Source organism: Plecotus auritus (assembly GCF_963455305.1).
Source record: "Plecotus auritus genome assembly, chromosome: X".
NCBI lineage: Eukaryota > Metazoa > Chordata > Mammalia > Chiroptera > Vespertilionidae > Plecotus > Plecotus auritus.
Window position 1 is genome coordinate 9,064,656 of NC_137784.1, and position 72,089 is coordinate 9,136,744.

Sequence of the window (72,089 nt, forward strand, 5' to 3'; positions counted from 1 at the left end):
ATCTCTGGCCACTGAAGTTCTATCTGCCTATGGACAAGACAGGCCAAGAAATTAATACCCTCCCTGCCCCCAGCAGTCTTCAATCAATGTGAGATAAGAATTGGTGTGTAAATACCCCAGCTCCCTTGCCCTTCTAGTAGGAGTATTCTGAGCCATGTATTCTGTACTGGTTCCCAGACTTCTTGGTGTGACTGAGCTCTAGTTGCTCACTGTGGAAAGTGGATTGGAAATGCACCCTTTGTTTGCTCCTTCCCTTCCCTGAAACGCTTCATCACTCATCTGACAGAACTTCCTATATCACCTCACAAATTATTGACACTAAAATTTGTGTCTCAGGGTCTGCTTCTGGTGAAATTAAACCAATTGGACACAATCAAGACATACATCACATCCTGATAACAGCATCAAGTAGTATACTCTGAACACTGGGAATATAAAGATATGTAGGATACAGCTGCTATTCTTATGTTCTTTAGAATCGAGTGGGGGAAGATGGGTTGAAGCATGGCAGCACATTGTCCTTTGATATATATTAATAGAGGTGCTGCATAGGCTCTCTGGCCAGTTCCATCACTTTCCAGGTCTGTGACCTAAGTTTCATCATCTGAAAAATGGGGAAAATAATAGTAATTACCCCCATTGTGAGGATTAAATGAAACAATATATATAAAATGCTTATATAGTACCTGGCAAATAGTAATGGTTTAATACTGAGTTCCCAACTCATGTATCCTGAGGTAACCTGGGGCACTGCAGTAAATTCACAAGGGTGCTGCAGAATATTTTATCTATCTATTTCCAACTTTATTAAGGAATAATTGACAAAATTTTATATAGTTAAAGCATACAACGTGATGACTTGATATACAGATGCATTGTAGAATGATTACCAAGATCAAGATAATTAAGAAATCCATCACTTTGTTGCCTCTTTTGTGTATGTTTGTGTGTGGGGGGTGAGAATGTGTACTATCTACTTCCTGCAAATTTCAAGTATATAATACCACTTTATTAACTATAGTCACCACGTCGTATTCATCTTCTAACTGAAAGTTTATAACCTTTGACTAACACCTCTCCATTTCCCCTTTCTCTCAGCCCCTAGTAACCACCATTCTACTCTCTGCTTCTAAGAAATCAACCTTTTAAAAAATATTCTATATATAAGTGATACCATACAGTTTCTCTTTGTCTGATTTATTTCATTTAGAATAATCACCCCAGGTTCATCCATGTGGCAAATAGCAGAATTTCCTTTTGTTTCATAGTTGAATAATATTTCATTGTGCATGTATAACCACGTTTTCTTTATCCTTTCATCCATCAAAGGACATTTAGATTGCTTTTGTAGCTTGACTATTATGAATAATGCTGCAATGAACATTAGAGTGCAGATGTCTCTTTGAGATTGATTTCTTTTTCTTTAGATATATCACCAGAAGTGGGATCCATAGGGTATTTTTAATTTTTGAGGGAGAAACAGGGCATTGCAACATCTTTTGGACACCATGCAAACTATTAGTTTGCTGTAGTTCACAGTTTCAGCATTAGATATGGTGATATTACTTTTGACTACATGCTGTCTTTGTGAAGCTGGGTATTCAGCAGCTGCTGTGGTAAAAAGCAAATACCAAGTGAAAAAATCAATGTAGAACAGGAAATGAGGGTGGTGGTTTAAGAAATTGATTCCAAGGTTTGAGAAACTACAATGCCCAGCAGGTGCACACATCCCATTGGGAAGTAATTGTGGTTAATTAAGAATGAAATTTAAAAATATATGCTTTTATTTATATGCATTATTTTATTCAAATAGCTACTAAGTTTTTAGGATACAAATATTTAATAAGTTATTTAGACTTAACCACTTAGTAAATGGAATTGTTGAGTGTTTCATTTGGCCTAGGGATCCAATGAAAGAATTACAGAGACACAGAGTGTTGTGAACTTAGGAAGTTTTATTATATTATAGCTATTAAGTAGCTAATTGAAAGTTTAAAATAATTAAAAATATTTGGCATGTATCAGTCTACTTAAAAATCTCAGTGTCTTCACATGCCTACCAAAACGCCACTAAATTTCCCAGACCATTATTGCAGACCTTCCATGATCCACCAATCTCCAACCTACCTTTTAGATTTAATCTTCTATCATTATCATCTAGCTAACCAAAATAGTCACCATTCCCAAAGTTACCACTTCCTCTTTTTTCCAACTTCATTGCCTAAAATACACTCTCTTTTGTTTATGGTATCCTACCAATTCTTCATGAATCTTCAAAGTCCAAAGTAATTCTGTCTCTTCCATTAAAGAAATGTGTCTTTCTCTTCTGTCAGATGTGATTTCACATGCTCTGGAAATCTGTAGGCATATTATACAACTCTCAGGAGCATTTATCTTGTATTTTCTCTTATTTTATTTTCTCCCCAACTACATGCAAAGTTTCCACATGATAAAGATAATTTCTTATATATGTTTCTACTCACTGCAATGTTACTACCTTGAGTGGATCAGTGGAATGGATTGTGAATGAAAGAATTTTCAGTAATATATCATCATAAATTAATATAGTCAATTACATAGTCAATAATTTATAGTCATAAATTACCCAGGAGTTCCATTCAATTAACAGTCCTTTTACCATTCCATGCCTTTTTAGAATTCTGACATCTCTTGTCATCATATCATGAATTAGAACAAAATGTCTCCCACTCAAAATTTACTTCTCCCAGTAAAATTTATACTAGCTTCCTTATCAAATAAATTTGTCCAAAAATATAAGCATATTGATTATGACATATAACTTTATTTTATATATTATATATGGTACTATATAGTCACATAAGGCAGTGTGCTTATAGAGAAAAATCAAGTCTTTCAACAAAAGATGGAAATTCGCTAATTTTATACAAATACTAGGGGCCCAGTGCACGAATTCGTACACCTTGAAAGGAACTGTGGGCCGCGAGGCTGAGGTGGGCACAGGGGCAGGTCTCAGCCCATCCTCCATGCCCCCGCCCAGCCTCTCCCGCCACAACCCCCAGTCCCTTCTCTGCCAGCAACCCCACTCTCACCACCGCCACCGCTCCCACATGCTGATGGTGCCAGCCCCACTAGCACCCACTGACAGCATGGAGTAATTGGGGCCGGCGCCAGCAGCAGGTGTGAGCAGGGCCAGCACTGTCAGCAGGTGTGAGTGGTGGCTACTGCCCCAATCACCCCTTAGGAGCAGGGGGAGGTGAAGAAGCCCTCAGGGGCAATTGGGGACGGCAACTGCCACTCACACCTGCTGATGGTGCTGAGCAATCAGGACCAGTGCTGGGCACCAGCAGTGGGTGTGAGCAATGGCTCTGGTGCCGGCTGCAGGTGAGAGTGGGCCCGACGCTGGCAGTGGGTGTAAGCGGCAGCTCTGCCACCGGCAGTGGGTGCGAGCAGAGCCGTTGCTGGAAGTGGGTGCAAGAGGCAGCTGCTGCCCTGATTGCCCCTCAGGAGCAGGGGAAGGTGGAGAAGCCATGAGGTATGATCGGGGCCGGCAGCCACCACTTGCACCTGCTGATGGCGCTGAACAATTGGGGCTGGCGCTGGGTGCTGGCAGCAGGTACAAGCAGTGGGCTCTAGCTCTGGCAGCAGGTGTGAGCGGGGCCGGCACCTACAGCAGGTGAGAGCGCCGGATGGGACCACAGCTCGCGAGAGCAAAGAATTTTCAGTAACCACCAGAGGCTCACCCCGATGACAGCGACTGGTGCCCCACCTTGGTCTGGCACCCCCCACTCACCTGCTCCACCATCCCACCATGGCCAACACCCGCCATGTTTTGCGCACACCCCCTGGTAGTCAGTGCACATCATAGCGACTGGTTGTTCAGTTGTTCCACTGTTCAGTCTATTTGCATAATAGGGTTTTATATATAGAGATGGTACAAGAGACTATAATGGAGCTGACTGTGAATATCAAGCACAAAATTTGGCAATGATCTTGGGAAAGGGAACCACTATTTATTGAGCATCATTTAATTCTCACAACTACCTTGTGAGTTAGAGATTATTCCTATTTTATAAATAACTAGTGGCCCTGCACACGAATCTGTGTGCGAGTAGCTCGCTGCCACTTGCCTCAGCTGGCCGCCCAGCCCACAGCAGCTCATAGCTCTCCACCATACATAGCTCACTGCCCTGCCCTTCTGTAGCTCTCCGTAGCTCGTAGCTCGCCATCCTGCCCTCCTGCTGTTTGGTCGTTACGTGTCACGGATTAATGACCATTTGCATATTACCTCTTTATTATATAGGATAAGATAGAAATACATAGAGGCTGTGAATCTTGCCCCAGATTGCATGTCTCATATATGGGGGAAACAGTATTGACATTTGCACTGTTTTGATCAATTTACCAATGTTTTTACATTGCTCAGACCCATGCTCTTTGCTCCTTGCCAAGTTGGGATGCATATATGGACACCCAGCAATGAAAACTAGGAAGAAATCAAATTCCTATACCATTGGGCAAAAACAACCCTAGTAACCCTAGTGTTCCCGCCATGCTGGGTCTTTGGCTGGGGGCTGCTGAGGAAGAGTATGGCCTCAGCTCAAAAGTTAAGGTAGATCTTGAAGGCATTTAACAACTGCAGGTTTTCAACTAACCATACTCCTTGTAGCTGAACAACACATTTTTCCTAGAAGGAAGATCTGAAAAGTGCATCTCCATATTGCCATGGTTCCTCTGATGAAATGTCTCCTAAAAGAGTGCCATAGATGAAAGATGGAAGAAGAAGAGAATAGGTAAGCTCACAGGAGACTGGTTTCTGACCCCCATGCAACATTAGTTTCCTGTGACAGTCTCATCCTCTCTGGGTCTCAGTTTTCTCAGCGAAGAAGGTATGTGTGGTCGTGGGGGTGCGGGTCTAATGAAATCTGAGAAATATTTGAATCTAGATAGCAAGAATTCTTATTTAGAAATCTCATGGAACTACAGTGGTATTAAAAGCATGGACGCTGGGCCAGATTGCCTGAGTTTGAAATCTGAGTTTGCTTTAGCACTAATTATATAATCTTGTGAGAATTATAAAATCTCCCTGGACCATGGTTTCCTTATCTTTAAAATGAGATGGCTACTAGTACCTACCTAATAGGGTTCAAAATGGAAAGAGAAGATAGCATTTAGAATAGTGCCTGCTATCTAGTGAATACTCAGCAAATGCTAGTTAAAACTCCCATCCCCTACCTACACATGTTCCCATGTGTTAATACTCTTGAAAGGACCTGGAGCTGAGAGTGAGAATTTGAGAATTTAAGGGGCCAGTGGGTCCAGGTTATGCTCAGCAGCAGTTATATCTAAAGAAAAACGTTAGCTCTACTTTTTGTATATCCTCGTTTCTGAGAAAGGGTAAAAAGCATTTTTCTTCAGAGTACAGTTTGCATTGCTTCTGGATTCCCTAGGGACAGGAGCATCTCCTCATTCTTTTTATGATCTGATTGTTTTCACCTGAACAATGTTTTTTTATTGAAGGTTTTTTAAAAAATGGTTAATTGAGTTCTGCTCCTCTGACCATTTGAAGTCACTGAATCTCAAACAAAATGCTTCAGAAGTCCATAAACATCATTGTCTGTCACAGCCTGCTCAGAGTTATTAACTTCCCTACTTTTATTTATTTATTTTGGATGTTTGACAACTAGGCTTTCTTTGCTATAGCCATAATTAGGTGTCATCCTTAAGTGAGCCTCACAGCTGGGGAGGCGTGGGGGGAGTCTAATCTCTTCTCAAATGCAGGGCTTCCACATTGTCAAGCCTTTGCCTAAGGAAAGAGAATGAGTTTCGGAAATTGATTCCAATGGTACAAAACCCAAAGAGCAGTGGATGTTTTTTGAATGACTTGGCATGAGGTCTTTCTAATTCCAACAGAAGAGTTTAGCTGTTCATTTTGAAAGGTGGCATCCTCACTGTTGGCAAAGGGATACAGGAGTGGAATTAGGACAGGGATTAGGAGTACATGAGGGAAATAAAATATAATGCATCAAGCCTTGCTCTGATTCTATGAGTTGCCTCTTTGCTATGAGATCAGAAACAGGGGCATGCTTGTTGTTTTTAAGAGTCATACTGAAGCCTCGCAGTGTTTTCAGCAAAATAGTGCATAATTTGCCTCATGTTTTCATGAGGATGTTTCATCTTGTTTATTAAAAAAAAGGAAGCACAGTTGAGCTCTTGTCACCACTGGGAACCAGTGAGTTCTCTCTACTCTGCATCTTAAATTACTTTGATATTAAAGAAATGTGACTGTAGACATGAAACAGGAACTGAGCATCCTGTTTACTTCCCTAGAGGCAAAAAACAAATAAAAACTCAGAAAAACAAAAAACACAGGACACCATTACCAAGGAAGAAATAGAAATCACAGCTGCTGGACTCCCCATGTTTTTTTTCCCACTAGTCTTTCAGCTCCCTAATTACTTAGCCCTACCTTCTACTTACTTGTGTTTCAACACTTTTTTTTTTCCTGTTTCCTATTTGTCCATTTCACCTCCCAGGAAAACGCCAAGGTATGAGTGTCTCTCTACTTCTACCATTTGTCCCCTGAGAAGAATGTGGTCTAATGGTTAAGCATCCACTTATCAGAACACACTATTAACTGTGTAAATTCAGGCCAGTTGCTTCCCTGCCCTATACCTAATTTTCTCAACTGTAAAAGAGATGAAATAGTTCTATATCATAGGGTGGTTGTAAGTACCCCATGAGGGAAAACATATACAACATCTAAACCAACATTGGCTCTTTCTATTATTATATCATCTGCCTTCACCCCTCCCCCTGGATTCTGTACTACTTATCTAGCAATTTAAAGAAAAGAAAGAAAAAATTGGTATGAGAAACAGAAAGGTGAATGCTAATAGTAGCTTTCTGGTTGGTTTGAGCGGGGGGAGAATGGAACATATAGCTGTTGTTGAGGTATAAGAATTTTTGTGTAAGGCTCTAGAACCATTATTTAAGCCTATATAATTCATACAGAAAACTAAGGATATAAGCATAGCTGTTTCTAATTTTTGTGATAAAGGGCCCCATTTAGCACACATAGTCTTAAAAATGAATTTGGACTAAAAATTGACCTCAGATGTTTTAGCTTCTGTAGGACACAAGCAGAACTTAAAATATACTAGTATGGCCATGAGGAGAAATAAGAATGGATGAGAGAGAGGGTAGTAAAAAAAAAAAAAAAAAAAAAAAAAGCAAATCAGTTCATTTCCCCGCTGAATCTAAGAGACATTTTCCTACACTGACAGTCCAATGACCAGGGTGAAATTGGTTCCATCCCAAATCATTTGGGCTCCATGGCATTTTAACTTGGGCCTCCGATTAATGTGGAGAAGAGGAAATGCATATTTGAATGGCTAGAATGATGGTGCCACCATTCTGGAAAGCTCCACTTTATGCCAGCCAGTCAAGGCTTCAAAGATACATGTGTTGGCATTATTAATCCTGTTAATAATAAATTAAGCTTTTAATAGTGGAGGATTTAAAACATACAAAATAGATGCATAACATGAGCCCCTACATACCCTTCACCTATCTTCAACAATTATCAACTTGGTACCAAGCTTGGTTCATTTGTCTGTACCTACTTCTCTACTTTCCATGTGATTTTGAAGCAAATTCTGGCTATCATATCATTTCATCCGTAAGTATTTCGATAAGCTTCTCTGACACAGGTGTTGGCAAACTCTGGCCTAGGAATCAACCTCCTGTTTTATAAATAAAGTTTATTGCAATGCATCATGCCCATTTGTTTACCTATTGTCTATTGGCTGCTTCCCACAGAATCCCTATGGTCCACAAGGCCTGAAATATTTACTGTTTGCCTTATAAGAAAAAGTTTGCTGACCCTTGCTCTAAAGGATAAGGACTTTTAAAGACATAACTACAAATAGCATTATTACACCTCCAAAATTAACAATAATTTACTATACAGTAACTTAAAATTGTTTAGGACTTCATACCTTTTAATATACCTTCTTATTTGTTATCTCACTTGAATCTCAGTGTCATTAAGGAAAACCTTAATGGCATTTAAATCCCTGTTGTAGTAGAAAGAAAAATATAAGCATAGAAAGTTTTAAAGTGATTTCATCAAAGACAGGCAACTAATAAGCAATTTGAATAAAATTCTGCCTCTACTATATTGTGGCAGGATAAGGAGAAGCTTGAATTCTACAGTATGTGAACAACAAATTCCCTGTATATTTCTCAGTTGTTCCATTTCAAGAGCATTTGACTTGAAGAACCTGGTATGGGATCTATATTTCAGATATGACTTCGAGTTAATTTAGGGTGAGCCTTGTTCTGGCAGTAAAAATAAGAGTTTTTATATTGAGTGAGAGTTCCCGTGGAACCACTCAGAGTTTGAAGTGTTATAGTGGCATCTGGAGAAAAATCTACTTACTGGTAAACCAGTTTCCTAGAATCTTCCTTAGAGAAGAACATGGTGTATTATTTTACAGGCTGAAGAAAAAGGGTGAAATGTGGGGTGTGGAGATGAACTTCAGTACCCGGAGTCTGGAAGTGCATCCTAGCCTTTTTTGTCCCATAAAGCTGTCTGGAAACAAAATAAAAGCCAGACTTTCTCATGAGAAACCTGATGGCATTTTTATGGGTCTACCCGAGAGATGATACTCCACCTTTGGGGAGAAAAATCCAAGAGAGCGTATAAAAGTGAGAAATAGTCACAGAAAATCCAACTGTACTTCAGAAACTATGAGGAAATTAGTTTCCATTTTCACATGACCGGAAAGTCTGCACAATCAAAGGTCGTTTCTGAAGTAGCGTCCAGATTGTTTAAAAGGAAAGCTTGTTTGTGTTTATAAACTGGCTTTCTTTAAAATGGTTTCCTAGTTAGCCAATTAACTCCTTGAGGATGGTACCATTGCTTGTTAATTTTTGTATTTCCAGAGCTTAAAACCGTGTCTGGCAGGTAGTAGCACTTAATATAAGTGGTATTAAATGGTCATTACATAATGTTGACATCATTACTTTTGGTGTGAGCACACATATTTCTAGTAATTAAAAAGGAAGTTTCCCCTCAAATAATAACACTGCAGTGGAGAATCCTGGCAGACACCACCTTAACCAAGTGATCGAAGTAACATCACTACTGATAAACCATGTGGATATGATGCAGCCTGCATTTGGCTAAATAATGGCTCCCAATGATATCCATGTCCTAATCCCTGGAACCTGTGACTGTGTTATATGGCAAACCTTATGTGGCAAAAGGGACGTCGCAGATGCAGTTGAGATGGGGCCAAGAGTCCATATGAGGGGGAGGCAGAGAGAGATTTGACTTTGGAAGAAGAGGCAGCATTGTGATGACAATAGCAGAGGTTGGAGTGATGCGGTCACTAGCCACGGAATGGTGGGAGCTCATTCCAGGAACTGGAAGAAGCAAGGAACAATTTTCCCTGGAGCCTCCAGAAGGAGCAAGGCCTGCCAGCACCTTGATTTTAGCCCTGTAAGACTCATTTCAGACTTCTGGCCTTCAGAATTGTAAGAGAATCAATTTTGGTTGTTGTGAGCCACTAAATTTATGGCAATTTATCACAGAAGCAAGTAATACATTCCCCTTGATGAGAAGATGAGAAGAGCACCTCATCTCTATGGTTTTTCCTCCCCAAAATCCAGGTATACGGTGGCTGGGCAAGAAAATTCAGCTCATTTATAATATTTTAAAAAATACATATATTTTATTTCAGCCTCCATAACTTTCCTCGATTTGGCCACACTTTCCTTTCTCTCACATCCTGTCTGACCACTTAAGGTTCAACTCTGGTTTATAACAGTTTTCTGTTATTTCTTTTTTGTTTTATATATCTTTTGGTGGTTTTCTCTTCTTCCCCTCTCCATCATTCTACTTGCCAGGTGTTATCTATTGCTCCATAACAAATTACCATAAAATAGTAGATTAAAACAAAAAACATTTATTAACACAGTCTCTGTGGGTCAACAATTTGGATATGGCTTGACTGGTGGTTCTGTCTCTTGAGATTATATTCAAGATGTCAACCGGTGCTTCGGGCATCTGAAACCTTGACTGAGGCTGGAGGATCCATTTCCAAAATGACATACTAGCTGTGGACAGGAGGCCTCAGTTTCTCACCATGTGGACCTGTCCTAGAGTCACTTGAGTGTTTGACTTTCCTCAAAGCAAGTGATCTAAGCGAGAATGCATGGAGGAAGTTGCAATGTCCCTTGTCATCTAATCTTGAAAATTACCCATTGTCACTGCAGTCTCATTGTCTTTGTTAGGAGCCAGTCACTCAGTGCAGCTCACATCCAAGGGAAGGGAAATTTATGTCCACTTCTTGAAGGAAAGAATATCAAGAGCTCGTGGATATATTTAAAAACCACCATACCAGGTGTTTTCTTAATCTTTGGTCTGACTGAGAGTTTGTCTTTCACTCTAGGCTATTTCTGGGCATCTATGTTTACTCCTGCAGCTTGGTGAGGCTCAAAATGAAACGTGACTCTCTCAGTAGACTCCCCCATCTCTTTCCTAAGTTCCCAAGCCCATGAAAAGTCACAGAGTGTTAAGAAAAGAGAAGGGAATTTGAAATGATCCCAGCGTTACAGGATCTGGATAGAGTCATCCGTCTCCTTTGTTCCTGCTGCAGCACTAAAATTTAACATCTGTGATTCTTCTCAAGCAAGAGATGCGGCAGTGTTTTCAGCAGCTTCTCCACAGTGCTGTCACAAATGTAATACTGAAATCACGCTCAGTACCCACTGACTCTCACCATACGACCTTCTCCTCAAAGGCTAACATCACGTGACCTTTGGTTAGCCTTTTTTTCCCTATACATTTAAACCATTTAGCCTTCTGGTTCTCAGGCACTCCTCTTAATTATTTACCTCTCTGCCTTCAGATTTCAGCTCTCATTTCCATTGACTTCTTTACTTTGCCTTGTTCATATAGTGAACTCAATATGCCTAAAACCAGATTCATCATTTCCCTCCAGAGTAGCTTCCCTGTTGCCCTTGCTCTTGATTCTGTGAGTCCTGAGCCTGAAAAAGGAATTCACCATCTTGGGTTTCTCCATTGCTTATATTCCCTACACTTGTAATGGGATTCTTGTGCCGGTATTATGGCAAAAACAGCTTACATGCCACACCGTCTGGGACAATTCCCAGCCTTTATCAGGGACATAAAAAAAGCCCCAAGTGGCTCTTCATTCCATTTCATGTTGGTCCAGTTGCTGGTTCCATTCTGAACTTGAGATTCCAGTCTCATCTGTTCTCAGTTCCTGCCTTGGTTTCTTAACCTTTTCTGCCAGATCTCCCTAATGTGTACATCAGCACTTCTCAAACTTTAATGTTCATCTGAATCCCTGGGGATATTGTTAAAATGCAGATTATGATTTAGGAGGTGTGGGGTGGGGCCTGAGGTTCTGTATTTCTAACAAGCTTTCGGGTGATGCCCAAGCTGCTGACTCAAAGACCATACTTCGGGTAGAAAGGGGTCATAGCAGCAATCTTCTGGATGTTTTCCTTGCTCACTCTCTTCCTCTGCAGAAGGAAAAGCACAGGCACTATCATGTTGTCATGATCTCTGGATCGCATACTGTCTGCATCACTGGTCCCCACCGTACACGAGTGAGGGAATCCCCAGGGGACCTCCTGAAAAAATACTGATTCTTGGGTTCCATCCCTGAAGATTCTGATTCAGTAGGTCTGGGGTAGGGCCTCCGGATCTGTATTTTAAAGAAGCACCCCAGTCAATCTTAATGATTTTTTGAAAGTCAGTGTCATACAGGCTAAAAAGTTCAACTGAAACCTTAATGTAAAGTTTTCCCCAGCTGACTCAATCTCATTTATTACTTCCCTTAAAATCCTTATTCAAGACAGACGGTCTCTCAAACAGACCCAGAATATCCCCTTCTCTTTACTCTGGTTCCAATTACAAATTCTACACACTCTATAATAATTTATGATGCCTACATACACTCATTGTCGCTCTACCAAGTACACTAACTATTGGAAGCCATAGTGCTGTGCACATAGCTGGTGGGAAGAGACTTTATCTCCACTGTCTTTGGTCCTGTCGAGTCTGCCTATTCTCCTAAATTCTACCAAGTCATTGCCCCCTCATATTCAAGTCCCACAGAAAATCCACTTTTCTGGAAGAATGGAAAATGTGACTTGCTTGACTGAAATAGAACGAGAAGTGACACCCCTGCCCTGACACATAAGAAAGGACGCTGAGTCACACTCCAATTCTATTCGGAAAATGGAATCCCTGAGGACAGGGGCTTTGTATTATATTTGTTCTATGTTATTTTCATAAGTCAAAGGCATCTCATGCTCACCATTAAATAAAAAGCTAAGTAAATGTCTAAATATTTTTTGTGATCTGCTGGAAGGTGACACATAATAGTGTGGCAAGAAAGAGCCATTACAGCCAATTAGTTGAAATGACACAAAAATTCTCTAATTAGTTTTTTGAAACATCCTTGCTCCCAGAAAATATTAGGTGTTGAACCTCAATATATCTTCACTCCTAAAATACCATTAGAACAAGTCTCTAGGGCTGTGGAACACATAAGGCTAACACCAACCCTGACAAATATCTATCAGTATCAGTCTAACTTACATGGGAAGAAACACGAATGGCCTAGTTGGATTTAAGAAGTGAGACTGACTCAACATAGAGGGGTAACTAAAGAAATAACAGAAACAACATCCGGAAGTCCTCTTTGTGAAGCAAAAATATGCCTTCTGGACCAAACTTCTTAAGACAAAAACAAGAGCCATCACAATCTCACCCAAACCTGCCTCTAGCTGCATTTCCCACTGCTCTTTCCCCAACCCCTCTCTTCCAATCTGGACGGCCTTTCTGGACTTGTAGCTGTCCCCTGCTCAATGCCATGCTCTTTCCTTTATGCCTGTGCCCTAGGAACATTCTATTTTCTCTGTTCAAAAGGTTCTGCCAAACACTTAACCTTTAAGATCAAATGTCACCTTCTCTGGAGAAAAGGTAGTTGCTTCGTCCTAGAGAGGGTATGGGGTCTAAGTCGTGACTTTTTTTAAGAAGCCCCAGTTTATTTCTATTTAAATAATACTCAAGGAACTTTCAGAAGGTTAAAAGGCTCAAAGATATCAGGTTTAATATAATATCATAGCCAAGTGCTTGCTGTTGCTGCCTCTGTTTCAAAATTCTCAAGATGACCCTGGGCAATTCAATGCCTCGCTAATTCTTCTAGTTCAAGAGTGGTGAACCCCTTTGATTTTGGCATGATTCATATAAGGCTATCCCTCCAGTAATGACGACAAAAAAACATTGCCAGAAGCAATCATAGTCATCGAGAGGAAGAGAGGTAAATTATCAGAGAAGAAAGCCACCACAGCAATTTTGAGAAGCAAAATTATTAATCCAGTATAGAACAAACAGAATCGTTTGCACAATCTATGTGAAAACCCTTTTTGTGTTATTTTTTGAGACCAAGTCCTCTAACTATGAGCTGAGTAGTTGGGATCATGATGGATCTTATAATAAAATGTATCTTCAGGTTATTTTTCTCAAGCCTTTGCAAGTGCCTGAAAACTGGTAGATGTTTAATAAATGTGTTTCCAGTAAATGTAGGAGTTGCTGATGCACCTGTGTGAGTAGGCCCTTTTGCCTATTGATCCAAGGTCAATTGTTCTTCTGACTTTATTGGTCTTTCCTAAAGTAAAATCACAATAAAAAGAAAATTAAAATTAAAATTTCTCTCAGTCACAACAATAATAGTTATAGCAATACCAGCTAATACTAATTGAGCACTTACTATGTGCCAAATATTATGAAGTCTTAACATGAATAATTTTGTTTAACTTCACAAATTATTCCCACTTTACAGATAAAGAGCTTGAAGCTTAAGACACCAAATAACTTGCCAAGGTAATAAATGAGGAAGCCAGGATTTAATCACAGAGTCCATATACTGCATTAATATACACTGAGTGGCCAGATTATTATGATCTCTGAATGCATAATAATCTGGCCACTCAGTGTATATCCTATATAATCCTATCTAATAAAGATGGAATATGCAAATTGACCATCACTCCGTCACAAAGATGGCTGCTCCCACAGCTGAGGCCAAGTTCCCATAAGGAGCCTTAGCGAGCAATCAGCAGGGACCTGAGGCTACGCCCTCCCCTGCCCCCGTGGGTCTTAACAGGGGACCTCAGGCCACGCCCCCTGCCCTAGCACCGGGCCAGGGGACCTGAGGCTGTGCCCCCCTGCCTGGCTGGGCTTGACAGGGGATCTCAGGCTGTGTCCCCCACCTGGAAGGGCTTGACGGGGGACCTCAAGGCACACCCCCCGCCCTGGTCTGGGCTGGGAGACCTCAGGCCACGCCCCCTGTCCTGGTGCAGGGCCAGGGGACCTGAGGCTACACCCCCTGCCCGGCAGGGCTTGACAAAGCTGGGACTGGCCGGGTCTGGATCTAGCCCAATGGGGGCGGGGGCCGGCTGGGTCTGGGTCTCACACGATTTTGAGGTGCATGTGGGTGGGCAGGGACTTGACTCTGGGTCCCATGGTGAGCCCCAGACTCTGACAAGAGGAAGGTTTTCATATACATTTTACTAATTTTCTTTCATCTCTGACACTTCTATTATAGAGAAATGGCAAATAGCAATATTAAATTATTTCCTCTAATTAATCCCCTTTTAATGTGCACGAATTTCGTGCACCGGGTCACTAGTAAAAGGCTAATATGCAAATTATCCCCTCGACCAGGAGTTCGACCAGCAGGCAGGCCGGCCAATCGCCCATGTCCCCTCTCCCTGGCCAGGCTGGCCAGACCCCACCCATGCACGAATTCATGCACCGGGCCTCTATTGTGTATACACACACACACACACACACACACACACACACACACACACACACACTGAGTGGCCAGATTATTATGCGTTCAGAGATTATAATAATCTGGCCACTCTGTGTATACTGTTATCAACTAATCAACACCACTAGGCTCATGGTTATTGACTCATTACTGGTGATGCTGAACTCCACTGAGAAGCTCTTCCCCTCCAGGAGTGCAACATCAAACTCTCCACGGCTGGCTGAGAGGAGCACAGGTCCTTTGGACTTATGGAAGGAGCATATCAACCATTTCAGTATTGTAACCTCCCACTGGAAATTTCCATGACAACGCAGTTGGAGGTTTTCTTGCTGAGCCCTGGCATGGTGATAAGTGCAAGTTCTTTTATTCCTATGGACCCTGTAAAAAACAAACCCTCAATGGCAACATCTTCTAGTAACTGCTTCCTGTGATGTTCCTGCGAAGGAGCTGGTTCCACATACATCTTGAAGATACACCCTTGTAATGTATTTATAAATTGTTGGCTAACGGTCTAAGCTCCAATCTAATAGTATCTCCTCAATAAAGCCTTTCCTGGCACCCTGTCCACTCTGTTATTTTTTCCACACCTTAATTCCTCAGTATTCTGACAGTACATTTCTCACTCAGGACTTAAGAGGAAATTTGCTATAAAACGTGGCAAGCATTCAGTAAATAACTGCATCAAAATGGCAACTCATGTCATTTTTAGGTCCAATGAGAAAAGATGCATTTTTCTGGAAAAGATCTCAGAGTTAAGAATACATCTGGCTCCTGATTTAATTTCTCCTGGTAGAGGGAATGAGGATGGCCTGGCAAAGCCACAGGAAAGAACATGTGTGTGTTCTGCTTCTGGTTTTTCCCAGAGGCAGTTACTGAAGGTTTAAGGCATGAGTCCCGTGCCTATTTTTCCTCACTGGTACCCCCGTTCAAAAAGGCAGTGGGAAGGCTGACTGGGACAGCTTACACACAGACACCCTGCGCATCTGCGTGCATTTCATTTAGAGACAGACCTCATTTGAGAGCAACCTTATTTAACACGTCATTCTAATGTATTGGAAAAGATGACAAAACAGATATGAGTTCCATCTGGATTCATGAGCATAGCATCAGAAAGATTTGCAGTGCCTTTGCGAAGGGCTAGCAACACATGAAATACCTACCGAAGTGCTGCATCTTGAGTGAAAAGCCAAAGGTATCTGTTAAAGCCCTGTGGGCTTTGGAACCGCAGTCTGCTGGTGGAGAGTAGGCGCTGGGCAGTGATTGAAGTGTCCAGCAGGGGGCTGGCATTCTCTGTCTATAAGTAGCCCTGGTTCCTCTTCAGAGTCTCAGCTCAGCAGAACTGCCGTTTGCTGGTGAAGCCAGTGACGTACAAAGCATCCTGCCTATAGGATGTGAGGCTTTCTCAGTGCCGTTTTTTTCTACCCACTTTAAACCTTCAGGGTCTAAGTATCAGGAAAGACAGGAAATGCCGTGTGAAAATAGCAGACCAAAAGTTCTTAGTTAACTGCAGCGAGGGAGACTCAGATCGGAATGGAGGTAGAAAGAGTTGATACAGAGTGGGTTTAATTCTAAGCCCTTTCTGGACTGAATTTAGAACTGTATTGCATTGTTCATGTGAAGACCAGAGCAGTACCAGCATCAAAATAGTGACAGGGTTTTGATGCCATAGTCTATATGTACTCAGAGTATTTTTATTAAAGAAGATAAGGAGCTTAGCAGAGATTTTGTCCTCATCTTCACCCAACTGCAAAATCAAAAGTTAAAGGAACGGCAGCTGAGGACACTTTTTAGGTGGGAAAGAATCTAGAGGATGGCTCTCAATGATTGCTGGCTTCAGAACATGTCCTGCAACATCTCTAATCACAGTATGGATCTCCCCATGAACGAGGACTGGTTCCACCCGGGGATCCTCTATGTCATCCCTGCAATTTATGGGGTCATCATTCTGATAGGCCTCATTGGCAACATCACCCTGATCAAGATCTTTTGTACCGTGAAGTCCATGCGAAATGTGCCAAACCTCTTCATCTCCAGTCTGGCTTTGGGAGACCTACTCCTCCTGGTAACCTGTGCTCCCGTGGATGCCAGCCGGTACCTGGCTGACAGATGGCTGTTTGGCAGGATTGGCTGCAAACTGATCCCCTTTATACAGCTTACCTCGGTGGGGGTGTCTGTCTTCACACTCACGGCTCTCTCCGCAGACAGGTAAGTACAGGGGGACAGTTACATTCTCTCTGAGCGTGGTGGATGCCTCAGTAAACGAGCTACCACGTTGGGACAGACAGAGCTGTTTGCAGAAAAGGAAGTTTTACTCAAACTCAGATTCCCTTCCGGGCATGTTTTTTGTTCTGGGGGTTCCTTCTGGAGTTTCACCTGTTGGTTTAAGAAAGGAAAGGGAATGGATGGCAAAAAAAGGGGGGCAATAAAGAAAAATAATTAGCTTAAGATTGGAGGTGCACTTTCTGGACACAAATCAATTTAGTATGGCTTTTCCCTAACTTCTCCCCCCTGCAAAATTAATTGTCCACTAAGAAAAAAAAATCACAACTAATAGGGTTTAAACCCCAGGCAAATGTTTCTTAGAAGCAATTTAAAATCTTCAGAAAAGCCCCACTGCATTTCGAATTCAAAATATTCTTTCAGAAATGACCAACAGGAGAAAATGAGTGGCGTTTCCTTGAAATTCATTTTCCTCAGTTGAACTTTTCTCACAGCTGATTTTGTATTTGGCTCTCTGTAACTGAACAGTTTGTGTGCTGTTTTTTCTAACAATCTCTTAAGTGAAATGAAGCATTATTGGATTTTTTTTTTCTTGAGAAAGTTCCATTCAAGTCTGATTTTGAATTTTAGTATCTTGGATTATGTACTTCCAGATACATAGCATTTAGAGTGTTTGGGGCGGGGAGTCAGTACGATGTTGTATTCTGGGAAATATACATATTTGTGAACTGCGTTGCTTGCGTGAACCTACTGCTTAACAATTTCTATTTATTCATTCTTAAAAGTTCATACTCACTCTTTGAATACCTGTTTGAGTTAACCAGGCAGGAAATACCTGCAGGATGCTCACATAAATTGCTGAATGCATGTTATGTATTTCTGAGCTCTAGAAACTGGACACACTAATGAATAGACTCCAGACACATCACAAATTAAGAAAAATTGGTAGAGTGAACCAAAGACTAGAACTTTTTATTTTATTTTTTATTTATTTTTTTTATTAAGGTATTCTATGTGTACATATCTTACCATTGCCCCCCCCACCCCACTCCCACACATGCCTCACCCCCCAATGGTTTGCATCCGTTGGTTACTCTTATATACATGCATATAAGTCCTTCGTTTGATCTCTTATTTCCCCCACCTCTCCCTAACCTTACTGCTGTAATTTGACAGTCTGTTTAGAACTTTTTATTTTAAAATCAACTGTATGTTATGGTGTTCAAGATACCTAAGGATTTGAAAGCGTACCAGGAAAGGCATAGAAGCAGCTCTTGAAAATGTATGCTCTAAAGAACATGTCCCACATTTTAATACATGTGGTGCTGGATTCTCATTTTGCAGAGGAACAAATAGTCCTCAGGTGATCTGGCTTTGAGTAATGGACAAATAAGATAATGTTATCAGTGTTTGTAGACAGGTGTTTATTCTTAGCTGACTGAAGTACACTGCTCAGCACACACGATATTTTCAAAGATTGAAAACGAACAGCCCAGAAATGAGGTTTGCACATCGCACCGGCTGGACAGGGTCCCTCCATTCCCGCTCCTCACCTCCAGCCTTCTGTGACCCGGAACATTTGCCCACAAGGTACTAATGACCACAGGTAGTCTCAAGTATTGATTCAGAGCAGGCAAACTTTGGAGCAGGCAGAAGGTCTGGGGCTCGTTACCAACAGCCGAGGACACCTCAAGATGAGGGGAATTTTCTTGATGGGAAGATGAGATTTTTGTTTCTGGGTTGTGAGGTCAGTGGTACAGATGATGTTTACTGTCTTTTGGGGGTGGGGGTGGGGTTGGGGGGTAGGGCGGAAAGTGAGGGCGTGGGATGTAAAGATGTAGCTGCACAGAATCCCTCCCCAGAGTTTCAAAGCAGACCAAATTCACCATCAGCAAAAGAGCGCTTTCCAAGCTGGGTTGCACGCTTTGTCAGCTCTATTGTATTTTCAGTGAGTTTATAGTTAATTACTGTGCATCCTTCCCAAGTCCAGACATTACTACTAGCTTTCATATAACTAACTTTTTGTGTTTTGCTAAGGCTTAAAAAGGCTGATGGATCATCTGAATCACAGGTAGTGCATCTTACCTAGTTCAACAAGAATAGGGATTGAGCTACTTAAATAATGTAAGAGTGTATTTATCTATTGATTTCATTTTTGTTGTTAATGCTCACCAAGGGTATTTTTCAATTGACTTTTAGAGAGAGTGAAAGGGAGGGGGGGAGACGAAGAAAGAAACATCGATGTAAGAGACACACATCGGTAGGTTGCCTCCTGAACGCAACCTGACCAGGGCTGGAATTGAGCCTGCAACTGAAGTGAGGTATATGCCCTTGACCTGAATCGAACCTGGGACCCTTCGGTCTGAGGGCCAATGTTCTAGCCACTGAGCCAAACTGGCTAGGGCTATTGATTTCATTTTTAAAAGATGTTGGAGCTTTATAACAACCTCATGAGGTTAGCAGGGCAAATATATATATATCCACACATACACAATATCTATTTTTTCTCAATAAGGTATAATTTACATACAGTAAACTGAACAAGTGTACATTTCGATATATTTGTACACATGTCTGTATAACAACATAACCACAACCCAGATGAAGATATGGAACAGTCCCAGCACCCTAGGAGTTTCTTTTATGCTCCTTTCCAGGTAATACCTACGCCTATAAAGAGACGATCATTATTCTGAGTTTAATTATCATAGATTATTTTTGCCAGTTCTTTAATCTGATGTAAATGGAATCATACTTCTTATGCTTATCATAATGTTTGTGATAGTCATCAATCTTGGTGCACATAGCAGTGGTTTATTCTTTTTAATCATCATGTAGTATTCCATTGTATGAATATATCTCAATTTATTTATCCGTTCTAATGTTGATGGACATTGGGTTGTTTCCAGTTTAGAGTTGATAATAACCTGCTCTGGATATTCTTATTCATGCCTTTTGAGGTATACAAGTGTTTATTTCTCTTGGGTATATGCCTGGGAGTGGAATAGCTAGATAATAAGAGTCATATACTTAGTAAATATTATCAAAGAGTTTTCTAAAGTGGTAGTCTGTAGTGGATAGATTGGTAAAATGGGTGAACCAGAAGACCCTCTAAACGTTATGATCATCAGTCATTGGGGAACTTAAAAATGTACAGATTCTTAGCCCACACCCTAAATCTACTGAATCAGGCCTTCTGAAGTGTGAACAGACACTGTAATAATCATCCATCCCTGCTCCCTGTAGGTTGACCAGCAATGTCATAACTTTTATCCCAACCTCCCTTCTGCAGCCCTCCAGATGAACTTGAGTCTTTGTTAACATGGAAAGAGTAACATTTTTCTAGAAAAGTCTCTACTGCTGCCACTGTGTCAAAGGGAGACTTCAAAGAAGTCCCGGAGACCAGAATTCTGGTTTTCGTATGGCCAACCAATTGCAGATTTGCACTCAAACGCCTTCATATTAGTCCCTGCCCTCTCTCGCCTTCCATGCTTTCTTTCCTTTACATACACACTGATGTCCTCATACACGGTGGTTATACTGAACTCCTGGCTCTGCTTCCTTACTTATGCTGTGTCTCACCCACTCTCAAGGATGTGTTTTCCTTTCCTAAATAGAAGATTCCACTCCCCATTCCATGTAATGTATGGCTTGGAATGGGCATTGATAGCACTGCACTTGAGGCCTTTTTCTGCCATTATTTCCTCTAGGAGGGAGTCAGACCAAGTCATTTAACTCTCTGACCTTAGTTGAATTATCCATAAAATAGTAGAGTTGAGCTAGATTACTTCAAAGATCCCTCCAAATTTTAAAATCTTATGAGGTTTTTTTAATCTTTCCTTTTGCCTGTCAGTTGGAATCTGGTTCAAGCCTCCTCCTTAAAGCCCTAAGTTGGACAATTCTAGCCCAGATTTCCTAACCCTCTTCTAAATGTGAGACTTATTATCTGAGGCATAAATTATCTTGTGACATCTTTCACCTTGCTGTTTTGAAATATTTCACTAATTTGTCTTTTTTTAGCTTCTTATATATTCATTGCTTTAACCTTTCAAGTAGATTATTAAGAAGGTTGAGGACAGGGATTTCTTATATATCTTGTATCTTCCACAGTGCCTCACATAGTTCCTTGTACTAAATGGGTGGTCAATAAATATTTATCAATTAAAATTATGGTTCATTAATGCATACTTTTTCTTCTCATTCTTATTATTCTTCTCCATTTTTTGGAATTTATCTGAAAGCATGCTCTTAAATATGTATCATGCAATCACCTGTTTCTTATTTGTTCCTGTCTATTAAGCTCTCATTATTTGGGTAAATGAGAGAAAAGCTATTCTTTGCGAGTCAGTGAATATATTCTGGGGATAAATAGATAATTGGATAGATGGAATGATAAGTAGATGGGTGAGAAGATGGATGGATGGATGAGTGGATGAGTGGATAAGTGGATGGGCAGATGGTGGACAGATGGTTGGATAGATAGGTGAATGGTTGGATGGATGGATGGATGGATATATTTTTTACATAACGATCTTTCCTACTAGATACCCATCTCTGTACTAGGTGCCTCAGTATTGTGTAATGGAATTTAAGACCTGAATTGGACCCTCAGCAGGAAAAGGGTAAGTAAAGTTTGTGTTTTCTTTTCCAGTAAGCATAAAGGTTAAAGCTGGATTTAAGGTTGGCAGCATATACTAGGAATGCCCAAGTTACGTTGTGCCTGCTTCAGTATTATTATGCAGTGTTATTTTTGCTAGAATGGAGCTGGCAGAATGAATCCGAAGGACATACAGATGTGGCAGTTCCATTGGGATGTGGTCCTTATTCAATCCCATGGAAGACTGTTCATAAGCTCCCTCTCTGCTGTGATTTGGAATGTGTAAAGAAATCGGAAAATGTTACATTTATGCAGACTTCTTGAAGTACATATTCTTTGAATTTATTGCCAGGGATTTATGAGGTAATGTAGTTTTCAGCCTTTCCTGACACCTAAAGCTGGATGGCCCAACATGCTAGCCACTAACCACATGTGGTTATTTTTTAAAAATATAGTTTTATTGATTTCAGAGAGGAAGGGAGAGGGAGAGAGAGAGACATCAATGATGAGAGAGAATCATTGACCAGCTGCCTCCTGCATGCCCCCTATTGGGGATCAAGCCTGCAACCCAGACATGTGACCTTGACCGGAATCGAACCTGGGACCCTTCAATTCACAGACAGATGCTCTATTCACTGAGCTAAAACCAACTAGGGCTGTAGTTATTTAAATTTAGCTTAAATAAAACTAAAAATTCATTCTCTAGTCACACAAAGCACATGTCAAGTGCTCAGTAGCACTACTGGACAGTGCAGATACAGAGCATTTCCATCACTGCAGAAAGTTCTACTGGACACCACAGAAGAGAGTTTGCTATATGCCTTTGGGTCCAAATCTCTTAAGATCCATGTTAGCTACTCTTACTCACTGAGGATATCAGGAATTCCTCAAATAAGCAAATATCAAATGCCTCCCAGATACACAAGCTCTTCCAGTCTTTAAAAATATTTTCTATTGGAAGATACCCAAAAATGAAGAGAGAAGAAACCAGGCAGCACAATAAAATCACCGGCCACAGGCTTGGAGAATTTAGGCATTCCACTGATGAGGTTTTGAGACCTTCTGAATAATGCATGTGGAGTTCACTTTCTGGGTCTGCATTATGAACTTCTGTCTGATCCTTCCATTCTCTTTGGCCAGGTCCTCTTCCACCTCCCAGTCTGTCTATCTTCCTATACTAAGACTCACCAGAACAAACGCTGCTCTAGCTAAAGTCTGCTTCTCATTGTCTCACATATGTGCCACCTGACTTCTTCCCGCCCTGACTTCATTTTCCCCTCCCTGATGGCCAGGCTTTATTTCCTCCAACTATCCAAACCCTAGCAATCCTTCAAGGCTCACTCCAAATCCCTTTTCTTCTATGAAGCATTCCCTGATCTTTTCTTTCACTGATTTTCCCCCTTCCCAAGATGTTTTTACCTGTTCATTAAATGCCAAACGATCCTATCTTGTTATTACTAGGTCCCTTTAAGAGATGTATTTTCTACTTCCTTAATCATATGGGAAGCTCCATGGGATCTCTGTCTTCTACAACACCCAGACCCACTTTACATCTAGTAAGAGGATAATAAATACAGCGTGGTTTATGTTTGAGCAGTAACTAAATGATAAAGTCCAATAGCTACAAATAAAGTTCAAACCCTTGAAAATGTTGTTCTGAGACTCAATTTCCAATTGGGGGGTTCCCCACATCTCCAACAAGCAATGCTCAAAACACCAGCTGGTTGCCTGGCCGGTGTGGCTCAGTGGTTGAGCGTGGACCTATGAACCAAAAGGTCATGGTTCGATTCCCGGTCAGGGCACAGGCTCAATCCCCAGTGGTGGTCGTGCAGGAGGCAGCCAATCAATAATTCTCTTTCATCATTAATGTTTTTATCTCTCTTTCCCTCTCCCTTCCTCTCTTAAATCAATAAAAATATATATTTTTTAAACCACCAGCTGGTTATCTGAGAATTTAACTTAATTCTGACACTATCTGGCCAGAGATAGCATCAGATACTACAGGTTGAAGGCTCAGTCCTATAAGGCTGTAACACCCACCCACCCCCTCCCCCTGACATCAGACACCGGTCACAAATCCAGGTTGTTACCTATACTTCTGAGCAACTGGCTATAAATCAAAGGGGCCCAGAATCCTCGCTCCTTGGGTTCAATTAATTTGATAGAATGGCTCATGGAACTCAGAGAAACATTTTATTTACTAGATTACCAGTTTATTATAAAAGGATATAACTCAGAAACAGTCAGATGGGAGAGAAGACAATTTAAGTTCTTTTTCCTCTGTTGGAGAGATTACATGAGCTACCAATTCATACTTTCTACATATTATGATTTTTCTGAAGCATATGTTGCCTCTCTGGAAGGAAATTCAACTCCTGTCTCCCTATAGTGATGGATCTGTCACAGCTGCTGGCAGACTCTGAGAGTGTTCAGAGGGCAGGTGCAATGGAAGTGGGGTTTCCCAGAAAGGCTCTTTTAATTGGAGCCTTTTCAATTTTGCTGTGGAGAGAAGGGCAGCAAAGAACTTTGACCTTGTTTCTCACATATTATCTTCTAAAGTATTAGACTTTTATGTGATTAATTATCATTTCTGGTAACTTAATATGTATGGAAGAAAACAAAAAAAAACCACACAAACTTGATCATGAGACATAGACCATAGCCTGAAAAGCCTCCCTGGTGAGGTTTTTTTGAACTGTGCTTGTCAATAACATCCTTTGAAAATAGACTAAATTTGCATATTTGCACTTGTAAATCCTCCTGGTATGTGGGGTTTGCAGAAATTCTCTCTTAAAACATGTTTTGCAGAATAAGAGAAAAAAAATTCTCCATTCCTCTTTTTCTACCTCCCAAGATATTTTTTTATTACAGTCATCTTTTAAATTCTTGCTGCTACTTAAAATGATTTGATTTTCATCAAAACTGCTAAGAAGCTGCTGGTTCATTTTACACATGAAAGGTCACCTTCTTTAGGAAGTCTTTATTGGCTACTCAAACCAAAGGAATGACCAACACTATTTTATCACCCAATTTCTTTTTTCAGGTTGATTGGAGTATAATTTACATTCAGTAAATTTTTGGTCTTCATTTCTATGAATTTTGATAAACTTATACAGTCATAAAACCACTACCACCACAATCAAGATACAGAACATTTTCATTATCCCCCAAATTCTCTCATGTCCTTGATTGTCTATCCCCTTCCTCCACCCTGGCTTCTAGTAATTTCTAGAATATTATATGAATAACATCATATAGTATGTAGTCATTTGAGTTTGGCTTCTTTCAACTCATGTTATTGCACATATAAGTAGTTCTTTTTTTAATATGGAGTAGTATTCCATTGCATGGCTACTCTACAGTTTATCTATTCTTCAGTTAATGGATGTTAGGGTTTGTTTCAGTTTTGGATGATTATTAATAAAGCTGTCATGAACATTCACATACAATTTTATATGGATGTTTATCTTTATTTCTCTAGGTAAATATCCAGTATTATTTTCTTGATAATTATTTTGTTCATTTGTTTGGTCACTTGTTTACTGTCTGTTTTCCACCACTAGGATACAAGCTCTCCACAAATAGGAGGGTAGGTCATTCATTATCACTTCTCTGGCACTAGAACAGTTTCTAACCTATAGTAGGTGCTTGGTTAGTGTTCATGGAATACATGAATGTGTTAGCAGTGATGTGGGTCCTTGGTTCTTGAGTTTGGCAAAGAAAGAATTCAGAGCCACAAATTCTAGCACAAGGAAGTTTATTTAACATGCAAAGCAAAAGAAGAGAATAATCCAATGGGCTGCTCAGAGAGCTGCCTTGGCCTTTTAGAAGGAAGGTCACAGAGGCGGAAGAAGTAAGCCAGTTGGGCTATGTGGACTCAGGAAACAGAAGGACCCTTGGAGACAGGTTCAGGGGGTTAGTCCAGGACCAGTTGCCTCTGTCTGCTGTTCCCCTGGTTGCAAGTCTCATGGGGACCTTTAGAGCTTAGGAGAAAGAAAACAAAGATACATGCCAGAAGAAAGAAGGTCTGGATGTGCTCCAAAGAGTGTGTGTACTGGGTCCTTTGTCTTAGTGTTCTTATCTGTTTTCTAAAGGCAAGAATTTTAGGGGAGGATCTCAATAGAATAATCATCAGCTTTCCAGGTGTTTCAATATGTTGATTCATCAAAATGAGCATATAGGGTGAGGTTTGTGATCTCTACTGATTGGTCAGTGCTAGGGTAGGGGGTTATTGGTCATTGCATCTGGTCCTGATGCCAACATGGCATTGCTTCATCTGGTTTTGCTGCTTTTCTGGGCCTGGAGCCGAAACACAGCTAAAGCCTGCATGTTATCTCTAGTTTAACCAAAACTCTGTCTCTGTGGTCAATAAACCTGAGGCTTTGTTCTGAAGATTATTTGATGCTTATCAGAACCTCATTGTCCTGCGGGCTTTATGCTTAAGCGAGTTGACATTCGAGGGAGAAGGAAGCAAGCGAGTCAGGGTGCTGGATGAGGCCAGTCTGAATCAGCTGTCTGTCTGTTTCACCATCACTTGCCAAGGAATTTTCCAAACTTCTTACTATTCTGCCTCAAATGGATGGATACATGAAAAAAGGAATAAAAAAAATGAATGAATTCTGGTAGGCCTTATTGTGCACCTGTAATATTGGGTTAAGGTCTGTAAATCATATTTATTTCCTTTGATGGTTAACAGAGTGACTACAGTAAGAACACTGATTTCAACTCTTGATGATAAGACCTTATCCAGTTTTCAGGAGGACTGTTTGGGGGTGCTTTTTTTGGAAACAGCATGAATGGACCTAGAGAGCATTATGCTAACTGAAATAAGCCAGTCAGAGAAAGATAAGTATCACATGATCTCACTCATATGTGGAATCTAATGACCAACATACACTGATGAACAGAGACATAGAAACAGAGAACAGACTGTTAAACCTCAGAGGGAAGGCAGGGGAGGGTGGAAGGGGGAAGAGATCAACCAATGAACTCATATGCATATATGCATAACCCAAGGACACAGGCAATAGGGTGGTGAAGGCTTGGGGCGAGGGGGGAAGAGAGGGCAATGGGGGTAAAAAGGGACATATGTAATACTTGCAATAATAAAGACTTATTTTTAAAAAATAAGACAAAAAATAAATAAAATCATTTTTAGAAAAAAATAAAATTATGAATAGAAAGTTAGGTAGAGAAGTGAATGTATTAAAATATTTAGAAATCATATATTAGATTTACAAATCACAATAAATTACAAATTTAAATAAGTTGAGGCACAGAAGCTCTCCCAGTGGAGACACAGCTGATCCTCAGAGCCAATTGGCCTGGAGGTCAACTCCCCCCAGTGATACTAACAACAATCTAGGCTTAACTACAACAAGACTGCACACACAGCCCACAAAGGGGTGCACCAAGAGTGTCCACCTCAGGTAACTGGGGAGGCTGAGCCACTGGGCCCTGCTAGGACACCTAGCACACAAAGTCACTCCATCAACTCAGGGAAGCAGCCAAAATGCGGAGACAAAGAGGCAGGCCACAAATGAAGGAAATGGAGGAAAGTAAATGACTGGATTTAGAGTTCAAAACCACGGTTATAACGTTTTTCAAGAATTTCCTAGAAAAGGCCGATAAATTTAACGAGACCCTCAAGAATATGCAAAAGGATCAACTAGAAGTTAAGCATACACTGACTGAAATAAAAAATATTATACAGAGACCCAACAGCAGACCAGAGGATTACAAGAACCAAGTCAAAGATTTGGAATACAAAGAAGCAAAAAATACTCAACCGGAAAAGCAAAAAGAAAAAGGAATCCAAAAATATGAAGATAGTGTAAGGAGCCTCTGGGATAACTTCAAGCGTACCAACATCAGAATTATGGGGGTGCCAGGAGAAGAGAGAGAGCAAGATACTGAAAACCTATTTGAAGAAATAGTGACCAAAAACTTCCCCCACCTGGTGAAAGAAATAGACTTACAAGTCCAGGAAGTGCACAGAATCCCAAACAAAAGGAATCCAAAGAGGACCACACCAAGACACATCATAATTAAAATGCCAAGAGCAAAAGACAAAGAGAGAATATTAAAAGCAGCAAGAGAAAAACAGTTACCTACAAGGGAGCACCCATACAACTGTCAGCTGATTTCTCAACAGAAACTATGCAGGCCAGACAGGAATGGCAAGAAATATTCAAAGTGATGAACAGCAAGAACCTACGACCAAGATTACTCTACCCAGCAAAGCTGTCATTCAGAATTGAAGGTCAGATAAAGAGCTTCACAGATAAGAAAAAGCTAAAGGAGTTCATCACCACCAAATCAGAATTATATGAAATGCTGAAAGGTATTCTTGAAGAAGAGGAAGAAGAAGAAAAAGATAAAGATAAAAATTATGAACAACAAATACGTATCTATCAACAAGTGAATCTAAAAACCAAGGGAATAAAAAATTTGATGAACAGTATTAAATGGTGAATATAATAGAATCAGGGGCATAGAAAGGGAGTGGACTGACAATTCTTGGGGGAAAAGGGGAGTGGGGGTGTGGTAAGAGACTGGACAAAAAGTGTACACCTATGGATGAGGACTGGGGGGGGCAAGGTAAGGGCAGAGGGTGGGGTAGGAACCTGGTGGAGGGGAGCTATGGGAGGAAAAAAGAGGACCAATTGTAATAATCTGAACAATAAAAATTTATTAAATTTAAAAAAATAAATAAATAAGTTGATAAATTCCACAAACATCGCAAAATCCAGAAAAATAACATGATATCTATTAACTGCCTGATATATATCTATCATACTTGTTTTCATAAACATTTTTGGCTTCATACTTACTTGTCTCCTCTTAAAATGACAATGATTTGGAAATATCCTTTTCTATAGAGAAATTAGAAAGATAAGCCAGTTTTTATCATGCTTGATTAAGATTAGCTTATTAATGACAGGTTAGAAAAGTTTCTTTCAGTTTCTTAACTCATTATTAGTAATGTCATATAAATGTTTAAGATTTTTATCATGTTTAGGATTATTTTAGAAAGTCATTATCAAGTTTCTTTCTTTTTTGTTTTTTGGTGTGTTTTTATGTTAATCCTCACCCAAGGATATTTTTCCCATTGGTTTTTAGAGAAAGTGGAAGGGAGGAAGGGAAGGGGGGAAGAGAGAGAGAAAGGGAGAGACATAAAGAGTGAAACATCAATGTGAGACAGACACATCGATTGGTTGCCTCCACTGGGGCCAGGGATGGAACCTGCAACCCAGGTTTGTGCCCTTGACCGGAAATTGAACCTGAGACCCTTCGGGCATGGACCGACATTCTAACCACTGAGCCATGCCTTCCAGGGCTCAAGTTTCTTTCTTATATGAGCTGTAAAATTTCACAGCATTTCAAGTTTTCTTGTGCCTTGAGTAATCTTACTCATTTCATTGATGATGCCCATTAACCTATATGCCATGAATGTCGCCACATTGAGTTTTAAGTTATCTTTATCAATGTTGGTATTTTTGCAGGTATACAAAACATGAGTGACTTTACACAAATGTATTTGCTATTTGTAATTTGGCTACAGGTTCTTGGCCTGTAACACAGACATAATAAACTCAATTTTGCTGATATATTTGGATTTAAATCTACCATCTTTTTATTTGGTTTTTATTGTTATCACCTTTCATACTCCTTTTTCCCTCCCTTCTTTTAAATTAATTAAATATTTAATTATTTTATTCCCCATCCCTTCATATTGTTAATTATACAAGTTCTTGTTAGTATTCTTTTAGGGGCTACCCTAGAGTTTACAACATGTATCCTTGATTAATTGGAATTTACTATAAATTGGAACTCTCCTACTTCCCAGACAATCCTATATAATAAAAAGGTAATATGCAAATTGACCCTAATGGCAGAACGACCACTTGACCAATCACTATGAGGCGCACTGACCACCTCTCGGTCCCTTTCCCCGGCTGGCAGGCTCCGATCGCCTGATGGCGAATGGGGAACCAGGGTTGGGTGTCAGGGGACATGAGTGGCACTAGGCCAAGGCCCCCACCCCACCAGTCGCCCCACACACAGAAGGTGACCCGCAGTGGGGGTGGGGCCAGCGAGCAGCCGACCTCTCGGTCTCTTCCCCTGACAGTCAGGCTCCGATGGCCTAATGGCAAACAGGAACTGGGGGTGGGTGGTGGCAGGGGGCGGAGCCAGCTGTGGGCAGCCAAGGAAGATGGCCCTGATCACAGGCCAGGCCTAGGGACCATACCCACACTTGAATTTTGTGTGCCGGGCCTCTAGTGTAAGGATAATAGAACACTTTAACTTCATTTTCATTCTCTTCTGCCCTTTTTTTTTTTGGTTATTGTTATTCTACATTTTAATCTTCTCTATATTTTAAACCCCACAGGATATTATCTTTATTGTTTTTATATACTTTACATTTACATATTTACATTTAGATTTAGACTTATTCCTGTATTTACCTTTTCTGTTGTTTTCCATTCCTTCCTGCTTCTCTGGCTCCATCTGAGACCATTTTACTTCTGCCCAAAGAATGCCCTTCAGTATTTCATTTAGTGTACATTTAAGGGAGATACATTTTCTGTTTTTGTCTGAAAATGTCTTTATTTCATGTAATTTAGGGGAAGATATTTTCACTGAGCATAGAACTCTAAGCTGGCATTCTTATCTTTCACACTTTGAAGTATTGTTCTCTGACTTCCGCTGTGAAGTCAGATGTCAGTTTTATTGTTGCTCCTTTAAAATTATTGATTTTTTTTTCTCTTTGACTGACTTAAAATTTTTTTCTCTTTTACTTTGGCTTTCAGCAGCATCACTATAATGCATTTAGGTGTGGTTTTCTTTGTATTTTCCTGCTTGAGATTCACGGCTCTTCTTAAATCTGTGGCTTGAAGATTTAGTCAATTTTGGAAAGTTCTCAACCATACAACTTCAAATATTGCTTCTGCCCCATTCTCTTTTTCCTCTCCTTCTTTATTATGTCTACATATAAATAGGTTAACTTTCAGCTTTTCAAGCTTTTCCCCCATGTGGTTGTTTTGCTTTATTGAGGCAGGAAATTTCATACTAAGGTCAGGCCTCTGTTACAGAAAACTATTTTAAGCACAATTTCATTTCACCATTTCACTGTAGCCCACAAATTTCCTACTCCCTTTTCTGTATGTTCCATTCTTTTTTCTGACTGTATTCAGTCTGGCCATTTTCAGATCTCTAATCCTCTCTTTAGCTGTGTCTAGTCTGCTTCTGAAGTTTCCATTTACTTCTTAATTTCAGTTATAGTATACTGCAATTCTAGAATTTCCATTTGGTTCCATCTTGTCATCTAATTTCTTGAATTAGTTCCAATATGCTGTAAAATTCCTCTCTGGTAACCTTAATATGGAACCTCTCTAAGTCTGTTTCTATTATATATTTTCTTCCCTTGTTTTTTGGTCATTTAGTTTTGTCTCCTGGTATCAGAGGCAATTTTTGTTTGACTACCCGATTTTGAATACAAAGAACTGTAAATAATTTGAGGCTCTGGATAGTATTATCTTCCAGAAAAGATTAGCTTTTGCTTCTTTTAGGCAGTTGGGACAGCCGTGGGCAAACTATGGCCCGCGGGCCGGATCCGGCCCTTTCGGCTGTTCTATCTGGCCCGCAGAGCCGAAAGAGCGGAGGGTTCTCTTGCTCTCCCCTCCGCTCCTTTACTTTGAATTTATATTAGTTCACACAAACACTCCATCCAAGCTTTTGTTCCGGCCCTCCGGTCCAGTTTAAGAACCCATTGTGGCCCTCGAGTCAAAAAGTTTGCCCACCCCTGAGTTGGGAGGTGACTGTAAGCCAATCAGGGCTGGAGCAGATTGGAGGCTGGGCTTGGGTCTTAGTGAGAATGGGTCTATTTCTGCACCCCTACTACCAGGATGTGCCTCTTTTTGCATTTCAGCTGAAAGCCTGGATTGTTTACCTGGACTCCTCTCCTTGGTGGGCTCTGACCTCCATTTATTGTCCTCCTTTTTCCTAAAACTGCTAGAAGCTGTGCTCAGCTCTTAGTTTCCGTGCTGCTGCTTGAAATTTGGGAAATGCCTCGAGGGGGAAAATGATGCTAAATAACAGCTTCACCTCTGCATTTCCCTTCTCTCCAGGATTTTGGCCCCTCACATCCTTACTGCCTTGGTATTTCTCTGATGTTTTCAAAGAGGTTTTCGAGCTTTTCATTTCAGGAGAGTTGATCAGCAACAGGCTAGTTTGCCATTATCAGAACTGGAAAATCCTATACCACCTCTCTTATAGTCCTGACCTCCTGCCCTCGAAGCTATATACTCACAGCTCCTTTAAAGAGGAGGACAGAACTACCTGGTCAGACCTGTGGGATCAGCGTTCAAAGCCTCAAATTATTTCAGCAACTTAGATTCAGAGAATTGAGCTCTGGTTCCAGCCATGGGCAAACTACGGCCCGCGGGCCGGATCCAGCTGTTCTATCCGGTTCTCTTGCTCTCCCCTCTGCTCCTTCACTTTGAATTTATATTAGTTCACACAAACACTCCATCCATGCTTTTGTTCCAGCCCTCCGGTCCAGTTTAAGAACCCATTGTGACCCTCGAGTCAAAAAGTTTGCCCACCCCTGAGAGCCAACATTTAGTTATGCATTGATTGATAACAGCTGAAATTTCATGGGAAGGGAAGAGCTAAAATGTTTCTAAGGTATCCTTCTTTAAACTTCACTTCTTTATGACTCTTTTAGTATTGTATTGTCAATTGGTCTGAACCAATTGACCAGCGGTGATAGTTAAAAGTTACATAGGAAAGCAATAGGGGGAAATGAGAAATGCAACACGTAAAAAAATGTACTTTCCGTTTGGGAAGAATTTGCTGTGATAATAATATGTCCCTGTGACTCACTTATTTCTTTATGCTGTCTATATATAAGTAGAATAACTACAGGCAACTTTAAGCTCTTCGAGGTTTATTTTTTCCCTTTGGTGGTGGTTTTATTGTCAGGCAATTTCATACCACGGTCAGGCCTCTGTTATAAGAAATAGTTTAAACACAATTTAAGAACAATATAAAATGTAAAAACAAAATTACAGTAGTTTCTCCATGAGAACATATGGGAAATGCTTATTTCTTTTTAAATAAATGGTGATCAAAATAGGTTTTTAAGATTTTCATTATCTTTTCTGCTTCCACTTTAAATGATTGGTGGAAACATCACAGAAGAGCAGGACAATCAGAAGTTGGCATCTTTTCTTTACTAGACTGTCAACAGAGGTGAAATGGAAGGTTCAAAATATGGCTTAAATGTAGTAAATATTTAATTTTAAGCATTATTTACTTGTTCTTTTAAAAGGCCTGAGAATCTGAAGTGATAAAGTCAAATATAACTGAGGTGGGGATCCAGGGACCTAGGTTCTAGTCTTGGTTCTCAGCTAACCAGCTGTGGGACCTCTATGGGCACCAGTTTCCCCTTCTTTAAGTTAAAGAAATGGGACTTGATGACTTCTAAGTTTTATATTCCACTAGTGGCCCGGTGCATGAAATTCGTGCACGGGGTTGGGGGAAGGGATGTCCCTCAGCCTGGCCTGCCCCCTCTCCAATCTGGGACTCCTTGGGGAATGTCCTGTGGGATAGGGCCTAAACCGGCAGTTTGACATCCCTCTCGTAATGTGGGACCGCTGGCTCCTAACCGCTCACCTGCCTGCCTGCCTGATCACCCCCAACTGACTCCCTGCCGGCCTGATCACCCACAATTGCCCCCCCTACCTGCCTGCTTGCCCCCAACGGCCCCCCCCCCGCTGGCCTGCTTGCCCCCAACTGCCCCCCTGCCAGCCTGCTCACCCCCAACTGCCCCCCCTGCCAGCCTGATTGCCCCCAACTGCCCCCCCCACTGACCTGATCACCCCCAACTGCCCTCCCTCCTGGCCTTATCACCCCTAACCACCTCTGCCTCAGCTCCGCCACCATGGCTTTGTCCGGAAGGATGTCCGGAAGGTCTCCTGGTCTAATTAGAATATTACCCTTTTATTAGTATAGTTATATATAAAGTAGATTTGTAATTAAACATGTACTCATATGTTTGTACCATGCTATCAACCATTCATATACTTGCCTAGCATCATTTATTCTAAGAGTACCTCACAAAGAGGAACATCCTATCTAATAAAAGAGTAATATGCAAATTGACCATCACTCCAACACACAAGATGGCTATCCCCATGTGGTCAAAGATGGCTACCTCCATGTGGACACAAGATGGCCACCACAAGATGGCCAGCAGGGGAGGGCAGTTGGGAGGGACCAGGCCTGCAAGGGAGGGTAGTTGGGGGCGATCAAGTCTGCAGGGGAGGGCAGCTAGGGGTGACCAGGCTGGCAGAGGAGGGAAGTTGGGGGCGACCGGGCCTGCAGGGAAGGGCAGTTGGGGAGGACCCAGGCCTTCAGGGGAGAGCAGTTGAGGGGGACCATGCCTGCAGGGGAGGGCAGTTAGGGGGTGATCAGGCTGGCAGGCAGAAGCGGTTAGGGACAATCAGGATAGCAGGCAGGCGAGCAGTTGGGAGCCAGCAGTCCTGGATTGTGAGAGAGCAGTCGGACATCCCTCGAGGGGTCCCAGATTGGAGAGCGTGCAGGTTGAGCTGAGGGAAACCCCTTCCCTGCACGAATTACATGCACCGGGCCTCTAGTACATATATAAGTATCATTTTATTGTTCTTTAAGGGATTTGCCTGGGTATATCTCACCTCCCCAATCAGATTTTAAATCCTTAGTGGCCAGGGTCTTTTATATCCGTACTGCCAAGCAAAGCCTGAGATACTAAATTAGTACTGTACTTAAATGTGCTGATAAATTGGCTAAGGATCCTGAACAATTAGTGTTTAATACTGGAAGTCCAGTGGCAGATGTCAGTGGCCTAGTGTCTTCATTATCACAAATTAATAAGACTAACAGGTGGAACTGTGTGAAATGGCAGATGGGCTTTCCTCCACTTAAAGGAGGAATCAACAGCTTTGGTGTGGACAGGCAGAGAATAACAGAAATGTTAGCCGTGTTCACACATTCAGTGCATATAGGTCTGAAGCTGACAAACTTTTTCTTTAAAAGGACATATAGGAAATATTTTTGGTTTTATAGTCCATAAGGTCTCTATTGCAGCCACTTATCTCTACCATTATAGGCTGAAAGCAGCCATAGACTTTAAGCAAATGGGAATGGCTGTGTTCCAGTAAAACCTTATTTATGGGCACTGAAATGTGAAAATTTCATATAATTTTTACATGTCACAAAATATTATTATCCTTTTGATTTCCCCCCCCCCAACCAGTTAAAGTAAAAACTATTCTTAGCTAATAGGTCATATGAAAACAGACAGAGGGCCAGGTCTGGCCAGTGGGCCTTAGTTTGCTGTCCCTGATGTAGAGACATGTGCTGAGATGGTCATTTAGCAGTGAGAGTTTCCTATTTTAATGAAGTGGGGCCTAGGGAAATCCATGAACCCTGTCCAGTTAGCCTAGAGCAAGCATGTCAAACACATGGCCCGCAGGCCACATGAGGCCCACAACAAATATTTTTGCAGCCCAGCCAATATAACGGTATGTAAGAAACATTTTAATAAAAATTTCATAACTTAATTTTTACAATATCCTTTATACATAATTACTAATAACGAACTACGTTTGCTAATGACTAATTACTATAATCACGTTGCATTCATTTCCCTTACGCACCTTATGCGCAGGTGCACCATTTCTCTCCACTAATACTAGCAGCAAATATTTTAGCAGCCGATGGCCATGTCATTAGTCTTGGACTGACTTGTTTGGTGTGTGCAACAGGAAATATTTCGCTTTTGGAGAACAAGAAAAATAGGTTTATTTGCGTGACGCTTATTCATTTGTGCAGTTATTCAGTGTCTGGTAAGTTAATGTTCAAGAAAAATATTAATTTTTATTAAAGTGTTCTATTATTTCATGTTAACGATGACTCATTTATTTCAGCCCTTTGTATTCAGCATGTCTCTATCAGAATAAAGCTACGTTTCTATGAAAATTGAAGCTTTTGTTTTTTTGTGGGCCACAGAAACTTAAACCTTGTTTATTTGGCCCGTGTTCGCCTTTGAGTTTGGCATGCTTGGCCTAGAGAGACTTCCTAGGGGATATAATCAGTACAAGTTATTCAGCTGTATGATCCTTTCGGATATGAGGCACTGTCATATCATGCACATTAGCTTTAGGATCATCCAAAAATTGAGAGTCAAGCCCTCATCTTTAAGCAATATGTCTCTTCCAGAATTCCCTGGGTCCTCTGTGATACTAACAGTTGTTTAGATGGAAAAAAAAATGAGAGAGTTTTAAATCAAGCCTTAGCCAGATTCCAGCTCCCATGGGGGGTGGGCATGGGAACACAGCCTTCCTGTTGCTCTTGGGGCAATAAAGATGTAAACAGGCACTGCACTTTTCATTACCTCCTCCCCAGGTTGCACCAGCACACATAATGCTGCCTCTTCTAAGGTCTTTTCATCGTAGGTTCATGTAAGCAATTTACCTTAAAATTATTAAGAAGGGGAATTGTGCTTGGGGAGAATCATTTCCTCAGGACCCCCAAGAATTATTCTGGTTTGAAATGGTTAGAGAAATAGGAAGTGTTTAAGCCATGGGACATCTCTTAGGAAAAGGCCAGATAATGATGTCCAGAGTAATTCGGGGTAAGTAGATATGAGAGGAGTATTTGGCTAGGAGGGTGGCAGGGAGGAATGGGTTATCTTGAGCATCTTGAGCCCTTTTCCTTATCTGAAAGTAAGACACTACAGGCCAAATTGGGTGCACAGTTCTAGATTCTTAGTTTTAATTATATGTTTGTTCAATAAATGAAATAAGCATAAGATGAATAAGCCATAGACCCAACTTTTAAGAAAAACGCAGAGTTCTGTGACCCAGGATGCAGGAACCTTTTTCATTTCCAGGATGGAATGAGAGAAAATGTTGCTGAGTGTCCAGGGCTTATGCTTCTTGACCACTTTTGTACCTAGTACAGGACCATGCAAAAGTAGGTGCTTAAGACATGCTTTTGGTTGTTAGATGTGCTGGTTTTTGAGGAGTTGGGGTGTTTTGCTCCATTTAGGCATAATGTGTTGTCTGGAGCTAATCCCAGGAAGAATCTGTAAACGCACGGACGTTGCCCTCTAGTGACCACTGGGGCTCTTTGGAGCTGAATGGACATGGTGTCCGGAGAGGCTGGCTGGCATCTGCAGAGCGCCGCCTGCTGGCTAGAAGGTCATGGGCATCTGTGTAGATGGAAATGCTTAGACTACAGGTCCTATTAAAAAGATACAAAAGATTAAAAGGATACAAACGACAAAGGAAAGTTGGAAAGAAACACATCAAAACATCACATGTAAGACATGGATGATTTGCTTCTTTTTTGTTTTTAGAATTTTCTACTGTCCACATTCTTACAATGAGCTGTTAGCACTTTTTTTTAACTATGAAATATTTTTAGTAAATATTATGTTTGATTAAATTAACTCCATATTATGCTTCAGTTGTTTTAAACTAAAACAAACAAACAAACAAAAAACAACCAAAACACTAAAGCCCTACCCGGTTTGACTCAGTGGATAAAGCGTCAGCCTGTGGACTAAAGGGTCCTGGGTTGGATTCCGGTCAGGGCACATGCTTGGGTTGCGGGCTCAATCCCCAGTAGGGGGCATGCAGGAGGCAGCTGATCAATGATTCTCTCTCATCATTGATGTTTCTATCTCTCTCTCCCTCTCCCTTCCTCTCTAAAATCAATAAAAATATGTTTAAAAAAACACACACTAAAATACTGACATATAAATGTAGTAAGTCTGAGCATAGTTTCCTTATTTTATGTCAGTTGTCTATGCATTTCTATGCATTTCTTCTGATTTTTTTCAATTACAGTTTACATTCAATATTATTTTGTATTAGTTTCAGGTGTATGCATAATGCTTAGACAATCATATACTACATAGTACTTTACAAAATGTTCTCCCTGATATTTCCAGTATTCACCTGACACCGTACATAGGTATTACAATATTATTTACTATATTTCCCATGTGGTACTTTATATCCCCATGACTATTTTGTAACTACCAATCTGTACTTTTCAATCCCTTCACCTTTTTAACCCAGACCCCCAAGCCCTTGGCAACCATAAGTCTGTTCTCTGTGTCTGTGAGTCTGTTTGTTTTGTTTATATTGTTCTTTAGAGTCCACATAGCACTTTTATACTAAATATTTCAACTGGAAAAAAAGTCAAAGTAATTAATTGCCTTCCTTGTGGATGTCTTTGCTGACTCAAAGCAAACTTTTTAAATTGGTTCTTAAGATACCCTCAGAGTTGCATGGTGACAAATTTACAAACTATTCCTTCCTTCCTTCCTTCCTTCCTTCCTTCCTTCCTTCCTTCCTTCCTTCCTTCCTTCCTTTCTCTCTCTCTCTCTCTTGCTTAATTTTATTCTGGTAAGATATACATAACATACAATTTATTATTTTAATCATTTTTAAGTTTATAGTTCAGTGGCATTAAGTACATTCATATTGTTGCACCCAACATCCATCTCCAAAATATTTTTCATCTTCCCAATCTGAACAATAACTTTTTTTCCTTCCTTCCTTCCTTCCTTCCTTCCTTCCTTCCTTCCTTCCTTCCTTCCTTCCTCTAATTTTTGGAGGTGACATTTAATAGAGCACTATTTATAATGAGGCATTAAATTTAAAGGGATTCAATTTGAAGGGGTGTCTGAGTTTAAGCCTTATTCTTCTAATTATCAACTGTGTGACTTTGGGAAAATCACCCTACAAGCCTTAGTTTTCTGCTCTGTAAAATGAGAATAAGTGTATTTACATTTAATATATCATAGTGCTGTTGTAATTTTTGTAATGATGAAATGAAATAATGTGTTACATTATTTTTTTGCATTTTGAAAATCATCTTAATTTCTTAGAATATACTAGTAATGACATTAATCACTTTTTTCCCATTTATTTTTTTAAATTATTGTTTAAAGTATTACATATGTCTCCTTTTTCCCTGATTGACACCCCCTGGCCACTCCCACCCCTGAGGACAAGCCCCATCACCCCAGTGTCCATTGATTATGCTAATATGCATGCATATAAGTCCTTTGGTTGATCTCTAACCCCCCTCCCCTGCCATTTGTCTCTGGATCTATTCTTGTTCATCAGTTTATGTTGATCATTATATCCCACATATGAGTGAGATCATGTGATATTTATCTTTCTCCGACTAACTTATTTCGCTTAGCATAATGCTCTCCAGTTCCATCGATGCTGTTGCAAATGGTAAAAGTTCCTTCTTTTTTATAGCGGCATAGTATTCCATTGTGTAGATGACCACAGTTTTTTAATCCACTTATCTGCTGATGGGCACTTAGGCTGTTTTCAAATCTTAGCTATTGTAAATTGTGCTGCTTTTAACATAGGGGTGCATATATCCTTTCTGATTGGTGTTTCTGGTTTCTTGGGATACAATCCCAGAAGTGGAATTACTGGGTCAAATGGGAGTTTTATTTTTAATTTGTTGAGGAAACTCCATACTGTCTTCCACAGTGGCTGCACCAGTCTGCATTCCCACCAGCAGTGCACGAGGGTTCCTTTTTCTCCACATCCTCGCCAGCACTTGTCGTTTGTTGATGATAGCCATCCTGACAAGTGTTAGATGGTAACTCACTGTTCTTTTGATTTGCATCTCTCAGATGATTAGTGACTTTGAGCATGTTTTCATGTGTCTCTCGGCCTTCTGTATGTCCTCTTTCGAAAAGTGTCTATTTAGGTCCTTTGCCCGTTTTTTTATTGGATTGTTTATCTTCCTTTTGTTAAGTTGTATGAATTCCCTGTAAATTTTGGAGATTAAACCCTTATCTGAAATAGCATTGGCAAATATGTTCTCCCATGCAGTGGGCTTTCTTTGTGTGTTACATTCTTTATGAAATGTTAGAATTCCTGATCAAAGAGTGGGTACACCATTAGCATAATTGTTATTTATGTTCATAAGGGAATTGAGAGGGTACTGTTGAAATCTTGACCACTGGACATTCTAGTGGACAGTCATTCCTTTTCAGGAAAAGCAATAATAACCTTGTATTTAAATAATGTTTCCTAGTTTTCGAAAAACTTTTGAAACACCTCATTTAGCTGGTCTTCATAGCAAGTAAGGTTAATATCATTAGTTCTGATTCACAGATGAAGAAAATGAAGGCATTAAAGTCTTGTGGTTTAACTTTGGACACAGGAGCCAGGCTACTTCTGTTCAAACCCTAGCTCTGCCACTTGATAGCTGTGTGACCTTGGGAAAGTTATGCAACCGCTCTGTGCCTGTTTCTTCATCTGTAAGAAGAGGATGACAACAGTAGTACCTACTTCATAGTATTGTTCTAAAGGACTCAAGACATTAATTCTTGAAAAGTGTTGAGAGCTGTACTAGGCACTTAGTTAAGCGCTGTATAAGTTTCTGTTAAATATAAAATAAAAAGAAATCAAGACAGCATGCTTATGCAAAAATAGCTGATTATGGAAATGGAGCAGAATACATGGCTCCCAGTCTCCATTCAGTCAGTGATACCTCCCCAACACTGTCAGGATGAACCTCCTGGGCTAGAGGACCCAATAAGCTACAAAGTTGAGTCATGAACTCGCCATGTATTAAGCCTCTCACGAAAGGTTATTTAAATATAATGCTGTTAAATTTTTGTAATTACACACAGTGATTCATATGCCATAATGGCATTTTTGAGCTTTAATGATTCTTATTTTGGAAAAAAAATGCATTTCATTGAGATAATTCAGAAATTCTATTTTTTATCCCCAATCATTTGAAGTACATTTAAAAACTGACCATGCTGTGGTAAAAAAGAAGGAGTTCTTACCATTTGCAACAGCATGGATGGAACTGGAGAGCATTATGCTAAGTGAAATAAGCCAGTCAGAGAAAGATAAATATCACATGATCTCACTCATTTATGGAATATAATGAACAACATAAAGTGATGAACAAAAACAGATCCAGAGACAGAGAAGCATCGGTCAGACCGTCAAACCTCAGAGGGAAGGTAGGGAAGGCGGGGGGTGAGGGGGAGAGATCAGCCAAAGGACTTGTATGCATGCATATAAGCCTAACCAATGGACACAGACAACAGGGGGGGTGAGGGCATAAGTGGGGGGTTAGGAGGGGGTAATGGGGGGGATAAGGACACATATGTAATACCTTAATCAATAAAGAAATTTTTAAAAACTGAAATTATCTCTGATATTTCATTTTCTATAGATATGTGTGATTAACTTCTTGGACTGGGAGAAGAATTTACATAGTTGGTGCTGTTGGTGGTCTGTGCGTATCCCTTGCACACTGGGGGTCACTAATGGACCTGGGCTTCCTATGTTTTTCTTACCTGAGTTGATATTTGGCCAAGGGAAGTTTTGGGCCAAAGCAATGGGAGATGATAGGTAAACAGCCCAGCCTCCTCGCCCCCTGATGGCACAGTTCTGGAATGAGCTCACCACAGTCTCTCAGGGGGGTGCCCAGCAGGCCTGTGTTCAAGTTGCCCAGGTTGGTCACCCTTATTGCCTTCTATTTTCTCGCTGTTCTTTCTGGGATCCCCTCCCCCAAAAAACTACTTGCACCCAAATCCTGTCTCAGGGTCTGTTTGGAGATGAATGACAATTTATGAAGACAGTTTATGACTCAGAGGCTATTACACCTTCCACCCTAGAGCATGAGTGATTTTTCCCCATTCTGTGTATCTTTTATGCTATGCAATAGAGTAAATGCAGGCCATGTCTAACTACAATTTGGAAATGGGATTTATAAACATTCTTCAAACTTTTTGGCTCATAAATTGCTAAAAACAGTCCAGCAAGTTATAAATATATGTTCTTCCCTTCATAACATTTTTGAGGAATGGCCTAGGAACAACTTGTGCCAGGTTGTTTGCACACCTACTGAAATTTAACTGGGTGACTGCTCTCCTTTGTCATTTTAAATATACCCACTGGCAACTGTAATGTTTCATCCTGATTAGACCCTTCCTGAGGGCTCCCTTACAGGATTAACACTGAGCTTTAGAATTAGATCACCCTGCTGAAACTCATTTTGGGCCCAAGGTTCAATAGTTGCCCAACTTCTTCTGCCAAAGCACCATCAGATATCCAACAGTTGCTTGCATCTCTCTTCCCATTTTATATCTCAGCTTCTATATCCCTCATATCCCAGAACCAGTACCTGCATTTCTGATACCTTCCCCATGTCAGTGGCCCCTTTTTTAGCCTCGTTCCAGCCTCTGGTTTCTAGTCCTTGCAAGAAGGCATTTTTCACTTTGGCTCTAAGGTCTCACTCATGGCCTTGTTAGGCCCTGAGGCCTCTGAATATATGAAAGAGTCCAGACCTCACTCTAGGCCTGAGGCTACATTTGAACTTCAGGGTGCATATGTGGGGATGAAAGAGGCAGGAGATTTAGTATAAAAGACTCAAGGAAGAACAGGAATGTTGTATTTGCCTAGAAACACACTACTTTCACCATGGCCAAAGCAGGTGAAAAACATGCATCCTGATTATTTATTTGGTTTTCTTTCTTAATCCCAATATCAGTGAAGGGGAGCACAATTTGCACCCCAAAATGTATCTCTTTGGCACATTGTAACTAGAGGTAGGACTTTACATACAGGAAGGTGATCACATTGACTTCGATCCATACTAAAGAGCAAATGACTGATATGCACTCACCTTCCCAAAGCAAGGGTTGCTCTCGGGGAGATAATGGGTGCCTACAGGGAGAGAACACAATGGAAGGGAAATTGCAATTTACAAGAAGGTGAATTTTATTCTCATGTGTGTTTCTTTTGTTTTGCTCAACTATGGAAAGTAAGGAGCAAACACTCTGACCTTTTTATTCCTAAGTATTTATTTCAATATGTATTTCCGAAGAACAAGTACACTCTTCTACATAATCCCAATGCCATTATCATACCTAATGAAATTAACAATAATTCCTTAATGCCTTCTAATAGGCAACCGTAATCAAATTCCCCCATTGTCCCAGAAAATGTCTTTTATAGCTTTTTTTAAAAAAAATCTAGGATCAAATCAAAGCATATGCATTGCATTTGGTTGTTATATCTCTCTTTTTCCCCCAGTAACATTGGATAAATTTAGGGTATACAACATAATGATTTGATATAAGTATATATTGGCAAAAGGATTGCTCATGATATTTCTTTAATCTTTTTAAGGTAAAACAATAGCTCCTTTGCATTCTTCTAAACTAATGATGTTTACTGCACTGGCCTGGTGGCTAAATTGGTGGGAGCCTAGGTTGTGGGTTTCATCCCCAGTCAGGGTGCCTATGGGAGGCAACCGATTGATGTTTCTCTCTCACATTTCTCTCTCTCTCTCTCTCTCTCTCTCCCCCTCTCCCTCTCTCTTCCTCTCCCCCTCTTCCTCTCCCCCTCTCCCTCTCTCCCTCTCTCTAAAACTCAATAAAAGCATATCCTCAGGTGAGGTTTACATATTTTTTAAATGATGTTGACTTGTTTTGATGAATACAAGTGAGTTATTTTGTAGAATGTGCAGGATTGGATTTGTCTGATTGTTTCCTCATTAGTTAGATACAAGTTAAAAAAAATTGGGGGCCACAAGTGCCCATCAGTAGATGAGTGGATAAAAAAAAGCTGTGGTACATTTACACAACGGAATACTACTCTACCATAAAAAAGAAGAAAATTTTACCCTTTGTGACAACATGGATGGACCTGGAGAACATTATGCTAAGTAAAATAAGCCAGTCAGAGAAAGACAAGTACCATGTGATTTCACTCTATATGGAATTTAATGAACAAACTGAACTAACAAGCAAAATAGAGACAGACTCATAGATAGCAGGCAGACAGCTCTGTTGAAGGGAAGGGGGAGTGGGGTGTTGGGGTGGGTGGAGACTGATGGCGAGCGGGGGGAGAGAAATGGGTGGAGGTAGAAGAGGGCATAGAGAGGATAAATGGTGATGGAAAAATAAATTTAAAAATTGGGAGCAAGAATACTAAGTAGGCAGTGTTTTGTTCTTCCTATTGCATTGCATCAGGAGGTACAAGATCTCAGATTGTCCCAATATTAGTGATGCTCAATTTGATCAGGGCCATTTTATGAATTTCATGGATCATTGGCACTTTACTTTCATGGGAACCTTTCTTCATAAAAAATATTAAGAATTATGTTTTATAATTGTATTGGCATAGGGACTAATATAATTCATTTTTCTCCTGATTTTTAAAAAATATATTTTTATTTGTTTCAGAGAGGAAGGGAGAGGGAGAGAGAGGTAGAAACATCAATGATGAGAGAGAATCATTGATCAGCTGCCTCCTGCACACCCCCTTTTGGGGATTGAGCCCACAACCCGAGGATGTGCCCTTAACTGGAATCGAACCTGGGACTCTTCAGTCTGCAGGCTGACACTCTATCCACTGAGCCAAACCAGCTATTGCTCTTCTGATTTTAAAAGAAATTAAAACATTTTCCTGAGCTCCTAAAGATATAATGGGCCCCAGACTTTAAGCCTACTCTGGCTAATGGAGAAGTTCATTTGACTAAAAGGGATGACCTCCAGATTTCCCCATCATAAAGGTACATTTTCCCCCTTTGCAATTAGATAGTAACCTATAGGGAGACTCTTTGAGACTATGTGAATATCGTGTTCCCTAAAATCTCTCTTTGCTGGTTTCATGATTTTTGCCTGAATCAGTTATTAATTACACTGAAGGTTCAGGGATAAGAGTATTGAGGTGCAAAGAGAATGTGATTTGTTCAAGACCATAAAGCTAGTTGGTAGCATCACCATTAAGAATCAGATCTGTATGGTCCCAAGTCCATATTAGACCCCATAGGAAACTGGAGTATTTTAAAAAGGAGTAAAAAAACAACAACTGTGGGAACCCCTTTCACTTCCCGCGTGGTTCAGGGTTCCGGTTCAGGGTTCTGGTTCTGGAGAAGGCCGCACACAAATGAAAAGAGAGTTGGAAAAGTATTAATTTGGAAATATTGGGGGCCAGGCGAGAGCCCAACTCTAGTGGAAGGACTACCCTTTGCTCTGGCCTTGCAATCCCTTTTATTGAGACTATGGGATACACCCATAGTCCTTAGGCAGGAAACTCCAATAACAGAAATTTACATAAGACAGAGGTGGAGGCTGCTTCAGCTAACAATGTTTCAACTAAACAGTGAGTGATCAAAACAATTAAGGTTGTTGACCAGCCTTCTCAGTTTCCTGGCCACATCTTTCTATTAGTGGTAGAATGATTGGTTTCCACAAACAATCTTGGAGTTATTTAATCTGGAGTGAATAACAGAAAAGGATGACTGTAATATGTCACATGCTTAAAGATAATGATTGCTTGGGTACCCAGGATCAGCAAGTTCTCCATTTGGAGAGTACTGGCACAAAGGGAGATAAGATTCCATTGCTCTACCCCAGCCTGCATGGCTCAGTAGTTGTGCCGACCTATGAACCAGGAGGTCGCTGTTCGATTCCCCGTCAGGGCACATGCCCAGGTTGGGCTCAATCCCTAATGTGGGGCATATAGGAGGCAGCTGATCAGTGATTTTCTCTCATCATTGATGTTTCTATCTCTCTCTCCCTTTCCCTTCCTCTCCAAAGCCAGTAAAAATATATTTTTTTAAAAAAGATTCCATTGCTCTGGATTATAGTCATTTTATAAGCCAGCTAATAATTGCCTCACATTTCTTCAGAGAAGTTATTGGTATTATCCTCAGGAGAAAATAAAGCCAATGTTCAATAGTCTAGTCAATTGTTATTAGGTATTAAAATTCTAATTTAAATGCTGACAATTTGTCAATTACCCTAGAGATTCATTTAGTTCATTTGGTTTTCGCTTCACCTCAGTCTTCTCTAGGTAGTGTGCATTAGGATTGTAATGGACATTTAAAAGCATTGTTGTTCTACAATTCCTACGGACTTCAGAAGGTGATTATGGACAAATAAGGGCTGAAATACTGAATCCTTAAAAATAAACAAACTGCCCATATTTGAATAAAAGATGTACCTTTCTGTGGACAAAGGTTTCCTTCCAACTGTGGGTGTGGGAGCCAGCTACTTCTACTTGCCAAGAATAGCTTTCACACATTAATCTTGTTGCAGAGAACATTTTTGACCTTTTCAATGTTTGCATTTAAAAAATGAAGCACAGATGTTTTCAGAAGTGGGAAACAATTGTCATGAGCCCCAAATTATCACAGGAGTGAATTTGTCACTGTGTGGAAGAATGATGCTTACTAAGTATGTAAAAGTGGGTCTGTTCTCTCTCATTTGTGAGGAGTTGAAATAAGAGACGCATCTGCAAGTCACATATTATTGATCAATTCATAAGTACTTGCTGAACCTCTCTCTACTTTGAAATAAGTGGTATGCAGGACAAGGGACCTGGAATATTTTTAGAATTATAGACAGAAGAGAAGAGGAGATGATATAGGTTTCTGACTTCAGGAAACTTATGAGAAAGTCAGGTAAAAAAGACATATCCACGGAAATCTGGAAAACAATTCAAGGTAGTGCATAGTAAGCATAAAACGAGAAGAGTCAATAATCCTGTCATAAAATTAAACAGGTTAGGGGAAAGAATGGAAATGACTGAGGTCCAGATTGGCCGGCAAAAGCTTTATCAAATTGATACTTATAAGCTGGAATTTGGAAGGTAGGATTCAGATGACTGGAAACTCTGGGATTGGACATGAAGAAAGGAGGGAGACAGGAAAGGGATGGAGAATTTAGAAACAGGACATAGACTGGTTAAAAGAAATTAAACCAGGGCCCACTTCAGCTTTCAAGCTATAGTCATGTTCTTCTTGGACAGTTCCTGCCCAGTGACTGAACCACATAGGAACTGATGTCACACTCTTTTGGGGTGGCCAAAAGAGTGTGACCTCAGCTAAGCAAGGTGGTGATACAAGGGCCTGGCAATTCTATCGAAGATAGGACTCCTCCATTGGACAATCTTTGCTCCTGAGCTTCCCACTGAACTGGTGTTAGGTGACCAGCAGTTTCAATTTACTGGGACTCAGAGGTTTTCCAGGATGTAGGACTTCCAGTGCTAAAACTGGGAAAATTTCAGGCAAGCGAAGATGGTTGGTCACCTTGATTGGTGTAGACCTTGTCAGGTCTGTATCAGGGTCTGACAGCTCCCTCTGCCCAATCCTGTTTCCTTCCCTTTTTCCTTTCACAGGTATTACTCCCCAGTAAACGCTTTGTCCTCCTGACTTCATCTTAGTGTCTGCTTCCAAAACACTTGATCTAAGACAGGGACACATGTGGCACAGGAACCAGGAAGGACCTAAACACTACAAGAGAAGATGAGGCTGAACGTAGAAGGGCTGGGGAAAGATTACTTTGATAATTATAGGGCTGCTCCGGTGTATAATGTTTTCAGCAGACTATTCATTCTATCTACTTTGAAAAAGAAAAAAAAACATATATGTAAATACTCAATGACTTAAGGTTCCCTATACTGCATTCGAATATTCGAAATGAAGGCTTTTAAAAAAAAAAAAAAAAAAAAACAACCTTCTTGTCCCTGTGTCCTTTAAACATGCTTTGTTATTAATTCCTATGATTTAAGAAGAAAAATGAAAGAAGCTTTATCTTTCCTTAGAATTAATCTTAAAATCAAGAGAGAATGTGGGCAGAATGTTACTGCTGGAGAAAGGGGAAGGCATCCTTCAGGGCCGGGACTAGAATAAGGTGAGTGAGGTACTTGGGGTGCAACATTAAAGTAGCCACTCACTGTCAGGGTTGTGTACCGAGTGGGCACTTGCATGAACCTGAGAGTGAGCACCTTCTTGGATATTGCACCCAAGTGCCTCATTTGCCTCACCCTAGTCCTCGCCCTAGTATCCATAATAATATTAGGCAACTTACACAGAACATTTCCTCTTTCCTGCCCCAGGTACAAAGCCATCGTCCGGCCAATGGATATCCAGGCCTCTCATGCCCTGATGAAGATCTGCCTCAAAGCCGCATTGATCTGGATCATCTCCATGCTTCTAGCCATTCCAGAAGCTGTGTTTTCTGATCTACATCCTTTCCATGAGGAAAGCACCAATCAGACCTTCATCAGCTGTGCCCCATACCCACACTCTAATGAGCTGCACCCCAAAATCCACTCCATGGCTTCCTTTCTGATCTTCTACATCATCCCACTGTCGATTATTTCTGTCTACTACTACTTCATTGCCAAAAATCTGATCCAGAGTGCTTACAATCTGCCTGTGGAAGGGAATATACATGTCAAGAAGCAGGTAGGTGCTTAGGATTGATTAATTTCCTCCTTGGAGGTTTGATCCCTTGCATTTCTTTTGGACTCCACAGTACAGTATTGTCATGGTCATGTCACCTGATTCTGCAATTAGAGGAGATGGGTGATCAAGTTTCCAGATGGTAAATGGAAACTCCTAGCCACAGAAGCCCCAGGAATTCAGGTGCCCTTTATAATCTTGTTCTTTTATTATAACCTAGGGAAGTGTTGAGAACCTGAAGGATTTGGAATATGGGTTTCTTTTTGAGAAATATCTGAAAAAAAGTGTTGTTTTATTGTTTAAAAAAATAAAATATTGAGGCTCACAGGGATGTGACTTCTTTAAATTCCAATCACATTGTTTGGATAGGAAGAGGATTTCCACATGGGGGAAAAGCAGAGGGGGCAGGAAGATGAAGAAAAAGAAGTAGTTTGATTAAGACTGGCTCACACTGATTTAGGTTCAAATCCAGGTTTTATGACTTACTCTCTCTGAGCCTCAATTCCTTTATGCATGGCATAAAGTAATAACCCCTATGTTGTAAGGCTGTTGGAGGATTGCAAAAGAGAGCATATGTACACCCTGGACTGCTCAGAATGCAGAAAGCCCTCTATATATGTTAGACTCCCTTACCCATCCATGTAAACCCCTATAATTTCATCCTTGAGGCAAGAATTGTAGAAACCAGGGGCTCTCACTTTCTCCTCTGTCCGTTCTTGCCTCCCACTCCAAATGTGGATTATGTATTAATGATGGAGAAACATAAAGATGCCCCATCCATTTCAATGTATAGCTGACTCAGTTGAAGGCTTCACCCTTTATAGTTTTTTTCTGGTGGAGGGGGAGGCCTCAATTGTTAGAGGAGGGTGACAGTTCTTAGTGAAACTGTCCCCCACTTGAAAGACCTCTCAATAGCGAACGTATATTGTATCCCAAATTCTTCAATGAGAACGATGCTTCCCCTTGCAGTAGCAGAGGGAGTAGGGAGCCAAAGGAGATGCTCAGCCCATTTTACTGAAGACCCTTTCTGTATAGTATAGTCCAGAAATAACTTGACAATAATAATAATAATAATAATAATAATAATAGCTAATTATCTTGGTTTGGCCATTGAGGAAGAACAAAGCTAATTGCTTCATTGAGCATCAAAGGGAATAAGAAATTTTTAACTGTGGAGAAAGACATGAAGTCATATGACTGATAAACTTTACCAATGCCCTCCGGAGAAAAAGCAGAGCATTTACTAAAATTTCAGTATGTAATCCATTCAAGCATACAATCAACTTTGGTTAAAAATCTGTTCTTAGTGGCATGGTCTAACTGTATTCTACTTCATGGATTTCTGCTTCCTGGCATTTCCATTTCTGTGTTTCTGACTTCTTTTCTTTTTCTGTCTGTTTCTGTTGCTTTTCTCTGATTTACCTGATTCTCTCTTGTCCCCTTTCTCCTATTAAACTCTTTTTCCATGACTTCATGAGCTTGTCTCTTTCCCTAATTCTTTTTCCCTGTCTTTTTTTTCTCTGAATCTTTGTTTCTCTGCAATCCTCCCACACTGTCCCTTGGTCCCTCTGTCCTCTCTGTGTGTGACTCTCTTCTCAGATTGAATCCCGGAAGCGCCTTGCCAAGACAGTGCTAGTGTTTGTGGGCCTCTTTGCCTTCTGCTGGCTCCCCAACCATGTCATCTACCTGTACCGCTCCTACCACTACTCCAAGGTGGACACCTCCATGCTCCACTTTGTCACCAGTATCTGCGCCCGCCTCCTGGCCTTCACCAACTCCTGTGTCAACCCTTTTGCACTCTACCTGCTGAGCAAGAGTTTTAGGAAGCAGTTCAACACCCAGCTCCTCTGTTGCCAGCCTGGCCTGTTAACCCGGTCTCACAGCACCGGCCGAAGTACCACCTGCATGACCTCCCTCAAGAGTACCAACCCCTCTGCAGCCACCTTCAGCCTTATCAATGGGAACATCTGTCATGAGGGGTATGTCTAGACTGACCCTTGACCCTGCCCGGCTGGGGCCCCCTGGTTTTTTTTGCTCTATGGCTGGTAAAGAACCCTCACATCTGTGTTATCTCTGTACCCTCTAAAGACCCTTTGTAAGGCTGAGGAGTGATACAGGCAGGTTGAGGAGAGGCCTAAATGGGTCACTGTTATGTTTGAAAGGCCAATCAAGGCGTACCTTTTCCATTTCAATTTGTGAATACTTCTGCTGTAGAGCAAACTTTACTTTTTTTAAGAAAAGGTACCAAATAGAAAATTATTATTTTAAGCATCAAAACCCTGATATACAGGTATGGCCAATTAAGTCACAGAAACTATATGAAGAACCAAATTTATATAGCAGAGAAATTATACGTTGAATGTCCACTCCATGGAAGACTTCACCTTGTCATTTCTTTAAGCAGGAGCTAGTGCTTTAAAAATATGATTTGAGTCATATTTCAGGAATATTTATAATCACAAAGCAAGAAAAAAAATTGAAACTAATATGAAAAGTTGGCCCTATGAAAGAGTTCCATATATGAAGGACAGTTCCTAAACTGATAACACTAGGAACCGGATCAAGACAAATCTAAGCGTTGGACATTACTGAGGACATATGAGAAACAACTAAGGCAAAAACACAACCAAACACATAGCAACATATGTAAGATCCATGTGTGGCTGTGGAGTAATATCTCACATTCTGAATTCTAAGTTGATGGAAGTTCTTTCTGTTGTTGCCCAATTGTAATCAGTTCTACCATAGAAGAGAAATCCTTTTGGGGTGGGAGGAATTAATCATGCTATCAATTCATCAAACATTATAAGTGCATAAACTGTAGTGTTTATTTTTGGTATATAGGATTTTCAGGCAAATGTACTTACTTAGATTATATTAGAAGCAGTAGCTTCATAGGAGAAAAAAGGATCATATCTGAGTGAAAGTAGAAACATGTTTACATTTAACAAGTGATTCACCTGTAGTCTGTGGGAAGAAATTAATACAAGTTCAGTAATATTTATTTCTACCTGAATATGTACAACAAAGTTACAGAGGACTTAGCTTTAAGAACTGATTAAAAACAGCTACATTAGATATATTGTTTCTACTTAAGAGTATTCACAAAACAGCCCATGTGCATAAAAATAGTGGCTTTAAATATTTCTCTTTTTCTAAGTGAGTAAAATGATTTGACCATCTTACTCTAGAAATATGAATCAAGTTTTATTTTTGTTTGTTTTTCTTCAAGGACAGGCCAATTTGACAGATTGCAAACATGCTAATGATAAATCCAAATTCTGCAAATGTGCCCTAATATATATCCCTTACATCCCAAGATCATTTTAGTTCTAGTTTTCTCCATCCAGGTGAGATAGAACAATCAGCTCTCTTTTGCACATGACACATATTAAAAGATTTGTGTCTCTTGATACAAGGAAGCACTCACTGTCGGCAGATCTTTAGAAGCTAGGACCAAGACAGTGGTAAAGATGTGTGTTTACAGTTATATTAGCTGGAGTAAAACTGCTTCACTTCTGTTTGCTGCATGAACTTTTATACTGGACACGCCTGCTTTCCTGGTAGTCCACAATTACACTGAACAATTTCAAAATCAAGACAGGTAGTGTAGCTGAAAGAACCAAGATTTTTAGCTTTACATTCCAATTTTGTCTCTAGCTAAATGACCTTAGCTATCAATATCCCTTCTCTGGACTCATTTTTTCAATCTCTAGAATGAGAGGACAGTGTTAAGTTCCCTTCTATTGCTAAAAGCCTCTGAGTCTCATCATTGTTTCTAGTTCTGTGTCTACAGCATTTATGGAACCCACATGCTCACAGTTTCCCCACTTCTGCTACCCTTGCAACAACTTCTCTTGGCAAATCCTTGAACTGCCACTCCACATTCATGTTCACGTTCATGAAATGAAAGGAGACTCACTGTTTTGTAACTTTCAGGGAGTCCTTGGAATTATTTGTATGAATGATGTCCCATTAATTAGAGCTGGACGAGATATAAGAAAACAAATTGCTCCATCTCCTCATTATACAAAGGGTACTCTTCCTATTCACCCTTCAATCTCCATGCACCTGCTATCTTGAACCACTGCTCTACAATTCTATCCCTGGCTTTCTTCAAAACTCTTGAGTGTAAGTGACTTCATTCCTAGGTAGTTGTTAAGGAGGTATATGTAGCATTCTGGGTACCTAGCATAACTTGTTCAAGCATCTCTTATCTACCTGCTTCCAAAGGCATTTTGGAAGTAGGATTCATCTTAATGTCTCCCTTAGTTACTCTCATGGCATGGATTGTGTCTGGTCTCCTCCCAGCTTTTGGCCAAACAGTGAAGAGAATGAAGTCTATGTTTAGTTGTGTGTCTTTAGGCAATCCTATAATGTCTTTGAGACTTAAATGGTTGGAGGAGGCCTTTGCCAGCCAGTGACCTAAGACTGGTAAAACCATTGTATGAATCAACTGATAGATTGACTCAAAGCTAATTGGGGTGGACTTAATCAGACCCTTCTCTAGGGAAGTCAAATTTTTATTTCACCTCAAGAACCTAAAATCACAGTGAGATAGACCCACACTCTCAAATAGTATCACCTCTCTTCTAGGGTGGAGTGTGGCAGAGGCTTGGAACTAAGACATTTCACGCCTGGCTTCCAAAGATAATCACATTTAGCGCTTATGTCGTTGGCAAGGAAAAAAATCAATTTTTTGCTGTGGAAAACCATCTGTGTTTATTCAATTGACAGACACTACCTTTCAATCTATCTTAAATTGAGCCTCCCTAAGGCAGGCAGCTCAATAGTGATAGATTAAGCAATAAACAAAGCAGTCTTCCCACCAATGGCTGCTGCTGGCAAGGAAGGTGCAGCGGCTGGCAGGAGCGATATTCCACAGCAAGATGATCCTCCCAGCTAGGTGAAGACAAGGCTCCTCCCTGTTGTTGATTTGATGATGCCCCATAAATGGGGATGACTAAACCCTGTTGTTCTGGCTGCGCTCAATCCCCCACTGAACCTGGCCTTCTGCCTCATTAACAAGTCCTGGATTTCCCGCTTTACCCTATAAACAATTTGGTGTCATCTTGAAAAATGAAGAACACGTAGGTAAATAAACAATTTAGAGGCTGCTCACGTGAGCCAAGCTCAGCTTGTTATGAAAGTGCACAGTGAACAAAAATAAATGCACTTGTCCAGAGGGCACGGGCACACTTAAGTTATAACGTTTTTTGTTTATGCCAAAAGTAGCAGTCAGTTATTGGTTCCAAAGTCGATTCATGCACCAAATGGCTTCCGTAATAGAGATTAGCTTTGTTTGGGGACTACATGTTGAATGACATCCTCAATTTGTGGATTAAAAAATGGCTAAGTCACCTTTCCCAGAAGCCAGATAGAGATGATCACCCTAAGAACCTGACTACATGAGAGTAGAATGAATAGCACGCATTTGTGTTGTGATGAGTTGGGGAGGATGCAAACTTTCTTGTCATTCGGGCCCTTCATATCCATACCAGGAGTTAGCCACTGTTAGAGAGTAGCTTAGAATTAACCCTGGGTTCCTGGGAGGAATTGAACAAATTTTGCACATTTGTCTAATTTTTGGCTAAATGGATTAACAGCTGACAACGGAATTATTTACTCTCCTGGGACCAGGCTTTGTATGAGCTATTCAATGAAACCAAGCCCTAAGAAGCTCTACTTTATTCTGTATCTGGATGGTCATTCTCTCAGCCCTCACCTGGATGTATATTCCTCTGGGTATACTAGTATTCCAGTTGAACATATCTAGAGCAATCAACAAATAGCACACCAAGAAGAGACTTCTTTCTCTTGTGAAACTTAATGTTAAAAATGCCGTTACTGGAATTTATCTACATTTTTTAAAAGTTTAACAAACCCTGGGTTAAAATATTACATGTCCACAATTAATTCAAGAAATACTTTGCATTTAACTAGTGTTCATGGCCTATGTAGCACTTTTATACTCATTGCCTCATGTAATCCAAGCCTGCCCTGCTGATCAAAGAGCTGCTTTACACCATTGACCATGGAAATTTGCAAATGACATTTACTAGTGACCATCTATTAGATTAAAAGCCCTATCAAATTATAAGGCTGAAACATGTGAAACTGCAGATATTGAGCTACATTTGACCTCCACAAAGGTGATTTCATATGACTCAACTTAATCTGATTGCATTCGTTCTCATGGCTCCTTCTGTGATATTGAAGAACAGAACTAATCATTGCTTTTCCCAGTTACAGGATAGCCTGTCATCCCCAAAGCAAAGTCTGTTTAACTTGGCACAAAAGAGTGAACGGTGTCATTGTTGGTTGCCCCAAGAGAGGCATATTAGTTTGAACAGCATTCTGCGTCACAATGAAGTAGAAGGCTAAGATAAGAAGGGCGGAGTCCTTGGGAGCAAAAACACAAGCTTCAAAACATATGGTATTTGTCTGAAACCTGAATGGAGTTCTGTGGCTCTAGAGATGCTGGAAGAAAGGGGCTCAGTTTCACCAAGCACCAATGACAAGCCAAATGCAGTACTAAGCACATTGCTATTCATCCTCACAAGCACCTTGAAGAGTATTCAGATGATGAAGCTCAGGGAGGTTCCTTCATGATCTCAAGGTTACATGGCCAGTTGAATGGCAGAGCATTCATGTGGACCTTAAGTTCATTCCGTTACTCAGCATTCTTCCCAAATCCAGCCCATGTGAGCAATTAAGTTCACAATACCTAATAGTCCCATTTCCTACTCTAGATTTTGTCATAAGGCTTGAACTAGTGATAAAGTCAAAGAATATATACAAAGGGCATAAAAGATGTTTCTAAGCACCTAAGTTAAGCAGACACTGAAGGCAGAGGCTGAAATGAGGCACGAAGTAGGTGGGCAAGTAAATCCCTTAGCTCAGTTGCCTCCAGAGACACAATTTAGTGGCAACCGGAAGCCCTGAGAAAAACCTCCCCCATTATGACTAACCCAGGAGGAAAAAAAAAAAAATCTTGTGCAGAGGGAGGACCCAAGTGAGAACAGTCAGTCCTTTGGATCAGGATTAGTTGGTGAAAAGAGGTCAAGAAGAGGTAGAGACGTTCATCCCCTACTCCCCCTCCCCCCACCCCCAAATAGTAAGATATGACAGTGAATGATTTCCCAGAGCCTAGAGACCCAAACTACCTGAATAGCTTCTAACAGAAAAATCTTTCCTGGTCTAAGGGACCAAATCATGAGGTCAGGTTTGAGTGCCTAGCCCAAAGTGCCCCATGATAAACCCCGACGCCATCATCTCTCTGCCCTCTCTATGTTCATGCTCTAGAGTCTAGAAGATAAGATTATTTTCCTTTTTTCCTCTTTTTTTTTTTTAATTCCCAGAGCCACATAATGACATGGAAGGACACACATAATTTTATGGTCTTTTACAATGATCATTTTAATGGACAGTAAAACTTCACACATTCAACACCTCATTAATTCCCAGACAAGCTTGAAAATTTTGGTATAACTCAGGATTTCAGTGCTCAAGGTACATTATATAATTTGGGCATGTTGTGAATCCAAATATTTTCATTACTTTGCTTCAGTTTTAGCTATTGATATTGATGTAACAATATTGATAATGTGCAACATTAAGAAGATAAAACTAATTTTCTTAAAAAAAATTTTTTTTCTGTAACCTCGCTTAACTGATTCAAGCATGACCTTTCTTGCACCCAAGTCAGCAGGGTTATAAGTAATAAAATTTGTTGAAATTATCAATTCATTGAGTTGTAAAAATACATGGTACAAAGTTGTTTAATGTCATGTTCTGTTTTAAATATTAGACCCATATTTTGTAAATTATCATTGTACTTGTTACTATTAACTATAAATATTTATTGCATTAAAAATGTTCTCTGTGTTAAATAACTCAGAACAAGTTCCAGGTGTGGTACTTAGTATAAATAATGTCATGGCTTGGCTTTGCCTAGACAACTTACACTAATGAATAATTTATAAGAAATTCACAATATTAATATGAATGACTCAGATCCTTTTAAATGTGCAAACTAAACTCTGTGACCATCTAAAATTCTATCTGTGAAGTGTGCTCACAAATTGTATTCTTAGTTTTCAAGAAATGTTTCCAATGCTTCTATCACATTGTACATGGTTTGTCGACATTAAGTCAAATCCAGTGTAGTAAGCTGAATATTCAAGTCATAGAAGATGAGAAACGTGTTTTATATTTTAATATAATAAAGCATAATTTATGAAATGGACAGATGCATGAATTCAGTGTTCAATAAAGATATATCTGTTGCATAAATGTAGTCTGTGGTCATTTGCCCTACAGTTCCTTGGTTCTGGAACCATCTACATCAGAATCACCCAGGCTGCTTATTGCAAAATGCAGATTTCCCAATTCCTTATTGACTTGGAACATCTGGAGGGTGTGGCCTAAAAATCTGCATTTTAAAACAAGCACCTCAGGTGATTCCTTAGAACACTAGTTTTGTTTAATTGAACTTTTAAAATATGTATTTAACTTTTGAATAAGTAAGCCATTCTCATGGTTCAAAACTGAAAGCATCGAAAGGTATTCAGTGACAAGTTATCAATTCTGCCTTTTAGGCATCTATTAATATTTACCTTACTTGTCATTCTGAATAGAATTGTCAAACAATTTCCATTTGTAGTACACAGGGTCACTCACCAACAATGAAAATGCATTCTGTGCCAGCACTAATTTTCCAACTGGAAATGCATTCCCTTCTACAATGATGTGGGCTGGTGAGCATCTTGGGAAGATTTATAAGGTGCAAGCATCTGAATAGAGGTCAGTTTCTGTAAGAGGCAGCTGTCCAATTTGCAAACCCAAACTGCTTTCTCACCCTGACTAGCAGCACGGGCTAATGTTGACATAATTCACCATTATTTTAAAAGTATGTCTTCTCCAGACACGAATGAAAGACATGGCTTCCCGACCTATAATCACAGACAGGTGAGCCTTCTGAGACCTCCTTAATGTACATCCATCACTGTGGGTGGTCAAACTTCATGTAAGGTGTCTTAGTCTGTTGAGGCTAGTATAACAAAAATACCATCAACTGGGTAGTTTATAAACAAAAATATTTATTTCTCACATTTCTGAATGCTGGCAAGTCCAAGATTAAGATAAGGCAGATTTGGTATCTGGTAAAAGACCACTTCCTGGTTCAGAGATGGCACCTTCTCACTCTGTCTCACAGAGTAGAAAGGGCTAGGAAGCTTTTGGGGGCTGTTTTTATAAGGACATTAATCCCATTCATGAGGACCTCACCCTCATGAACTAATTATCTCCCAAAAGCCCCACCACCTAATACCATCACCTTGGGAGCTAGGATTTCAACATATGAATAAGGGAGGGAGGGCACAAACATTCAGTCTGTGGCTTAAGGGTTCATTTTAATTAGGGAATATGCTGCCAAATTACATACAGAGCCCAGCTAGTGTGGCTCAGTGGTTGAGCATTGACCCAGAAACCATGGTTCGATTCCTGGTTGGGGCACATGCCCAGGTTGTGGGGTTGATCTCCAGTGGTGGGCATGCAGGAGGCAGTGGATCAATGATATATCTTTCTCATCACTGTTCCTATCTCTCTCTCTAAAAATCAATAAAAACATATTTTTTAAAAGACATGCAGGCACGGAAGATGGTGGTATAGGTAAATGTCTATACTCATCGCCTCCCACAACCACATCAAAATTACAACTAAAATACAGAACAACCACCATCCAGAACTGCTGGAAAGCTGGCTGAATGGAAGTCCTACAACTAAAGAAGTAAAGAAGAAAGCATGCAGAGACTGGTAGGAGATGCAGAGGCATAGAACAGGCTGGTCTGACACCCACATGTGCTGCTTTTGTAATCGGGAGGGAGATCATCTCTGCGGGGGCCACCCAGAGGAGGAAGGGGTCCCAGCCCCACACCAGACCCCCCAGCCCAGGGTTCCAGAGCTGAGAAAATAAGTTTCTGTAACTATGGGCTGTAAAAATTAGTGCAGATTGGAGCTCAGTGAAACAGAGGCTGCTGGAGACCCAGCTGTTCCTCTTAAAAGGCCAGCACCACAAACTGAACTTACAAGGTCCTGCTTCCTCTAAGCTCCAGCACAAGGTCGAGGCTCTTGAGGACACATTTGTCTGGCATCAGGGCAGAAACTTGGGGGCAGCTTTCTCCCAGATGGAGGTGCTCCCAGGGATCATTGTTTCTTGCTGGGACCTCCCTGGTTGCAAGGCTGATTGGCAGCCATTTCTGTTTGCTCTGCCCTGGTGATTCCCTGAGACCCCACTTCATCCAATTTGAAACCCCAACCAGGCTGCCTGCAGTGGATTTTGCATATGAATGGCCTGTCCTTGAAAATCTCAAACAAGCTGCAGCTGGGTCAGGGAGCCCCAAACTTATCAATAAAAGGCCCAAGACCCAGCACCAGCACCAGCCTGCCTTGCTTCACAGCTGGGCCTCGTCTGGGCACTTCCAAACCCAACACAAAGAGGAGGAATCTGCAGATCTCTCTGTAGCTCCTGCTGGGTGGCTCCAGGCAGTGGCTGACTTTGCACCTCCCTAGAGACCCAAGAGCCAATGTAAACCAGTGGTCAGTGTCAGACCATACCAGATTACAACTCTACACATCCATAAATGGCACATTCAAGGGGCAGAATAAATGAGCACTAAAGTCTCACTGAAGCAAGTCCTGCTCCATAGGGGTGTCTCCTGCATAGCAACTTTCCCACTGTAGTCACAGCTGATCCTCACAGCCAATTGGCCTGGAGGTCAATTCCTCCCAGTGATACCAACAGCAATCAAGTCTCAACTACAACAAAACTGTGCTCACAGCTCACAAAGGGGTGCACCTAGAGTTCCCAGCTCAGGTGACTGGGAAGGCTGAGCCACTGGGCCCTATAGGACACCTACTACACAAGGCCACTCTCTCAACTCAAAGAGACATAGTAGCTCTACCGAATACATGGAAACAAACACAGGGAAGCAGCTAAAATGCAGAGACAAAAACAAAAACAAACCAACAAACAAAAAAATGCTACAAATGAAAGAAATGAAAGAAAGCAAACTACTGGATATAGAGTTCAAAACCAGTTATAAGGTTACTCAAGAATCTTCTAGAACCCTCCAAGGGATTTAGTGAGATTTTCAAGGATCTTAGTGAGAATGCCAAACACATGGAAAAGGACCCGTCAGAAATTAAGCATACACTGACTGAAATAAAGAATAATACACAGGGATTCAACAGTAGAGCAGAGGATTCTAAGAATCAAATCAAAGATTTTTAATATGAGAAAGCAAAAAACACCCAACTAGAAAAGCAAAAAGAATAAATGAATCCAAAAATATGAAGATAATGTAAGGAGCCAGGACAACTTCAAGCATACCAGCATTCCTTTTATGGGAGTGCCAGAAGAGAGAGAGCAAGATATTGAAAACCTATTTGAAGAAATAGTAAAGAAAACCTCCCCTACCTGGTGAAAGTAATAGACTTACAAGTCCAGGAAGCACAGAGAATCCCAAACAAGAGGAACCCAAAGAGGACCATACCAAGACACATCATAAGTAAAATGCCAAGGGCAGAAGACAAAGAGAGAATCTTAAAAGCAGCAAGAGAAAAGCAGTTAGTTACCTATAAGGGAATGCCCATATGACTGTCAGCTGATTTCTCAACAGAAACTATACAAGCCAGAAGGGAGTGGCAAGAAATATCCAAAGTGATGAATAGCAAGGACCTACAACCAAGATTACTCTACCCAGCAAAGCTATCATTTAGAATTGAAGGTCAGATAAAGAGCTTCACAGACAAGAAAAAGCTAAAGGAGTTCATCACCACCAAACTAGTATTATATATGTTGAAGGGTATTCTTTAAGAAGAGGAAGAAGAAAAAGATAAAGAAAAAAAATATGAACAACAGAATGGCAACAAATACATACCTATCAACAATTGGATCTAAAAATCAAAATAAATGAATAAGAAGTCTAATGAACAGAATAATCTGGTGAATAAAATAGAATCAGAGGCATGGAAATGAAACAGACTGACAATTCTCAGAGAGAAGGGGATAGGGGGGTGGGAAGAGATTAAACAAAGATCTTATATGCATATATGCATTACCTAAGGACACAGACAATAGGGTGGTGAAGGATTGGGGCAGGTTGGAAACCAGGTGGAAGGAGGCAATGGGGGGGGGGGGGCGGGGAAGAGGGATATCTGTAATAATCTCAACAATAAAGATTTTTTTAAAAAAGACATGCAGGCACAAAGTAAACTTTCTCATGCACAGTTCCAAAATGGTTTATTTAAAGCAAAACTACTCTCACTCTATCCCACTCATCCCAGCCTTGTATCTCTTAATTCATTTTTCTTCTCCATATTCTAAAATGTATCTCAAGCAGTAAGAAGAAAAACTGGATATTAATTACTGGATTGGAATACATAGAGCAACATGAATAGCAATATAAATGAGGAGTGTGAATAAAGAAAAATAATAATATTTGGTAACCACATGATCACCTACATATGCAATGTCAAATCACCTGAAAAGATAGGGACTCAAAAAATCATGGGTCTCCACTCCTACCCGGTAGAAAAATCAATCTATTAGAACCAAAGTTACTTTAGAGGCTAAGTCTGGTTGGTGAAGAGAAAGAAGAGATCAGCTAACTTTTTCTCTGGCAACCCACCACCTGTCCTGGGCCTCTTGCCTTGAATTATAGCTTTGTCATCTCTCATAACTCTGGGACAATGAAGCATTTTCTGCAAAGTTTACAGAGGGAAAACTGCTCAACAGTTTGAAAGGGTATGGCATTTCCTTGGCAGCTTTTCATAAATTAGACAGAAGGGAAAATGAGGACCCCCCATGTAGGAGGACTGGGAAGAGCAACACTCCAGAATGTAGACAACCTTCAGAGACTATCTATGGCTTGTCTAAGACCTATAGAGTCCCAGGCAGACCTGTGAGGCTGAGCATTCCCTCAGTTATCCTTCACGGTTCTAAAGAACAGAAAGACTTGGTCTAAAGAAGGCAATCTCAGGTTAGTAGAGGGAGGAATGTAAGCCTCTGATAGACTTCAAGGGGAGGACTCTGATAAAGAATGGGGAAAGGGAACTGAAATATGGAAAGGCTTCCTGAATAATCAATGGAAAACTCACAGGAGAGAACCCTGATACCCAAGGACAAAAGGTGGAGACCACACAGATACTGGTAGGAGGGGCAGAGGCGTGAAACGGCTGGCTGGGCACCCACAGACAGAAACTGAAGTCCCGGAGAGATATCTTAGCTGTGGGGGTTGCCACTGAGAACTCTGGGATCTAGTCCTGAAGCTGGGATCCCCAGCAGAGAGCACTAACTGAGGAGGGTAGCCACATAACATCTAGCTGTGAAAAGCAGTGGGGTGCTGTCTGCCTGGGAGTGGCAGCTGAAAGCTCAGGTATCCTCTTAAAGGGCCAATGCACAAAAATTTCCTGTGGAGCCACCCACCTTGTGCTCTGGAAGAGAGAGGGTGAAGTGGACTGGAGCTGTGAGAGCAGAACCCAGGACTGGGGACTCGGGGGATAGAGCTCAGAAGGCAGACATCCCCAGTTTCCTGGGCTGAGTCATTCCCTCACACAGCGAAGGACATCTTTCCCACATAGACATCTGCCTTGCCTGGGGGGAAGACGGTCAACACACCCTATTGGAACAAACCTTGCCCTGAGGCCACTTAAGAGATTAAAAGTAACAATTAGCCTCCAGACAGAAGCAACCGCACCCACCATGTTGAAAAACCTCTCGCCACACCTGAGGATTGCCTGGTGGCAATTCAAGTTGTAATCCTATTAGTCTGTAGACAGAGGTGGTCTGTGAAGGCTTTGAGTCTTTGCCTGAACCAATTAGTTAGAAACAGCCTTTAACACTGTCCTGCACTATAGATTGAGAGGTGTAGAGGATCTACCTAATACATAGTCACAAACCCAGACAACCAAAATGAGGAAACAAAGAAACCCCCAAATTAAAGAACTATCGAATTCTCCAGAAGAAGAGATAAATGAAGCAGAGATAAGCAATTTATCTGAAACAGAGTTCAGAGTAATGATGTCAAAAATGCTCAACATGCCCTAGCCAGCTTAGCTCAGTGGATATAGCGTCAGCCTGCGGACTGAAGGATCCCAGGTTCGATTCCAGCCAAGGGCACGTGCCTGAGTTGCAGGCTCAATCCCCAGTAGGGGGTGTGCAGGAGGCAGCTGATCAATGATTCTACCTCACTCTCCTTCTCCCTTCCTCTCTGAAATCAATAAAGAAATATATTAAAAAATAAAAAATAAAAAAATGCTCAACAATATGAAAAAAGATATACTAACTATGAAAAAAGAACAGTCTGAGATAAAGAATGACATAACACAAATAAAGAACACATTGGAAGGAGTACACAGCAGATTAGGGGAAGCTGAGAATCAAATCAGTGAATTAGAAGACGGAGTTGAAAATTTCACTCAATTAGAGAACAAAAAAATCAATTAAAAAACAGGAGGACAGCTTAAGGGAGCTGTGGGACAATGTGAAACCTAACAATATTAGAATAGTAGGTGTGCCAGAAGAGGCAGAAAGGGAGAAAGGAACAGAGAAGGTTTTTGAAGAAATAATGGTAGAAAATTTCCCTAACCTGGTAAAGGAAAAAGTCACACAAGTTCAGGAGACACAGAGAACCCCAAACAGACCCACGCCCAGACACATCATAATTAAAATGCCAAAAATTAAAGACAAAGAGAGAATCTTAAAGGCAGCAAGAGAAAAGAAAACTGTTACCTACAAAGGAGTTCCCATAAGGCTGACACCTGAAACTCTACAGGACAAAAGGGAATGGCATGAAGTACTCAAGGTAATAGAAAGCAAGGATCTGAGACCAAAATTACTATGTCCAGCAAGGCTATCATTCAAAATAGATGGTCAAATAAAGAGCTTCCCAGACAAAAAAAAAAAAAAAAAAAAAAAGGCTAAAGGAGTTCATTACCACCATGCCAGCATTACAAGAAATGCTAAAGGGATTGCTATAAGGGATTGCTAAGAAGAAACAGAGAGAGAAACCTAGCCATACAGAATTTAAATGGCTATAAATAAGTACCTCTCAATAATATCCCTAAATGTAAATGGATTAAATGCTCCAATCAAAAGGTAGCTGAATGGATACAAAAACATGACCCAACTATATGCTGTCTACAAGAGACCCACCTCAAAACAAAAGACACACACAGGATGAAAGTGAAGGGATGAAAAAAGAATTTCCATGCAAATGGAAAAGAAAAAAAAGCTGGAGAAGCAATACTCACACCAGACAAAATAGACTTTAAAAGCATCATGCTAAGCAAAATAAGCCAGTCAGAGAAAGATAAATATCATATGGTCTCACTCATTTGTGGAATATAATGAACAACATAAACTGATGAACAAAAAGAGAGCCAGAGGGAAAACATATTCTAGAATATAATAGAAGTGATCCCATTATTTGCAGATTTTAATATTTCCTACAACTTCTGTGATATCATACTATGTTAGTACAGTTTTGGTAATATTATTATACTTAAAATCCTTTTATTCTTGAAATATTAATGTTTATTGCATGCAATATTATATGTAAGATCATTTTTCTTGAGTAATTGGTGTTTATTGCATGTAACATTCTCATATTTAAGATCTTTTTCTTGAAATATTAAGGTTTATTGCATGTAACATTATTATATTTAAAATTGGGTGTATGGAACAGTTGTGGCTCTATCCGGTTCACACTGACTTTTCATTCTGTAGTCCCAGGGAGTGAGGACATTGATCTGAGGGGTGTAGCCTCAGGTCCTCCGAGAGTGGAATCCTGGTACCAGTCAGGTGAAAAGGTGATGAATTTTTAGGGAAGAATGAGGAAATTACCAATAATCAAACAGAGCAGGAGCCACAAAGTTCTGCCCCCTCCTCTTGATCTGGGAGGTCCAGGCACAGTTGTCAGGTTGAGGAGCCCCCTCATTTCCACCAGTAGGGTCTCAGGGAGAGGAAAGCCTTGGTCTAGTGGGTGTGGGCCCCAATTCTTCAGAGCGAGGAGAACCAGTGACATGAAGGAACTCCACCAGCAGAGAGGTTCACACATTCCCTGCGCTCTGTGATTCGTCTAAGACAAACAGCACTCAGCTCAGGGCCTCCTCATTTCTGCCTGGAGGGTCTTAGGAGTCAAGGGCCTGAGTAGAAAGAGACCAACCCAATTATGCAGAGGGAGGAGTTCTAGCCGTAACTGGCTTTCTGGTGAGGACTCCTAACACTAAAGGGAAGAGCTCCAGGCTAAAGAGTAGGTGGCTCAGTCCCGCCCCTGCTATCAGGCGTGAGAGGCTGATGCAGTAGTCAGATATGAGCCCTGTCTTTCCCTTCTAGGGACTCAGAGAGGGTGTGAGATCGGTGGACTCCAGGAGGACTCCCAGGCTTGGATTGTTACCTTTGAGATTCCGTAGAACCACCCCGCTGACAGCCCTCGAGACACCTAGCCGCCTTGACCCGGATGTGGCCTTGACCCGGATGTGGCTCGCTGATTTCCGCCTTGGAAATTTCCCGAAGCCCAGGAGCTTGCTCTGACAGACGTAACCCCTGGTTGGTGGAGACTGTTATTCAAGGACTGGTCAGTATCAAGATAAGGACCCTGAATGTGAACTGAAGTGACCATCCTGCTCATCACCAAGTGAGCGCCTCAAAACCCTGCCCTACCGTTAGCAGTGGGAGTCCCCAGCACAATTATTTCGCTTACTTCTGTGGGGACGGCATCATGGAGGGGAGGGCTTTAAGCTAACTGGGGCGGCTATAGTTCCGTTGAAGAAGGAAACCTGGACTCCCGGGGAGGAGACCCTGAGTGTTAAGGAGGGTCCCTTCTCCTCCAAAAGAAGGGGTGACCAGGACTGAGAGTAGCAGGCAGGGATCGTCAAACGTAGTGTTCCCGTATTTCTTCTCTAGTGACTGAAAGAAAAGAGTTCCGGTTTGAGGCTGACGAACCCAGATCAATAGAAGGAGGAGTCCCACGCTTTGATACATGTCAGTGGGGTCCCAAACAGGCCCGCCACTGCTGCTATAACTTCAGACCCTGTACAGCCTCGGCAGTTAGCCGTTGGAGGTCCTGTGCAGTCTTGGCCAGGATCTGACTGACTCACCCAGAAGGTGAGGATCTTGGTCTGTGGGGCACAAATCCAGTCAGTTGACGGTGGACTTCTAGGACTAGTCAAGTATAAAGGGGGAGACCCCGAATATGGGCTGACACATAACCACCCAGGGCTCCCCTCTTTCCAGCTCTGAGAAATCCCAGCAGCGCTGTGGGACTGACTTCTGCTTGTAAGTTTCCAGCCTGAGGTGCACTCTGACACCTCCATAGGGTCCTCAGGAGACAGGCTGGCCAGGAGACCAGGAGCCCTGTGAGGTCATAACAGTGACAAACAGGACACCTACAGAGGGGCATTCTTCCTTTTTTTTTTTTTTTTTTTTTTTTACTTTTTAAAATGTATCTTTATTGTTGAAAGTGTTACAGATTTCCCCTTTTCCCATTGACCCCTTCTAACTCGCCCCCGCCCCCTGCAACATTCATTTTCTTTCTTTTTTCTTTTTTTATTGATTAAGGTATGACATATGTGTCCCTATCCCCTCAATGGCCCCCCACCCCACTCCCGTACATGCCCTCACCCCCCTGCTGTCTCTGTCCATTGGTTATGCTTGTATGCATGCATACAAGTCTTTTGGTTGATCTCTCCCCCTTACATTCTTCCTTTTAAAATATATATATTTTTTTTTATTGATTTCAGAGAGGAAGGGAGAGGGAGGGAGAGCTAGAAACATCAATGATAAGAGAATCATTGATCGGCTGCCTCCTGCACACCCCCTCCTGGGGATCAGCCTGCAACCAGGCATGTGCCCTTGACCAGAATCAACCCAGGACCCTTCAGTCCACAGGCCAACACTCTATCCATCAAGCCTAACCAGATAGGGCCATTATTATTATTATTATTATTATTATTATTATTATTATTGGTCTTTTGCTGTTTTCATACTTAATTTTCTGTAAATTATACACATCACCTAGGTAATTCTTTGTTGCTCTTTTCAGTTCTTAGATGACTCCATCATTGCCCAGTTTTCCCAAATGTCATCGTGGGTTCCCCTCTCCCCCTAATGATCTCAAAGTCCTACCCCCCAGGAGAAATGCCACTGGCACTCCACTTTGCTGATCAAAAATTGTCCATTGCCTGGATTATAATGAGAGTCACCTGATTCATTTCCCTAATTCTCCAATCTTTATAGGATGTCCTGCTCAAAATTTCTTCTGGTTCTCAAGTATCCTTAGAGCTTAGAGCAAAATCAAAATTCCTTAATATAGTTTACCAAAAATCCCTTTGTGGTTTGGCCCCCAGTGACCCCTCCAGCCTCATTTCTCTTCCTGCCCTTTCTGCCTCACTCACTATGTTCCCGCTAGAAAGAGCTTTCAGTTCCTTCCTTACCACACCTTCCCACAGGCTATTCCAGAGGGGCATTCGTAAAGCCACCGTGGCATCTCCCTGTGGAAGGTACTCACACCCTCTTATCCTCCTGCTCCAGGTGATTGTGTGACGTAACTGCCTGTCACGCTCCTGCCTTCTGTCCCTAACCACAGCCATGCCTCGTGGTAAGAAGAGTAAGCATCGTGCCCGTGAGAAACGCCACCGCCAGGCCCAAAGTGAAGGCCAGGGTCATGGAATCGCTCACACCACCGCAGCAGGGGAAGAAGAGTCTCCCTCGTCCCCATCACTTACGTCCCTTACGTTGGAGGGCAGTCCCCCCAGCTCCCCTGCTGCAGGCACTCCCCAGCAGTCTCAGAGCGGCCCAGCCTCCCCTTCTCCTGCTGCAACCGTTTCCTGTGCAAGTTCTGGTGAAGGTGCCAAGAGCCAAAGGAAGGAAAGGCCAAGTTCCTCCCAGGCCCTGCCCTCCTCAGGGAGCGCTTGGGAAGATCTTCTGGCCAGTAAAGTAGGCATGTTAGTGAGGGCTCTGTTGCACAAGTATGAAATGAAAGAGCCCATTACAAAGGAAGAAATGCTGAAGGTTATCAACAAGAAGTATAAAGCTCACTTTCCCGAAATCCTCCAGAGAGCCTCTGAGCGCATGGAGCTGACCTTTGGCCTCGACCTGAAGGAAGTTGACCCCAGTCGTCACTGCTATATCCTTGTCAGCCAACTGGATCTTCACAACGAAAAGAGTCCGAGTGATGGTGGCAGGGGCCTTCCCAAGAATGGCCTCCTGATGCCTCTCCTGGGCGTGATCTTCTTGAATGGCAATCGTGCCACTGAAGAAGAGATGTGGGAATTCCTGAATACGATGGGGGTCTATGCTGAGAGGAGGCACTTCATCTTCGGGGATCCCAGGAAGCTCGTCACCGTAGATTTGGTGCAGCAAAAGTTCCTGGAGTACCGTCAGGTGCCCGGCAGTGATCCTCCACGCTACGAATTCCTGTGGGGCCCAAAAGCTTACGCCGAAACCAGCAAGATGAAAGTCTTAGAGTTTTGGGCTAAAATCAATAATACACTCCCCACCACCTTCCAGACCCAGTATGAGGAGGCTTTGAGAGATGAGGAAGAGAGATCCCGAGCCAGAGCAGCAGCGAGGGCACACTCCAGAGCCGTGGCCAGCGGCTCCTGCCAGCAGCGCTAGTGAAGTCTGAGGCAGAGTCTTCCTTCACCTTGAAGTTGAAAGGGGCTGTCAATCTTCTAAGTAGTGGGGGCAAGGTGGAGCTCGAGAGAGCACAATGTGTCCTTCTCTGTGTTCTGTTTTCATAAGTAACTTACAGATTTACCTTTCCTTGTTTTTCCAATGTGTTCCCTTAAAAAAGGCGTATTTAGAGTCATAATGTAAGGTTCGAGTAATATGGTTCACACATTTATTGCTGTTTGAGAGTAATAGTTTTGTATTTTGAAAAATCCTGGCATCTTTTATTGTGGTCCAGTACCAGAACATAGAGCATTGGATAGGCATTTTCTTTAAAATGTGAAAGAACCCCACAGTTAAATAGCTGGGGTAATGATATAGTGAGAAATAAAAGTAAAAGGTGGTTAATTCCTTTTCCTCATTCCTTTAGTTCTTTCTTTTGGTGAAATTAAAAGATACATTTACCTGTACTGTTGAATTTATTCAAGAGTGTGGGAGAAATTAAATCATCATAAATTAGAAATCTTGTGCACTGTCTCTTTTGTTCCCCAAACACGAATTGGGTGTCTGCTCTTTGGAAGGCGTCATGCTCATTCTGGGGGTGCGTGGACAAAGAAGGCTTAGTCCCTGCCAATAACGTTGTAGAGCCCAGGGGGAGCTGTCATGTAAGGAGCATGATGTGATCCACACTCAGCCCTGAAGGACAATAAGCAGAAGGGATAAGGGGGGAGGAGGTTCCAGACAAGAGCAGTCCAGCATAAACGCCCCAATACAAGGCAGGCTGGGCAGGTAGAAAACTGCCAGTCCTCCATGGGGAGAATTTTAACTTGGGCTGCACCAGAGGTTAGACGAGGTGGTTAAAACGGTGAGAAGGGCCAGGCTCTCAGCTCTCTCAGATGGTGGGTCTGAGTGGAGAGACTTATGCCTGTACTGGGAAACTGGGCTTCACAGTTCTTCAGGGACGTGGTGAACCCAAGGGAAATCCTCACCCGGGGCAGGATTGGAAGGACTCCTGTGCTCTGTTCCCATGCAGAAGGACACAGCGTGCTAACTGTATTTTGTGTACTTTGTGTCCAGAGTTTCTGAAAATAAGGGTGATATTCAGCAGTCACTGGGTTGGCCCACTTTGTCCGGGCCTGGGAGTGGGGGTTGGGGGAGAGGGGGACCTAGACCATTCCATTAAAAGGGAACCCAAGTATGACACTCTTCTATGTGATGTGGCAAACTCTAAGCGAGATCTAGATCTTTGGTGGTGGTGGAATGAATGAAAATGGAGATGGGTTAAATGCAAGGGCGGCTGTCGGGGAGGAAGGTTGTTGGTCCTTTGCATACCTTTAGTAGCTTCACAGTGCATTTAACTGGGGAAGTCTACCTCATGCTCACATCAAATGACTGATCATAATGGGGAAATATTAGTTTTATTTACTAAGCAGCTGATTTGGAGGGGGGGGGTTAGTCTTAGAACATTGCATATTCTCTGGCCCATCCTCAATTAGAAAAAGAAAATTCCAATATGGTATGTGGTATTATCTGATGTTAAAATAATCGTGGTAATAACTACCTTTTTTTTTTTAATCTCAATACCTGCCAGACACTATGCTATTCGCAACATGCATTCCATACACCCGCAAGTCCTAAAAGTCAGGACCTAGCAAACTTGCTTCACACATGAAGAACCTGAAGGTCATGGACTCTGCTAATGTGCCTGAGTTCACATGGCTGCTTACCAGAGCCAGTACTAAACCTGTGGTCTGTAACTCATTTAGAGCCCACACTACCCCACTTCTCCCAGCCTGACGCAGATAGTGTATGTCATAATTCATATGTCCTTTTACTACTTGGGATGTTTCTCAGGCAATAAAAAGAAGGCTCTGCACTAACTACTTGTTTGGAACACAGCCAGAACAATGAAAATATCAAAATAAATGGGTGGTATAAAGAAAGAAAGAGAAAAATATTTGATGACAATACTTGTCACCTACATGTGCAATGTCAGATCACCTGAAAAGATAGGGACTCACAAAATCATGGGTCTCTATCTCTGCCCTGTAGAAAAAATCAATCTATTAGAACCAAAGTTATGTACAAGGCTAAACCTGGTTAGTGAAGAGAAGGAAGAGATCAGCTAACTTTTTCTCTTGCCTTGAACTATAGCTTCCCCATCTGGCATCATTCCTGTGACACCAATCCTATCTGCAAGGTTTGCAGCAGGAAAACTTCTTGAGTTTGCAATAATATAACATTTCCCAGGAAGCCTTTAATGTAAGCAGGAGCCAAAAAGTGGATCCCTATGTAGGAGGACTAATGAAATCAACACCCTAGAATATAGATGGTTTCAAGAGACTAACCCACAGCTGCCCTCAGATCTGTAGGTCTCCAGGTAGGGCGGATCATCCATTTGTTCTTCAGGGTTCTCAGGAACAGAGCCTTGTTCTAAGAAGGTTGACTTCAGGTCAATAAAGGGAGGAGTGTGAGCCTCTGATAGACTTCAAAGGGAGTATCCGGAATGAGGGAAGAACCCAGCCAGAACAATGGGGTCCTATAGAGTCCTGCCCTGGTTGTCCGCTCTTGCAGATTTGGAACAGTTGTGGATGTCCCTGTCTCACACTGACTTCCAAGTTGGTCCCAGGAAGGTAAAGATCTTTTTTTTTTTTAATTTCTTTATTGATTAAGGTATTACATATGTGTCCTTATTTCCCTTCACCCCCCACCTCCCACTCATGCCCCCACCTCCATGTTGTCTGTGTCCATTGATTAGGTTTACATGCATGCATATAAGTCCTTTGGTTGATCTCTCCTCCTTACCCCCACTGTCTTCTAGGAAGGTAAGGATCTTGATCTAAGGGGAGCAGCTGAGAGTAGCATCCCAAGATTGAGACTGACACTAAAATGCTCAGGTGTCAAGGTGAGAATGGTGAATGAGGAGTGAGAAAACCACTCACTCCAGAACATAGTAGGACCCACAAATCTCCACACATACCCTCACCCCCGCTGGTAACTTGGGAAGCCCAGAGGAGAGTTGTCAGGTCGAGGAGCACCCCCATTTCCACCTGGAGCATTACAGGGAGAGGAGGGCTTTGGTCTAATTGGGGTGGCCCCAGTTCTGCAGAGGTAGAGACCTAGGAACTAATAGAAGTCAAGGTTAAGACTCTGACTGACATGAGGGAACCCCCACCAGCAGAGAGGTTTATACAGAACCTCACGTGTTCTTACTCCTAGAATGTCCAGGGCAGAGCCCTCAGCTCAGGAGTCATTCATTTTTGCCTGGAGAGTCACAGGGACAGTGGGCCTTGTGTAAGGGGTGGCCAAGTCCCAAAGAAGGAAGAATTTTGGCCCTAATTGGTGTCCAAGTGAGGGCTCTGAGTACTAAAAAGATGACCTTTCCATTAAAAAATAAATAAAATAGCCCTAGCCAGTTTGGCTCAGTGGATAGAGCATTGGCCTGCAGACCAAAGGGTCCCAGTTTCCATTCTGGTCAAGGGCACATACCTCGGTTGCAGGATCCTCCTTGGCCTGGGCCCTGGTCGGGGCTCGTGGAAGAGGCAACCAATGAATGGGTTTCTCTCACATCAATGTTTCTCTCACATAGATGCTTCTCTTTGTCTTTCTCTCTCTCTCTTCCACTCTCTCTAAAAATCAATGGAAAAATATCCTCAGGTGAGGAATAAATAAATAAATAAAAATAAAGTAGTGATACATGCTACAACATGGAAAAACCTTGAAAACATACTGAATGGAAGAAGCCAGACAGAAAATGCCACATATTCTAAGCTTCTGATTAAATAAAATGTCTAGAATCCTAGCTAGAAACAGGATTTCTTTTTTTGAGTTTTAAAATTTTTCTAGAATTAGGTAATGATGATAATAAAGATAATGAATGCAAAACAGTGTGACTATACCAATAATCAATTAATTGTACAGTTTAAAACAATATGTTGACTTGCATGTTATTTGGATTTTATCTCAATTTTAAAAATATCTCTAAAAAAATAGAGATGACCTTTCCCCAAATAGGAAACCTGAGGCAGGGGTAGCCATCATAGGGACTCTGGGAGGTGAGGACCTTGGTGTGAAGCTGATGAAACCAAATGAGTAGAGGGAGGAGTCCTAGGCTTTGATCCATATCAATGGGGTCTCAAGCAGTCCATCCCCTGCTGTAAGCCTTAGGAAGCCCCTATAACCCTCAGAGGCCCCTACAGCCTTAGGCACTCACTTTGACTTTCTCTTTGGGGAATCCAGAAGGTGAGAACTTAGTCTGAGGGCAAGCATTCAAAGAAAGTGGAGAGTGAAGTTCCAGGTCTGGTCAAGTGTCTAGATAGGGACACGAATGTGGACTGAAGAGATCACTCTACCCATCACCAAGAGGACTGCCCAGTGCCACACCCTTTTTCAGCCCTGGGAGAGTGGACAAAGCTGT

General features: G+C 41.3%; 2 protein-coding genes across 2 annotated transcripts; both read left to right on the top strand.

Moving 5' to 3' along the window:
* Nucleotides 1-16,315: 16,315 nt before the first annotated feature.
* GRPR (gastrin releasing peptide receptor) lies at nt 16,316-50,462 on the top strand. Its single transcript, XM_080653917.1, has 3 exons — nt 16,316-17,069; nt 47,649-48,000; nt 49,597-50,462. Exons 1-3 carry the CDS (start codon nt 16,675-16,677, stop codon nt 49,984-49,986), a joined length of 1,137 nt encoding a protein of 378 aa, XP_080510043.1. The 5' UTR covers nt 16,316-16,674; the 3' UTR covers nt 49,987-50,462.
* A 16,187-nt stretch (nt 50,463-66,649) lies between these two features.
* MAGEB17 (MAGE family member B17) lies at nt 66,650-67,678 on the top strand (the record flags this gene model as incomplete). Its single annotated transcript, XM_080652286.1, has 1 exon — nt 66,650-67,678. The coding sequence occupies one exon, from the start codon at nt 66,650-66,652 to the stop codon at nt 67,676-67,678; it is 1,029 nt and encodes a 342-aa protein (XP_080508412.1).
* Nucleotides 67,679-72,089: the final 4,411 nt, after the last annotated feature.

Bases quoted from the DNA above. Each gene is read 5' to 3' on its own strand.
- GRPR (XM_080653917.1), top strand. From the start codon at position 16,675: ATGGCTCTCAATGATTGCTGGCTTCAGAACATGTCCTGCAACATCTCT. The intron at 17,070-47,648 runs GTAAGTACAGGG...TTCCTGCCCCAG, and splicing joins ACGGCTCTCTCCGCAGACAG to GTACAAAGCCATCGTCCGGC. The intron at 48,001-49,596 runs GTAGGTGCTTAG...CTCTCTTCTCAG, and splicing joins ATATACATGTCAAGAAGCAG to ATTGAATCCCGGAAGCGCCT.